The sequence below is a fragment of the Muscardinus avellanarius genome, assembly GCF_963383645.1.
Source record: "Muscardinus avellanarius genome assembly, chromosome: 9".
NCBI lineage: Eukaryota > Metazoa > Chordata > Mammalia > Rodentia > Gliridae > Muscardinus > Muscardinus avellanarius.
Window position 1 is genome coordinate 26722015 of NC_137795.1, and position 72089 is coordinate 26794103.

Here is a 72089-nt window from a genome sequence, read left to right on the forward strand (position 1 = left end):
CTACCATTAACTAGAAACTCTGTGTTTGAGTTTAGAAGGAAGAGAAGAAAGTAAGGGGGAGTGGACACTCAGCCCAAACTCCTGGAATCTGACCTCTATGCAGTGGGGTTCAACCTCACTGATCTTGTTTCTTCATCAAATATGGATTCATTTCGCCCGCCTACGTGTATAGCCTTTGAGATCATTCAATGGCTCACCCTCTGCCAAGCCTCATTACACAGTAGGGTCCTAATGTCACTTTCCATTTTTCTTCCTGTCATGGGGCTACCACCTTACTCTCCTGGCTCCTGGGTCCCTCTGGGGCCTCCGGAGCCTGGCCCAGGACGATCTCCGCGGGCATGGTCTGAGGCAAGGATTCAGTGTGCACAGGTGGCAGCTCCACCACTGAGATGGGTGAGCTGGTAAGATGCTCCTCGCCCCAAGGCCTCCAGATGGGAGCGGAGGGGCACAGGCCAGCAGGGCCTCCCAGGGCACCAACCCAGCCGGCATGGGAAGGCTCTGAGGGGCTCTTCCAAAGCCCGGGCTGCCTGTGGAGCCCAAGAATAAACATGCATAGACGCATCTCCTTATGATTTTGATGCACAATGTAATTTGGTTTTTTTGTTTGTTTTTTGCTGTTGTTGTTGTTGTTGTTGTTGTTGTTGTTGTTTTGGTGGTACTGGGGTTCCTGGAAGCCCTTCTACCTCCAGGCTACACTCCCAGACCTATTTTACATTTTTTATTTGGAAACGGTGTCTCTTAAACCAGGCGTGCTGGCTTCAAATCTGCGCAATCCTCCTGTCTCCAGCTCCCAAGCGCGGGGATTACAAGTGTGCGCCAACACGCCCGGCTCACAATGTAATTTGAAACCAGTGTAGAGCCGGGCTGGTGGCACACACTTGTAATCCCCGTGCTTGAGAGGCTGAGACAGGAGGATCGCGCAGGTTCAAAGCCAGCCACGTGTGCTGGCTTCAGAGACCCTGTTTCCAAATTTTAAAAAGTATAAGAACAGGTCTGGGAGTGTAGCCCGGATATAGAAGGGCTTCCAGGAACCCCAGTACCACCAAAAAAAAAAAAAAAAAACAGTGTAAAATCGTGGGACTGAAAGAAACAGACAAAAAGAATTACAGAGCATTTGTATTTTTTATACAGTGTTTGAAAATGCTAATTTTACAGCTAATATATGATCGTATGTCCAGATTAAAATATCACTTAAAAAATACACTGGCCTACAGTCCTTTCTAAGAAATTCTGAGAGCCACAAAGCCCTTAAAGCCTCATGAAAATAAACTCATAAGCATACAAAACCTGAACTAGACAAATGAGAGAAAAAGCTCTTTACATTTCTACCTAATGTATTTGTACAGATTTAACTACTAAAATATTAATGTGGTTGTTTTTAGAGAGTATTGCCCCAGACACTACTAAAGGTATATAATGCATGCTATGTCTTTTCCTAAAAGAAAAAAGAAAATCCAAATATTCTGAAATTAAAAGTATATCTGCAAAAGAACCTGTTTGGGGAGAAGAATGGAGCACATTATGATGGCCCTTGCTGACTATCAGCCACTCTGGGTTTTCTTTTTTTGTTCTTTTGTCTTGTTTTGGGTACTGGAGGTTGGGGATAGCCTACCTCCAAACTATACTCCCACCCCTTCTATTTTTATTTTGAAGCAGGGTCTCGCTAAGTTGCTGAAGCTTGCCTCGAGCTTCCTGTCTCGTTCTCCCGGGTACTGGGATTACAGGTGTGCACCATCACACTCAGTTCAAAAAACCGACTTTTGATTTCCTTTATTTATTTATTTTTTGGTCTTTCTAGTACCTTTTTCATTTATCTCCCACAATCTGTATTATCTCCTTCCTTTTGCTGACTTTGGTCCTAGTTTGTTCTTTTCCGAGTGAAATTAGTTTGTTTACTTGAGATCTTTCTTTTCGTTTCACATAGGTGTTTATCAGCCAATCATTATTATTAAGTGCCTAATATGTATTGTAGTGCTATACAAACATTATACATGATATAAAAATTAATAAATTGCCCTCAAGTAAATCTTTCTAAATGATTTATTACTTGGATTCGAAAGAAAAATGCTCTGGCATCTTTATGGAGTCTCAATTCTGAGGCAAGTAGATTTTGTTCTTGGCTGAAAATTCAAAACACTACGCTCTTGAGAAAGCCCTTGGGACTGCACAAATACGGGCTGTTCATGGTGTGGTTGCTCTTGATACGGCCCAAGGAGGCAGCTGCTATAGCCCTCCCCTCTGTACAGCTGTAGGTTCAGTCTCATCCACATCATGGTCGGCACATTGGGCCCACGCACTGTAAACAACATTCACGAGAAATCAATGAACTATTTATCAAAGACTTCTACTACTAAGCTGACCATAATGTTCTCATCAGCTGAGCATATGTTTTAGTCCATTTTGTGTGGCTGCAATAAAATAAGGATGTCATATAGTATAAAGAAAAGAGAGGTGGCGCACACTTGGAATCCCAGCATTTGGGAGGCTGAGACAGAAGGATCGGGCTCACAGGCAACCTCGGTTACTTAGTGAGGCCCTTTGCAACTCAGTGAGACCCTGTTTCAAGAAAATAAAGAATAAAAAATGGGCTGGGTGTGTCACTTGGAGGTAGAATGTCCCTGGGTTTCATCCTCAGTACCAGAAAAGAAAGAAAGATAGAAAGAAAGAAAGGGAGGGAGGGAGGAAGGAAGGAAGGAGAAGAGGTCTTGTGATTCTGGTGACTAGAAAATGCAAACAGCATCTGCTGCTTGTGAGGCCCTCTAGCTGTGTGACAACAGGGAGGGGAAAAGGGACAGATGCTTGTAGTAAGTGTCAGGCTCATGGGATGCCCTCCCTTTATAGCAACCCACTCTCATGAAAGCTAGTGCAGCCTGTGAGGATGAGTTTAATCCCTTCCAATCCTGGTCGCCTTCTACTAGGCTCCACGTGTAAACTCACTTTATAAGCCAGCATCACATGTGATCATAACAAAACCAGATAAGCGTACTGCTTGAAAGAAAACTATAGGCCAATATCTCTGATAAACATAGATGCAGAACTCTTCAGTAAAGTGAATTCAGCAGCACATCAGAGATATCATGTAGTGTGACCAGGAGGAATTTATGCCTAGAATATAAAGATCATTCAACATATGTAATCCAATAAATATAATGGACCACGTTAACAGAATAAAGGATAAAAATCATGTGATCATCTCGATTTACATGGGAACAGCAATTGACAAAATTCAACATTCATTCAGAATAACACCTCTCACCTACCTGAGCATATTAGCACATGCCTGTAACCGCAGTAGTTGGGAGGTTAAGAATGGAAGATCGTGGGTTTAAGGCCAGCCTCAGCAACTTCATGAGACCCTGTTTCTAAATAAAAAATAAAACGGGAATGGGGATGTAGTTCAGAGGTAGACTGTCCCTGAGTTCAATTCCCAATAACACTAATAATAATAATAATAATAGTAATATAAACTCTCACTAGATTAGGTATAAGGAATGTATTTCAACACAATAAAGGCCACATATGGTTAAGTCCACAGTTAACATCATAGTCAGTAGTGAAAAACTGAAACCTTTTCCTCTAAGATCAGAAACAAGATGGCACTCAGTCGTGCCACAACTATTCAGCATAGTATGAGAAGTCCTGGCCAGAGCAATTTGGCAAGAAAGATAAATAAGTAAATAGCATTCAAATTGGAAAGGAAGAGGCTAATTTGTCTATTTGTAGATACAATAATCTTATATAAAATAAAACCTAAGCTGGGCGTGGTGGCGCACGCTTGTAATTCCAGCATTTGGGAAGCTGAGACAGGAGGATCATGGTTTGAGGACAGCCTCAGCTACTCAGTGAGACTCTGTTTTAAAAAATAAAGATTAAAAAATGAAAAGGGCTTGGATATATTTCAGTGATGAAGTGCCCCTGGGTTTTATCCTTAGTACCAAAAACAGACAAGCAGACAGACACAAACCTGTTAGAACTAACAAAAAATTCAGTAAAGTTGTAAGACACAAATTAACAAATAAAGATCAGTTGTGTTTTTATACACTAATAACCAACTATTCAAAAAGAGACTAAAAGCCGGGCATGGTGGCTCACGCTTATAATCTCAGCATTCGGGAGGCTGAGACCAGAGGATCGCTGTTCACAGACAGCCTCAGCTACTTAGTGAGGCCCTCCACTACTCAGTGAGACCCTATTTCAAAAACAAAGAGACTAAAAAATAGGGCTGGGGGTAGCTGGGAGGTACAAAATGCCCCTGGGTTCCCACCCCAGTGCCGCAAAAAGAAAAGAAAAGAAAAGAAAAGAAAAGAAAAGAAAAGAAAAGAGAAATTAAGAAAATGACCTATTACAATAGTATTAGAAATAAATAGAAATAAATTTAATAAAGGAGATGAAATATCTGTATACTGTCTACTGATGAGAGAAATTGAGGGAGAAAATTTCTTATTGTTAAAATGTCCACACTAACAGGGCATGGTTGCACATGGCTGTAAAACCAGCATTTGGGAGGCTGAAATAGGAGGATCACAAGTTTGAGACCAGTCTCAGCAACATAGTGAGGCTCTCAGCAACTTAGTCAGACCCGTTTCAAATTTTAAAAATAAACTGGGGCTGAGGGGGGAGGATGTCTCTCAGAAGTAGAATGCCCCTGGTTTCAATCCCCAGTAACACAAAACAAAACAAAAAACAGACAAAAATTAAAACCTAAATGCTCTGAGTTCAAGTCCTAGTACTGCAAAACCACACAAAAAAATTCTAATGTAATTTTTATACAAAATATTATAAAATTCACACAGAACCACAAAGACCCCAAAGCCAAAGCAGTTTTGAGAAAGAAAAACAAAGCTGGAATTACCACATTCTTTTATTTCAAACTACATTAAAAAGCTACAGTCATTGAAAGAGTACAGTATCGGCATAAAAAAAAGACCGTGGGACAGAATGGAGTGTCGAAAAATAAACCCACATGCAAAAGGCAACCAGATACTTTACATGGGTGTGAAAAACACACAATGAAAACAGTCTCTTCAGTAATAGGAAAAGGAAAACTAAGTAACCACATGCAGAAAAATGAAATTAGACCCTTGTCTCTCACAGTATAGAAGTCAACAACTCAAAATGGATTAAAGACTTAAATGTAAGTAATACATGAAATCATAAAACTAACAGAAGAGAACATAGGGGAAAGTATTCTTGTCTAGGCAATGTGTGTGTGTGTGTGTGTGTGTGTGTGTGTGTGTGTGCACATGCACGCACATGCATGCTTACTCCACAGAACAAAGCACTAAAACATTATCAATGAGAATTGAATCATTGGGTACTTTAAAGTTCTTTCTACTTTTCTATGTTTTCCATATTTCTTGTTATATATGACTTTTAAAATTGAAAAAATAAACAAAATCATATATCATATACTTTAATATATTAATGTCTGTTCACTAAACTAGTGCTTGTTGGCTTAAACAATTTAAAAATGGCACTTTTAGAACATATGTTCCAAATTTGGCTTTTCAAGAACAAAGAACCTTTTACAGTATTTTAAGTAGTGGGGATGGAATCCAGGGGCATTCTACCTCTGAGTGACACCCCCAGCCCTGGTGTGTGTGTGGATGGGGGAGGTACTGGGGATGAACCCAGGGCCATTCTACTTCTGAGCCGCACCCCCAGCCCTATTTTTTATTCTTTATTTTAAACAGAGACTCGCTGAGTTGCAAAGGGCCTCACTAAGTAGCTGAGGCTGTCAGTGAGTCGCGATCCTCTTGTCTCAGCCTCCCAACTGCTGGGATTACCAGTGTGTGCCACCTTGCCTGGCATACAGTATTTTTAAGTATGATAGGAATTTGTAAATTATTAGAGTAGCAGAAACCTGTAATTAGAACCTAAAGAAAAGATAGCTTTCCAGGGGTTATCTGTGGTAGGAAAAAGAACCTAGACACTTCTCAGAAAAACAGGCCCTTGTCTGGACAGGAACCTCAAGGAATGGCAAGTGTTACCTCAGGAAGTCGTTGTCTGGGGTTCCTGAGGTAAAGACACACGCACAGCTCTGCAGTGTGTGCAGCTGGGAACTCTGTCCAAGTCGTACTGGAGCAGACACAAGGCCGCAGTGAGCGAGCGGAAAGCAGGAAGGGCTGCTCTCCAGCCCTGTGCGCCACCTTGGGGTTGGTTGTCATTTCCCCATGCAGACCAGGGTGCCCTCACCAAATACTGCACAGGACCACAGGGACCCCTTGTGGAGCTGGGAGAAGAGAAGTGCCTGCTAAAGGCACCTTTTGGGTGGGTCGGCCCTGCTGTGCCCGAGGGCTTCTCTACCCTCTTACTGAGAAATGAACCGCTTCTATAGAGGCACGCACAGCCCCAAACAGCAGCCTGGGACCCTCATAGAGCTTTAGGAAGACATCCCAAAGCACACAATCAGGAACAACCGCAGAAAGTAACAATGCCGGCTGCTATGAGACAGTTGATGAATGCAAAGGGAATATACAGCCCCGTGTGGTGGCACATGCCTGAAATCCCAGTGCTTGGGAGGCTGAGACAGGAGGATCACAGGTTGGAGAGCCGCCTCAGCAACCTAGTGGGGCCCGGTTTCAAAATTAAAAAATAAAATAAAGCTGGGGATGGTGCTAGGAGGTAGAATGCTCCTGGGTTCAATTCCCAGTACCACAATTATTTCCTGAATATTTAAACCACATGGCTAGTGGGGCGTGTTGGCGCACACTTGTAATCCCCACACTTGGGAGGCAGAGACAGGAGGCTCGCGCAGGTTCGAAGCCAGCCGCGTGCGCTGGCTTAGGAGACCCCGTTTCCGAATAAAAATGTAAAAATAGGTCTGGGAGTGTAGCCCGAAGGTAGAAGGGCTTCCAGGAACCCCAGTACCACCAAAAAAATAAAAAATAAATAAACCACATGGCTGATGGGTGAGCCATCCCACTCTGCCCGTCCTCCTGCCTTTTTGACTTTCCTTTTGTTTATTTATAGATTGCTTGAATAATCTCCATAGGAGGGGGTGTTTCTCTGATAGAATCAGCAAGGTCAGGAACAATCTTATACACACTGTAAGAGTATTGAGAGGGCCATCCCACTCCCCTTATAAAATTAAAATATTAGGATATAGAAGTAAGTTAAAGTGTCTGGAACTTGTTTGAAACTTGTTTTTCTGTTAAGAATGTTTCCAAAGTGTCTGGAACTTCTGTTCCCAAAGTGTCTGGAACTTGTCTGAAACCTGTTAAGAATGTTTCCAAAGTGCTATGAAGATGATTGGCTGCACTTGTTTACTTTGTAAACCTATTGGCTGTATCCCAGTGTGAACGCCCCTTCTGGGGCTATAAATGTAAGGTCTGTTTTGGGCTCGGGGTCGAGCTCCGACCACTTGCCTGCTGTCTAAGAGGCTGAGCATTAGCCCGGCCAGAAGGAAGCATTCCTCTGGTAGCTGCTGGACAATTCCTCTGAATGACACTTAGGCTTGTGAAGGAGACTTGACCCTGGCTTGCCAGTAAGAGCTGCAGCACAACAAACCCTGCTTGTGATTTACATCCTTGGTGTGTTCTTCGTTATTTGGGGAAGGGGCGACTCTCGGACCCTAACAACACTTAGTCACTTAGACAGAAAGACTGAACCGAAAAGAAAACACAGGCACATCCAAAAACAAGGAAGAAAAGAAAAAATAATTAAATGACCCATGTTTCAATGTATAACTCTTATGGATTTCTTTTCATGTATTGACAAAGAACTTTGGAATGTTAGCATCCTTTCTAAGTGAAGGATACTTAAGGATCACGCAAACATCCATTTACTAATATTACATAGTTTATGTAAAATTTATTGCTACTTTATGAGTGTACCACAATATTTGTAAACCCTTAGTGGTATAAAATTTTCAAGGCAAAAAAAAAAACCTAATAAAACATTTTTAAAAAAATGTGAGTCCAGTGGCTCTCAGGGTGATGGTGTTGTGTCCAGCCCAATGTCCCAGGAATAGAGAAAGAGAGCACCAACAGAACTTGGAAGATTAGTTTATTTAACCGTGGAATAAAACAGACTAGCCAGGCTAGGGACAACAGCCTAGCCAGGCTAACCTAGCAACACAGTCCGGCACTCAGTCCAGAACTATGACCCAGAGCTGAATTTACAAGGGGTTTTTAAAGGCAAAAGCCATGCATAGGTGGCTGAGGGTAGGGGAGGCCCACTGTTGTTGTCTGACAAGAGTGCAGCTTTGTCTGGAGGGGACTTGGTGTCCAGGATGTTGACTATAGAGTAAGCAGGATGTTGGTCTAGGCCTGCTACATTCACCATAGGGTAGGCAGGACGTTACTTCAACTCCCTGAAAAACTCTGGAAGAGCATTAAATAACTTTGGCTTGGCTCTTCTTTGGACCTTACAATAGTGGGGATTTATTTTTAGGAAAAAAATATTACTTTATTTTTATGCAGTTTCTGCCTTTAGTTCAGTACCAAATAATAGTCAATTCCTTCAAAGACTGTTCTGTTTACATACCATAAAAATATGCTCTAAGCCGGGCGTGGTGGCGCACGCTTGTAATCCCATATTCGGGAGACTGAGACCAGAGGAGCACGGTTCCAAACAGCCTCAGCTACTTAGTCAGGCCCTTCGCAACTTAGTGAGACCCTGTTTCGAAATAAAGAATAAAAAACAGGGAAGGGGTGTAGCTCGGAGGTCAAATGCCTCTGGGTTCCATCCCCAGACCCACAAAAAAAAAAAAAAAAAAAGCTTTAAAAACGATTTCTACAGAAAAATCTCAACATTTTTTTTCATATGAGAAAATTGCCCTGCAGTACCTAAGGAGAGAGTTTTGGAACTGACATGATTGGGAAGGCCTAACTTGGAATTGAACCCAGGGGTATTCTACCTCTGAGCTATACCACCAGGTCTGTTTATTTTATATTTATTTATTTATTTATTTATTTATTTATTTATTTATTTATTTATTAGTACTGGGAGTGGAACCCAGGGGCATTCTACCTCTGAGCTACACCCTCAGCTCTATTTTTTATTCTTTATTTGGAAACAGGGTCTCACTGAGTTGCAAAGGACCTCACTAAGTAGCTGAGGCTGTCCTCAAACTGCAATCCTCCTGTCTCAGCCTCCAAAATGCTGGGATTACAAGTGTGAGCCACCACACCCGGCTTTTTATTTTTTTTTATTTTGAAACAGGGTCTCACTAAGTTAGTAACTGTGTGTTGGCCTCAAAACTGCAATCCTCCTGTCTTAGCCTCCTAAGTGGATTACAGGCATGTACCACTGCATTCAACTTGGAAGTGATATGATTAATGCCCAGGATATTAGTATTTCAACTAGAGGGGGAAAAAACAAATTTCTAAGCAATATCAATATCATTTCCCCCTTATATAAAGAAAATGTACAACATATACTAAAAATACTTGGAAGAATATATAACCAAATGGTTGACAAGGAACAACTTTTGAGAATGAGACTAAGAGGAAGATTTATGATCCTATTTCATATATTCCCAAGAAGCTTTCATTTTTTAGCTTTTGAAATCAGAAAAAAAAGGATCAAGTTATTTGCTGGGCTATGACTCTGTGGTACCTATATTCTGATATTGAAAATAGGCTGAGTTTATAATCACATTTCAATACAGAAACTGGTAGATTCAGTTACCATGGATGCCAGGAAAGGCCCACCCTAGTTGCAGGTGCAGGTGAGGCTGGGTGAGGCTGGGATCCTCTACTCTGGCCTTGCCTTGCCCAAACCTCCACCTGCCAGGAAGACAGCAGTGGGGGTGGGGGAGTGGAGGAAGCTGAGCTACAGAAGGGACTTGTTAAAGAAGCTCAGCATCCTGGGAACCTTTGCAGACAACCCGACTTGCCTAAGAGAATCAGCCTCTGCTCCCCTCCCATGCCCTCGTCCCCCAGAAGGCCAGCTCCTGGAGATCAGCAGGAAGAGGAGGGAAGGCCCTTAGAGAAAAGGGTGGAATACAGGTAGTGAGAAAGGAGAAACTGTGGGAACAGCAGAAAAGAGGAGGGCATGGATGGGACTTGGGAAAAGAGAGAGAAGGAGAAGGAGGAGAAGAAGGGGGAGGAAAGGAACAAAATCAGGAAAGGTAGTGAGGAGATGTTCAAAATGTTGCCTGGGCTGATGAACTAAATGTTCCTAAGGTCCTCTCTCATGGTTTTCACCTGTTTGCCTGTGCCTTTTAGATGCAGCATGCCTTGTTCCTTTGGGCCACTGGGTTACAGGTGCTTCAGGATCTAACAAGGGGCCAGGAGGGGCTGCGGGCTCATCTGAGAGCTGGGATTGCAGGGGTGAACACAGTGTGCTGGGGAGGGTGGCTGAATTGTTGCAAATGGGAATCCTTAGAATCCCTGGGAAAGGCCAAGACCCTCAGGTGACATCAGGGACAGTGCTGAGGTGGGAGAAACCATCATGAACTGGATGTAGGCAGAAGGACTTAGGTTCAGAAAGAGGTGAGAACAGCCTGAGATATGTGGGAAGCCCTCTCGGGAGGTAAACCATAGCCTAATTCAGTTCTCGGAGATGGTCAGGCTCTATTAGCATTTCCCATTTGATTTTCTTCCTGCAGGATTTTCTTTAAGGTTGAAACTTTGTCCCACTGTTACATATTTTCCTTTGGACCAATGTATTCTAAAAATCAAGTAGGAAGAATATTATATGTTCCCTCGGTTTGATATGCATTGTACAAACTAAAAAGGAACACAGAAAAGAATGCCCGAAGCATTTTCTTTTCAAACAAAATTAAATTTACTTTCTGGTCCCAACTCACAAACATTCACTTTTCTTTTCTTTTATAGACTAATATCACAGACATCTTCAATACAAGCAATGGCAACAGGGCTAGAGTCTTACAGATGGTGGTATTAATAATGGAGCAAACTAGAGCCGATGACAAAGACATCAAATCTGAAAATGACAGAGAGAATATAAATATTGTGAGATGGCTCCTCCTCCCTCTAAATTCTGCCTTCTTGCCAAATATTTCCATTTCCCCCTCATCATTCATGGTAAAATATGGAAAAGATTCGGGAATCACAGTCAAAATGCTCTGCTGGTGACACTGTATGATTCACGTTTTTGTCATACATGTCTTCAAATAATAAATGGGTGGATACTAAATTTAGAGAACATTTAATGGGACCTTATTTTACTTATATACAAAATTGATCCAAAAAAGGATTTTAAGATGGCAAATAAGGACAGAAAGAAACAGGATAAATGATGGCAAGAACTTTAACTAGAAAAAGAACTGGAAGTTGATTTTTAAGAATAAACACCTGCCAGGCACCATATTGCATGCCTGCAATCCCAATACTTAGGAGGCTGAGACAGGAGGATCACAGGTTTGAGGCCAGCCTCAACAACTTAGTGAGACCTCGTTTCAAAAAAATAAAAAGGGCCGGAGGTGTAGCTCAGAGGTAGAATGCCCCTGGGTTCGATCACCAGTATCTCACACAAAGGGAAGGAGGAAAGGGAGGGAAGGAGACACCATGTGGTCCCCATGCTTCCTCTGGATGAGGTTCCTATTCATGGGCCAGAAGAAATCATGTCACATTTATCACCACTGGCTGTCTCTAAGGTTCATATGTCGTTGAGAGCGACAGTATATGTACTGATGAGCAGTCTTGAATCCGGGGGTAAAGATTTATTTTCACATCTAAACAGTCCTTGAATTATTTATCATCCACACTGAAACTTCCCACATATAATCTCCAGCCCATAAAAGTCCCATCTTTCCTCCACTCTGTACTTCCTCCCCCTCTTCCCAATACAGATACAAGAAAGGTACCCCAGATCAAACACACGTCATGGAAGCTAAAAGCCTTCATTACAAACTGCGAGGACCCCTGCTCTGGAAGGTGTTGGGTGCTAAAGGGCCATCCTAAAGCCTCACAAGGTTCTCTACTTGCTACATCTGAATTATTGCCAGAATTATCACCAGGAGTTAGGGAAAAGGAGTAAGTGTTTAAAAGAAAAAATACAAAAGGCGGGTGAGGTGGCGCACGCTTGCAATCCCAGCATTCGGGAGGCTGAAACAGGAGGATCACGGTTCATGGCCAGCCTCAGCTATTTAGTGAGGCCCTTTACAACTCAGTGAGACCCTGTTTCAAAATAACGAATAAAAAATAAGGCTAGGCATGTAGATTGGAGGTAGAATGCCCCTGGGTTCCATCCCCAGTAACACACACACACACACACACACACACACACACACACACACACAAAATAATACAAGAAAGAATAGAATTCGCAAATTAAAGTAGTTGAGATACAAAATTGTAGTGGATCAAGGGAGAAGTGAGTGTATGCACATCTATGTGCAAGTGTGTGTGACATGTACCATACAACATAAAATAAACACACAAGCCATTCCAAAAACAGTTACCATGAACACTGAAATTGAAAAAGGCTGGCAGTGTAGCTCAATGCTAGAATGTTTCTGGGTTCAACCTCTAGTATCACAGATTGGATAGACGATGATAGATTTTTTTAATGTTTTTTACTTTAAAATGTTTATTCTTTAAAAACTCACTTGCTTTTTATACAGCTATAGAAGGTTCTTCATGTTTCTTTGGCAATGGAATTTTACAACTATAAAAAAGTTATCTTTTCCTAAGAAACAGTACTTACTATGTGTACATAGTTGACTGACAAAATTCTCTACCATCCAGCACCCTGATTAATTAAAGAAATAAGCTATCTCAAATTATAGGATTTCCAGAAAGAAAAAAAGAGAAATACACACACACACACACACACACTTCTTTTTTTTTTTTTTTTTCTTTTTGGTGGTACTGGGGTGGAACCCAGAGGCTTTCTACCTCCAGGCTATACTCCCAGACCTATTTTTTATACTTTATTTGGAAACAGGGTCTCACTAAGTTGCTGAGAGCCTCGCTAAGTAGCTGAGGCTGGCTTCGAACCTGCGCGATCCTCCTGTCTCAGCCTCCCACGCGCTGCCCGGCTGCTTCTTCATTCTTTACAAAGACCATGAACAGCTAGAAATTTACCTATTTTCAAAGACTGGTTTGTCAACTATGCAGCAACTTTGTTGTCTTTCCTATATCCCAAATCTAAAAACTCCCCTGCCCCCACGGCCTCCTCTGAATCCTCTGAATCCACCACAAAATCCTCAGTAGTGGTAAAGGCATCATCTCCACCACCGCCACGCCCTCTGTCACCACGGAAACCAAGACCTCCTCTGCTTCGGTACCCTCCATGGCCACAGTTTGGGCGAAGTGAGATTCCAAATATCTAAGCGTTTAATCTTCTTTCTTCAGCCCAGGTTGGCCTCTGTTCCCTATTATCATCACAAGAAATATGATCAAAGGATTTCATCTTGTCATAATAGCATTTAGGTCCGAGTGGATCTTCCTCATCAGCATTTCCTTCACTGTTTTGGGTATGAACTCCTGAGTCTCCCTTATCTTCACCATTTACAGGCTTTTCTGGTTTCTCAAGTTTATCTTCTTTTAAGTTTATTATGAAACTCTGTCAATCTCCTTCTTGTTAAATTGTGCATTGCACTTCCAAAGTCAAAGTCTTTCTCAAATTCCATAGGACCATCTCGTCAAATCTTCCCCTGCCACCTGCGCTCTCTCCTTGGAGCAGAAGAAGCACATGGAACTACTTGTCTCTTGCTATCATTTCTGAGTTGCTCATTATCTGGTCTTGGAACTTTGTGTACTTCAGCTCGCTTGAGCTTTTGATCCTCTATTGCTTTGGGGCTGGTAGATGACAAAGGCCTGATTGACAGAGCGCTCCTTCTCTCAGCAGGTGCTGGAGGTGGTAAGTGGGCCGAGGCAGTCTGTACTGATTGTTCCATGGCTGGACTTTTTCTCAAAGATCTAACTGAGGGTTTGAAGGACCCTGAGATAACCGTGTTTTTATAGATCTTGTATCCTGTGTAAAGGCAGAACCAACTGCACAATTTGGGATAAAGAGATACTGTTTGATGTTTCTGTTCCAAAGGATGTCAAGGAGCTTCCAGCAACAACAACAGCACCAAACTGCTGCCCAAATAATGAACTTGGACTGAACTGAGTGTTATGTTCGCGTCTTGCCAAAAGGCCCATCAGCACCCAGGACTGGAATGAAGCAGTAGAAGAGCCTAGGGAAGACTGAATAGCTGGGTCCTGAGGCAAAGAACATTGTGGTTTTGGTGGCTCACAGACAGTGAGGTCATCATTGCCATGGATTATAATGTACTCATCTCGAGGTGGTACTAGACAATCTGTTGGTCTGTCTTCTGTACCAAAGGTTTGAACTTTGGCGAGGTCGACGGTGGAGTTCTCATGTCAGTGGTGTAGAGGATGCCCTCACAGTGTCTCTGCCTTGGAGGTGAGGCTGATCTTGCTGCTGACGTAGGGGATGGCCGGGCTCCTGGCGCTGCTGCGGCTCCTCAGGGCTGCTTGCAGAGACCAGGCTGCTGAGAAGGTGTCCAAGGCCACAAAGGAAGGAACCGGAGGCTCAAGCAGTCAAAGAAGCTCCGGCTGAAATTGAACAGTACCACCTGCAAAGGGAGAAAGGGTTCGAGGCCAAGTGTTAGGGTCCGAGAGTCGCCCCTTCCCCAAATAACGAAGAACACACCAAGGATGTAAATCACAAGCAGGGTTTGTTGTGCTGCAGCTCTTACTGGCAAGCCAGGGTCAAGTCTCCTTCACAAGCCGAACTGTCATTCAGAGGAATTGTCCAGCAGCTACCAGAGGAATGCTTCCTTCTGGCCAGGCTAATGCTCAGCCTCTTAGACAGCAGGCAAGTGGTCGGAGCTCGACCCCGAGCCCAAAACAGACCTTACATTTATAGCCCCAGAAGGGGCGTTCACACTGGGATACAGCCAATAGGTTTACAAAGTAAACAAGTGCAGCCAATCATCTTCATAGCACTTTGGAAACATTCTTAACAGGTTTCAAACAAGTTCCAGACACTTTAGAAACAGAAGTTCCAGACACTTTGGAAACATTCTTAACAGAAAAAAAAAAAAGTTTCAAACAAGTTCCAGACACTTTAACTTACTTCTATATCCTAATATTGTAATTTTATAAGGGGAGTGGGCTCGCCCTCTCAATACACAAGGAAGCTGTGCCCCTGGGGTCCCAAGGCAGTTGCAGATCTGAAGTGGAGGAGGAGACCCAGGAGAAGATGGCCACCCCCCAGACCCTCTTCCGGCAGAGCAGGGATGAAGTCTTGGATAACCTCTTAGCCTCTGTCTGCGACATCTGGCCAGAAATCCAGAAAATGACCTCATAAATGGATAGAAGAAAGCACACTTGTTCCGTGGGCAGGCGCATCCTCAATTAATATGAAGCTTTAGTATTTAGCTTGAGGTCTGTTCTCATGAAAAGGATTAAGTTATTTCTGTGCGTTCTATCATAGGTTCCTTCACTTTTTGGAGAATAGCAAATCTAGCTTCTTTTTCATACTTAGTCTCTTTCTTTTTTATTTTTGCGGTATTGAGGATGGAACCCAAGGGCATCGTACCTCAGTACTACACACCCAGCCCTATTTTTTAGTCTTTTTTTCCCCTTCAAAACAGAATCTCACTGAGTTGTGAAGGGCCTCGCTAAGTAGCTGAGGCTGTCCACAAACCGTGATCCTCCCGACTGCTGGGATTATAAGCTTGTGCCAGCAAGCCAAGCTGACTCAGTCCTTATCCAGGGCTTTCATCCTTTTACCTCCTCTTTCTTAGGAATTTAACTGAGTATACGTTGGTTGTTTTCCTGTGCCTTTTAGCTCAAGCTACATATGTGTCAGTGTTGACTTTTCTTTCTTGGATTTAGTAGGAAAAAACATCATTCTTTAAAGAAAGAAAGGGGTTAAGTAATTTTTTTCCTTTATACTTTCTTGAAGGTCAGGGGCTTTATCTATGAAAAAGTAGTAAATAGCTCTGCATAACTTGTACCAAGCAGCAGCCAGCCTTAAAGGAGTCTACTCTGGCTGGGAATTAGAACAGTGAATACTAACAGACTTGTTTGGGCTGCTGTTAGTTTATCCTAATCAAAAATGCTAGATGATAGGACTCAAGAACTTGTTACATATTGTTATTTGGTGTACTTACAACCATTTAAAAGTAAAAGCTTTGCCATGTATTTTCCCCACTCTGGTTCATCCTTTATGATAATAAAAAGTACACTTTGAAAAAATAAAATGATTAAGAAACATTTACACATCTCTCTTTGGGAAAAAGAAAATAAAAACTAGAAGTAAAGCCAGGCATGGTGGTAGGTGCCTGTAATCCCAGTACTCAGGAGGCTGGGACAGGAGGATCACAGATTCAAGCACATCCTCAACAAGTATTAAGACTTTCGCCAACCTAATGAGACTCTGTTTCAAAATAAAACAAACAAAAATAAACAAACTTGGGAGGCTGAAAAAGGAGGACTTTAAGTTCGAGAACAGCCTTAGCTACTTAGTGAGGCCCTCCACAACTTAGTGGAGTCCTGTTTCAGAAATAAAAAAAAAAGAGTGAAAATAACAATAGGCAATTGTCTTAGTTTGTTCAAGCCACTATAGCGAAATAACTTAAACTGAGTAGCTGACGCCTAGACACAACAGAAATTTATTGTCACAGTTCTGAGCCTGTGAAGTCCAAGATCAAAGTGCCAGCACATTCATTTTCTGGTGTGGGCATCCATCCTGCTTCACGGATCCACCTCCTTACTGTGTCCTCACACAACAGAAGAGGATAATAACTGTCTCCTTCTTTTCCCCTGGAGTTTCTTTTTTATAAAGTATATTTTAATTACACAGAAAAAAAGTGTTTAATTGTGACATATTCATACGCGTGAGCATTACACCTTGGTCCTATCCATTTCCTCCCTTCCCTCCCGTGGCCTCCCCTCCCCCGCCCCTGCTCCTTCCTTCACCTTCTGCAATAGTCTCTTTGCTATTTTTATGTGGGCACAAATTCTACTCATGAGGTACACCCCCTTTAGGGAGAGCAATCTGCTTTATTTGGTCTATCCTTTCAAATGTTAATATTGCCAGACATACCCAGAAATAACTATCTAGATGCCCAATCATGTGAACGCATAAAAGTAATCATCACAGATGGAAATATAGAAAATTTCAACATATATCTCTGTATATGTATCTAAATTGCATACAGGACATTTAACACATCCTAGGCTCATAAACAAGTCTCAATAAATTTAAAAATGATTTAGAAGATACATCATATTTTCTTTCATCATACAGAAGTAAATGAGTACTCAGTAACAAAAAATAAATAGAAAAGCAACATGTTTTATATTATCTATGAGTTAAAGAAGAAATCCCAATGAAAATCACAAAATAATTTGAGGTGAAAAATGAAGAAAACGCAATAAGCCAAACTTGTGAGATGCACCAGAGGGTTTTGAAGACTATCAATAGCTTTAAATATGTATGGAAGAAAAGAAAAAGACCACGGATCCTCCAAATCAAGGAACTAGAAAAAGAACAGCAAATTGAACCTAAAGATAAAAGAAGAAAAAATAATATAGTAGAAATGAATGAAATATAATAAAGTCAAAGCTACTTCTTAGGAAAAAAGTAAAAAATTTAGTAAATCCCTATCTGGACTGGTAGGGGAATTGGGAAAGGAAGAAGAAAAAAATTATCTGTATAAGGCATAAAAAAGGAGAAATTACACAGAGCTCAGAGGTATTTAAATGATAATAAAATAACACTGTGAAAAATGTCATGACTGTAAATTTTTAAATGTTTGTGTCAAAAAAAGATTACATGGAGCCGTGCATGGTGGCACACACTTGTCATCCCAGCATTTGGGAGGCTAAGATAGGAGGATCTGGGTTCACAGACACCCTCAGCTACGTAGCAAGACCCTTTGCAACGCAGTGAGACCCTGTTTCAAAATAAAGAATAAAAAATTGGACTGGGGTGTAGCTCGAAAGTAGAATGTTCCTGGCTTCCATCCCCAGTACAGAAAGAAAGGAAAGGAAAGGAAGAAAGAAAGAAAGAAAGAAAGAAAGAAAGAAAGAAAGAGGAAGGAAGGAAGGAAGGAAGGAAGGAAGGAAGGAAGGAAGGAAGGAAGGAAGGAATAGATAAAGAAAGGAAGAGAGAACGGGCAAGCCAGGAAAGTGGCGCACATCTCTAATTCCAGTACTTAGGAAGTCGAAGACAGGAAGTTCACAGGTTCAGGACTGGCCTCAGCAATTTAGTGAGACTCTCAGCAACTTAGTAAGACTGTTTTAAAACAAACAAACAAACAAAAAGACTGGGGGTGTAGTTTGGAGGTAGAATGCCCCTGAGCTCAATCCTGAAATGCAAGAGAGAAAAAGAAAGGAAGGGAGGGGGAGAAAGAGAAAAGATCAAACTGGGGACATAGCTCAGTGGCAGTACTGAGTACTGCAATCAATCAACCAATCAATTAATAAGTATATGAAAGGAAAGCTGCTGATGGGTGCGGAAAAGGTGGGAAAATGGACCTTTCTCAGAGGAGGAAGCTGAGCCTTGGAGAGGTTCAGATACTTGCTCTAGGCCCCACAGCCGCTAAGGTAGGGCTATAAAACCTGTACATTTTCTGTGAGGTAAAATTGCTTCCTGGAACCTTCTCAACCTAGCAACATGGCAGTTTATAAAACCCCAAGGATCAAGCTGACACTCTTACCGAGGACTACTGCAGCTGTCTCCTAACCCTGGTCACTGCCTCCAGTTTCTCCTCCCTCCAGAGCATCCTCCACATTGCCTACTGAGTCTGCTTCCTAAAAGAGCAACCTTAAGATTCTCCGCTGTGCCAAAAGGCCTCTGCTGACTGTCAGCAGGAGAAAGCCCCAACTTCGGGTACAGATAAGTCCTTTCCAGTCTGGCCTTGACTCTTCTTCCAACATCCTCTCCCATCTTTCACTCCAGCCACACAAATGTATTGTAACAAAAATAAATAGATAAGTAAAATAAAAAGTCAAAATAGTAAACTCTAAAACTGAGTGAAACAAGTAAACATAAGTACATATGAAATTAGTCACAGTCTCACCTCCCTCACACAAAAGAAACCAAAACCTATTGATATGACTTTAAAGCAGTGCTTGAACCATATATCATTATTTATTTATGTATTTAGCAACACTGGTAATTGAACACAGTTGTGCTCTACCACTGAGCTAAGTATCCAGCCCCCACCTTTTTTTTTTTTACAGGTCTGGGGATGGAACCCAGAGGCATTTGACCTCCAAGCTGCACCCCCTGCCCAATTTTTTATTCTTTATTTTGAAACAGGGTCTCACTGAGTTGCAGAGGGCCTCACTAAGTAGCCGAGGTTGTCCGCGAACCGCAATTCTCCTGACTCAGCCTCCCAAATTCTGGGATTACAAGTGTGAGCCACCACACCTGGCTCGTATCCAACCTTTTTTATTTTTATTTTTAGACCAGGTCTTGTTAAATTGCCCAAGCTGGCCTTTAGTTTGTGATCCTCCTGCCTCAGCCTCCCAAGTAGCTAGGATTACAGGTGTGTAATACCATGCCTGACTTAATTATATATTCTTGATGGGCTATAAGGACAAAAAGAACTAAATAGAAATATCCACATTAATTTTGTCACCTTATTGTAAGCCATAATAATCATATTTTGAAACTTTTCACATATACCATAGTGGAAAGCAAGTAATTATAAAAAAAATTGTAGTGCAAGAAACAGTTTAAATTTAATGTTAGATAAAAATCGATTTTATCATATATATATATATATATATATATATATTCATTACAGAATGGAAACCAAAATTCCAGTTCATCAAGGAAAGCTCTTCCTTATGGAAGAGTGACAACTACTAAGTGTAAAGGAAATGATAGATAATTTTGTCATTTGTGTGGAATAATTGATTGGGGTTATAAGCACTAATGGAAGCTGAAATTATTAGGTAAAAGAATCATGTACCTAATGATTCACATTGGTGCCAAGGTATTTTTTCATAGCAATCTTGGTAGACACAGTGGGAAAACATAAACTTTATAATGGAGAGCTCTGGCTATTACCACCTTAGTTAACAGTTGTTAACCATACTCACAGTGGAGAAAGCAGAGGTTATGAGTCCCCTGGTGTAATGAGAATGAGGAACACAGCATCATCTTTTAAGTATTCTTACCCTCAAACTGGAATTCAATCCAGTCTTTAAATGTCATTTTCTGCTTGTAGGGAATGCCATTGATTACACAAAACCAGACGAATCAAGAATATTGAACATCTTATAATACAACTGTTCTGATGTTTTCAAGAAGCCATGAAGAAAAGGTTGGGTAATGATTAAGACTTAAGTAGAATTAAGGGATATGAAACTGAGCTGCAATGCCTGGTGCTTGATTGCTCCCTGGTTAGGCAGATCCCTTGTTAAAGGGTGATCTCTCCTAGAAGAGATCCCTCATCTTCCATCCTTGCTTACCAAGTGACAGATTTCAAATGGAAAGGCATGAATTGGAGAATATAAGAGGTTCATTTAGAAAAGTAGGGGTAGTTTAAGGAAGGAATTAGATAAAATGGTAAATTCCAAGAAAGGATCCGGAGAGATCCGTTTCCGGAAGTGGAAAACTTATATTATTATAATTATTGTTATTATTATTACTATTATTTGGTACTTGAAGTTGAACTCAGGAATTCTACCTCTGAGCTACACCCCCAGGTCTTCCTTTTTATTTTTTATTTTTTTAATATCCATTTGGGGGTTGGAAATGTTCTCTTCAGGCGCCACAGTTTAGTGCGCCCGCCCACCCTGTTTCTGCTTTGTTGGAAACTCCCCCAGGCACCTAAGTGACACCCTGGACTGGACGGGCGAGTTAAAAAGCCAGCAATGGTGGCTGGCCAGTGAATCTCATCTCTTCTCCTGAGGACCGGCCGGATCCTCTGTCCCATTCCTTCCCCTGCACTGCTGTTCTCTAATCTACCTAACACCCTGACATCTGAATATAGACTGACCTCAGAGCACATACAGATTTATGGCTAATTTTGTTAGACATGCTCATGGAATCATAATTGTATACAAAAATTTTTTTGTTTTTGTTTTTGAGTGTCTGGGAATGGTACTCAGGGGCATTTGACCTCCGAACTACACCTCCTGCCCTATTTTTTAATTCTTTATTTTGAAAGTGTCTCACTAAGTTGCTTAGGGACTCACTAAGTAGCTGAGGCTGTATACAAACCGGGATCCTGTGGTCTCAGCCTCCCAAATGCTGGGATTACAAGCGGCACGCCACCATGCCCGGCTTCAAAAATGTTCTCTTTAAAGCCAGGCTGGTGCCAGGCGTGGTGGCGTACGCCTGTAATCTCCGCGCTTGGGAGGCAGAGACAGGAGGATTGCGTAGGTTTGAAGCCAGCCATGCTGGCTTAAGAGACCCTGTTTCCAAGTCTGGGAGTGTAGCCTGCAGGTAGAAGGGTTTCCAGGAACCCCAGTACCACAATAAATAAATACATAAATACATAAATAATTTTTTAAAAAGCCAGGCTGGCGGCATGGTGGTGCACACTTGTAATCCCAGTACTTGGGAAGCTGAGACAGGAGGATAGCAGGTTCACAGCCAGCCTCAGCTATTTAGGCCCTCCACAACTTAGTGAGAACCTGTTTCAAAATAAAAAATAAAGTAACAGGGCCGGGGGTGTAGCCCCTGGGTTCCATCCCCAGTACTGAAAAAAAAAAAAAAAGTCTTTATAGTTGAGTACTAGGGATGTATGTTTCAAAGGACATGATGTCGGTGGCCTATTTTGAAATAATTTCAGCAAGACACCAACATACAGTAATTTAGCAAGATCCTATTTCAAAATAAAAAATAAAAAGGAAGACCTGGGGGTGTAGCTCAGAGGTAGAATTCCTGAGTTCAACTTCAAGTACCAAATAATAGTAATAATAATAACAATAATTATAATAACAATGACAATTTTAGCAAAAGAAAACAACAACAACAACAACAACAACAATAATAATAATAATAATAATAATAATAATAATAATTTTAGCAAAAGAAAAGCCTAGATAAACCAAATTAGACCAAAAAAGTTTTTAACCTAGGTGATGGGTACATCGTGTTCATATTCTGTCCTCATTATTTTCTGTATATTTGAAAACATTTATTGTCTCTTCCCTTCTGCTTAGTCTTTGATTTTGGAAGAAATACACCTGGATATTTGTTAGAAATGTTTTCAACTACATGCAACCAAGAAAAAAATAAGGCAAGCACAGTTTAAATATATAAGGGTTTGGTTTTGTTTTTCACTAGGCAAGCAGTGTTGAGGGAGTTTTGTGTCCGGTGGCAAAGATGTGCTTGGCCTTGCTTTGGTCACTGCCGCCCTAATGCACACAGCCGCTGGCCACAGTCAGATCAGGCCTGCGATGGACAGAGGCTGCAACACCAATGGCCAGCCTTCCTCTTGTGTCTGTGGCAGGGAGTCTGGCCACCCCTGGCATCGTGCGGGACTGGGGAAGCAAAGCTGTCGGGGTTGTCTCCAGGTTCTGTGGTACCCGCAGGCAGAGCAAGGAGCACTGTGAATAGAAGCTTGGGCTGTCAGTGTTCACTGTGTGCTAGAAATTTGGTAGGGCCTTCTCATTTTAACTCCATCTGTCCGTCTACCTTTCTCTTATATTTTTCATCATTTTACTTACTTACTTACTGGATTCTAGGAAATTTACTGAGATCTGTATTTCATGTCAAATTTTCCTTTAGTTTCAACTAATTTACTTTTTGAATTTTTATTTCTTTCATTTGAGCTAGCATTTTTCTGTTTCCAGAACACCTATTTGCTGGGGTTTTGTTTGTTTGTTTGTTTGTTTGTTTTTGGGGTTTTTTTTTTTTGTGCTACTGGGGTTCTTGGAAACCCTACACTCCCAGACCTATTTTTATATTTTCATTTGGACACAGGGTCTCTTAAGCCAGCAAGACTGGCTTCGAACCTGCGCAATATCCTGTCTCCGCCTCCCAAGCGTGGGAATTACAAGTGTGTGCCACCACGCCCGGCTTGATGGTGTTTTTTCTCCTTCTTGTTTCTATGCATTTATCACTTTGAATCATTTTTTGTGCAAAGGAAAACTCCTTTTTTCCATTCTGATTTCCATGAAGGTAGGAGGATGGGGAATTCTTTCCCCAATACACTCCAGGCCCTTCTCTCCTTCCAGAATACAGGAGAAATTTATTTGATTGCAAATTTGAAAGAAATGCCCACCAGGAATTTTTTTTTTGGGGGGGTGGTAATAGAGATAGAACCCAGGGGCATTCTACCTCCCAGCTACACCCCCAGACCCATTTTTTTAATTCTTTTTTTTTTTTTTTTTTTTTTTTGAAACTGGGTCTCACTGAGTTGCAGAGGGCCTCACTAAGTAACTGAAGCTGCCCCGGAACTGATCCTCCAGTCTCAGCCTCCCGAATGCTGGGATTACAAGTGTGCACCATACGCTCGGCTCCTGCTCAGGATGTTTGGCTCATCCCTGCCCTCTTCCCTTTTGGAGCAAGCTGTCCACAAAATAAGGCATTCTCTGCAGCTCTTTTGGGACAAACTCTCTCCATCACCTGCCCCAGTACTCTCTGCACCTGAGTAACATCTGCCTAATTCTGGAGTTTGGTGTTAGGAAATACACTAGCTACAGATATTAACCACATCCTTCAACTGCATGCAATTCCTTGTGGCAAGTGGTATTTTAGCCCCCATCTACCACTTTGAATACTTCTTGTTTTCCAGAATGTATATGGGGAATCCTTCAAAGACTCTAACTTCACTTTATATTTTGCTATTTTACATAGTTATATAGTCTATAATGTTATATATTCTCTATAATTGCTATTATCTTTCTGAAGAAATAATCCTTTTTTTCTTCTAAGAATGGAATCCAGGAGCATTTCACCTCTGAGGAACACCCCCAGCCCTTTTGATCCTGAAACAGTGTCTCACTAAATTGCTGAGGCTAGCCTCGAACCTGCAATCCTACTGTCTCAGCCTGCCAAGGCTGGGATTACAGGTGTGCACCACCACCCAGCTAATGCTTCTCTTTCTACATTTCTGACTCAGGCTTCCTCCTATGTTTCTGTCATTTCTCACTCTAAAGCTCATCCAATCAAAGCTTACTTTTTCTACCAGAATCTGTGAGGTTTGGAAAACTGGTGTCTCCAGGTACAAAATAATGCTGTGTCTGTTTCTGTCTGGCATCTGAGAGATAGTATTTGCCTGGGGCCAATCTTTGTGCAAATTTTATCTCTGTAGATCTCCTCCATGATGCTATTAATAGATTAGGACTCTGTGCATAGTACAGGGAGGATTTGACTTCCTCTTAGACTTTTAACTCTGAATCACCAGAGTCAAGCTTCCTTGCTGTCACTGGGTAGTTTACAAGATCCTCTGTCATGGAGCTGCTACCTTTCCAAGGTTCTGGCTTCCTGTGGGCTCTGGGGGTTACCACCCTACCTCAAGCAGGCCTTATGCCTGATTCTAGCCCACCACGAAGGCTAGCCCCTAACCAGTAGGGTTGGCCTATTGTTAAGATTGGGGACTCATCTCTACCTTTTTCCTTCTGGGAACAAGACCCCCGCAGGGCAAGGTGTTCTCTGCCTTAAATTAATTTGATCTGCAATACCACTACCTAGGATGTTGGTGTATATATATTCATACACTGACATTTTATCTGTCAATTTTGATATGAGAATTTTGTTTATATTCTGTAAACTAAGTTTGAAAACATTCCTGATTCAGTGATGCCCCTGAGATAACCAGCCAGATGTTCACTGGAGTTAAAGGACATCCCGCAGACTCCAGTCCTCACAAGCAGGCCAAAGCCCTGATCCTGGAGTAAGGGAGGCAGAGTAAACCTACACAGACCATCACACCTTAGCATGCTTAATGTTCCAGCTCCACTGATGGTGCTGTATAATGTTCTGAATTACACTTTAGAGCATTGGGGTTACTTGATATTTAAAAGTAAGAAAAAATTATCTAACAAAGCTAGCTAGACCAAGACATATTTTGGAAGAAAATGAGTACTTAAACATTTTTAAATTATTACTTATTAGGTTTTCCAGTTCTAATTTCTCTATACTCTCCAAATGTGTTCTGTTGTTGTTGTTGCTGTTTTGTAATGGGGATTGTATCTCCAACCTATACCCACAGTCTTTTAATTTTGTTTTGAAAAAGGGTGCTGAGGCTGGTCTTGGACCTGTGATTCTCCTGTCTCAGCCTCCCACGTACAAGAATTACAACTGTGTGCCACCTCACCCAATCCCAACTCTGTTTGATCTTTCTGAATTTTGTTTCCTTGAAAATTCTTGTGCGCATGTGTGGCACTGGAGATTAAACACAAGAGCATTCTACCTCTGAGCTACACTCTCAGCCCTTTTAAAACTTAGAAACAGAGTCTTGCTAAGTTATTGCATACTGGCCTTAAACCTGAAATCCTCCCGTCTCAGCTTCCCAAGTACTGAGATTACTGGCAGTGTCACTGCATCTTTCTGAGAATTTTTGACTTATCTTGTCCTATATGGACTGCATTTATTTTCCGTCCCTAACCCTTCATTTGGAATTTACTCAACTTAGTTTAATTTATATTATCTATTATATTTTAATATCCAAAATTAGATTGCTCTATTTTTTCAAGGACAATATTTTTAAAAATTACTGTTGACTCTCTTCTGTGGTATCTCTGACATGTTTTTTTTACTTTTCCCTGTCACTTCCAACTCCCAGTATTAGTATTTTTAATTTATCTTCCCTCTTCACAATATTTTTGGACATTTTTCTTTGTAATGACTCTCTAAAGCCAAATACTTTCAAGAACTTCGACTAATTTTCCAGCTTCTTCTCTTAAGAGTTTTATATAAACTGCAGTAAAGTCTGACACCCTGAACAGGCCCTCACATTCACTTTCATATTTTTCCACTTTTGCTCCGTGTACTTCTGAGCACCCTTTCTTGCTAATATGCCTTGTAAAATCTCACACCTGAAACCCTCAAATATCATTTCCTCTTTCACTTCCTGATCCCACAGCAAGCATTACTCCCTTACTTCATATTTATAGTATTTGAAGCATAATTTATATAATCTAGTATATTAATCACACTTCAATTGTTTCCTTCCATTCAAAGAATTCCTTACAGGAGAGCAGTATTCATCTTTTCATACCCAACTATCATGATGCTTGGTACTTAATTGCACCACGTACTTTAGGAATGGTGCTCATAGTGCCTAAATTCAATTTTTAACACAAACATACCTCTCTACATCAAATTAAAAGCCCAGTTTGTCTTTCCCCTAGAAGTATTGACTTAGAAAGAATCTCTCCCCAGTGAACCACCCCATACACCTAATTTTACATTTAGATCAGTGTTCCTGGACCTCATAACCAAATCCCAACGCCTCCACACATTTGCTGGAAATTGAGTTTCTCTTCTAGCAAAGAAAACTTAAGAGCAGTAGAGATCAGTCTGTGGCTACACAAAACCATGTTCTTCCAATACTTGCATTTAGTGCAAGTTAATACTTCAAGTATCATATTCCCAATTTTTAAAATTTCTAAATACGTATCTACTTTGCTGGTTTGTTTTCCTTTATTGCAAAATGAATCAGAGTACAAAATGATGAATCACTGAGTACAATGTGGCCATATAATTTTAAATTACAACTTGTGTTGTAAAACTAGCATGGACTCTTCTGTCACTATTTTGTGAGTTAATGCAGATGTCACTTACCATAGGAAAAGTAGTATTCATAATCTGAGTACTCACAATATGGGACTGTGTTAAGTCTCAATTTTAAAAATTACTTTTTGTAATTTTTTCAATTTATTCAAACTAATACTTTAAGTGTTCTAGATTTAGTTTGGTCATAGTAAGACTGTTGGCTTTCTCCTCACAAAGGTTTATCAATAAATCCATGGCACTTGCATGATCAGAATTCACTTTATTTTTCACTGTATTCTGGACTCTTTGTAAACATACTCCCAGACTGTGCCTGAAATATAACAATCAAGTTTCTTTAACTTTAGAATCTAAAATGACAAATTACCTCCCAGCCTCAATCTACATCATCATTTACATCAATACAATGAAAACCAGGTTTCTGAGTTTTCTGTACATATTTAATGAATGCAAGACGCAGTGTAGCCATATTTCCATGAAATGTGATCACAAGTAGGGAGGCTGCAACCCTACTAAATAAAACCAAAGTATTACAAGACAGCTAAAAGCCCTACACAGGTGTATTTCTGTTCTTAATTGCTCTAGACAGTTTGATAAATAAGATCTCTTGTGCTTTTTCTACTTTAGATTATATACTTTGAATATAGATGAAACACAAAAAAATTCTACTGGCTTAAGAGTTCTACTTTTACTATATACCTTCTCTCCTCCCAATTTAGATGGGAGGACCCAGCCTTTGGTATAAATAACTTATTTCCATGACAATATTTAAAGGACAGCACTAGTGTTCACTGTCATTTGTAAAGTCTTTTGGTAAGGGGGTAGCTACAGCCTCTTTACTCTCAGTAAGTGCTCTGGGTTGATGGATAAACACACTAAATTTAACACCCTGGTTGTTTGCAGCTCGGACGAAACCACTATTGGCAGTCATCGTGATGGCTTTTAGGGTGTCTCCTGTTCCAAAAATTGTTAGCGAACGGCTATTAATTTTTGAACTGGCCACTAGCTTCAAGGCACGCTCAGAAGGCTGGTCTGGCACTACAGTAATTCGCTTAATCAGCACAGTGGCCCGCTCTCTCTCCCCCGGTCCTCCTAAGGTGTCTAGAATAGACTGAAAATCCTTCACAGCAGATTCACAAGCAAACAACTCCTTGTCCTTCATAAAGGCCTCAAGCTGAGGTAGAACCTGCTCTTTTCTTTCTTGCTCTGCTTGTTCTGTGAGCACTTTTTCTTTGAAGATAAAGTGGCAGCCTCCATAGCTAAGAGCAGACACATATGTGATTAAAGTAGTAATGTCCAGATTTACTCTTTTACACACATCGACCTTAATCTCTGTTGGAAATGCAACACTTGCCAGTATATTTTCTCTGTCTACCCTGGTCACTTGCAAAAGTTCTGGGTCCTCATCATCCGACTCACTCTCGCTGAGCTGGAGCTCTTCTGGGTGATCTAACAGAGAATTGACTGCCACTATGTCTCCTCGCACAGATATGCCCATTTCTTTCAGCTTCTCTGCCATGGGGCTTGAGACACTGTTGTAAAATGCAAAGATGATATGAGGGTTGCTGTACTGCACTGGCTGCTGGTGACTGGCTTGTAGAAAGTCTTCAGCCTGCTCAATGATGCTTTTGTCCCCATACTGGCCCCTGCCCAGCCAGATGTTATGCAGTGCTTCAGCCTTTCGGCCAATGGCTTTCACCCAAGTATGACCACCATTTGCAACTACATCCACCACAAGGGTCTGCTTTTCTCCCAAGGTATCTGTGTAACCAAAGACATGGAGAACACTAACAACTTCTTCTAGGTTTTCTGCTGATTCCACGATGGCTCTCAGATGTGTTAGATTTGTGCTTTGCAAGTGGGATTCTTTAATCGCTACTTTTCCAGCTTCTACTTTCTGTAAGAATTTCAATTCTGCCTTCAGTTTGCTGCACAGCTTTGCACCACCTTCTATGCCACCTTTTCTTGACCTAGAAAGTGATTCTGCTCTCTTGATCAGTTCCTTGGCTATGGTGATTCGTTCACAGAGCATGGAGTGTGCAGACATGCTGACAGCATTATTCCTTTCCTATGAAGAGACAACAAGGTAAATTTGAACAGTCCTCCAACACTCAGGATTAAAAGCTTCAATAGAGCAAGAAAGCTTAAGGAGGCTGAGTTTCTGAACCTGGGCTTCCGTATGCCAGATTTGGGAGTGAGTCCCTCCTTTGAGCTAAGGAAAGCTATATTTTAAAACGATACCTTAGGTATGTTGGGTTCTGATACACTTTAGACTTTCATTTCTTCAGAAGGCCTCAGACTCCACAGCATGCCCTACGGCAGGATTAAATTAAAGAGTTGGGCAACCTGCTTTGCAAGGAATTCCCCTTTCTCTTATCAGCAGACTTATGTTTGGTTGTAGAAAAATTCTAATAAAAGATTAAGAACGTCAAGATAAAATGCTCGAAATAAAAATGTGCTCGATGGCTAGATGATTAACAAATTGTCCAAACCAAGTGTCCCTCTTCTAATTGGCCGCTTGGCCTCCCTCGCCTTTTCCTCCTTCAGGAACTGGTCTGGCTTCCCGGCGGACATAGGTACTTACGTCAAGGTATAAAGACTGCCTCACGTCTATATTTGACGTCAATCCAGAATATTTAAAGACCGAGGGCCGCTAACTCGCCTCCCGCCGCTCCCCTCTGGGCAGGGGGCGCCGACGAAGCCGCACACTCGGCGGCCGGCCGGCAGGTCCTCCCGGCCTCGCGGCGCCGGCGCGGCCCGCCCCCGGCCCGGCCTCGGCCGCCCGCCCCGCGCCCTCCGCTCCTCACCGCGGCGCCGGGACCGCGACGCGAGCGGCGGGGCGCGCCGGCCCCGCAGCAGAGCTCACCGGCGGCCGCCACCTCGCGAGCGCCGAGGCCGCTCCGCCGCGCCAGCCCGCCGCCTCGGGCGCCTCCCGCGTCACGTGGTTCCGGGCCGGGTGACGCCGAAGCCGCGATTCCCAGGCGGCAGCGCGGCCTCCGGAGCGGGGCTGACGCCGGCGCGGCCGCCATGTTTGTTGAGGGCACCCCCCGCCGCGGCCAGGGGTTTGGGAAGCGGAGTCCCCCGGGATGCGCGCGGCTAGGCCAAGAAAGCCGCCGGGCGAGCTCCAGGGGCTGGGATCTCTTTCCCTTTGGGTGCGTTCTCGCTGGAGTCCCAGGTGTTTTTGTTTTGTAGCTCATTTGAACAGAAGGAATACACTGGACAAGCGTATTAAAGGTCGCAATAGCTCAGCAGTAAACTTTTTTTTTTTTTTGCTGGGGATAGAACCCGTGACCTTTGTAGTGTGCTAGGCAAGCTCTAAACCACTGAGCTACATCCAGTCCCAGTGCACTCTCCTGGGCTCTCCGCAGAAATGCTATTATGGATGCATTGGAGGGCAAATGACTGGGTGCTTCTGAGGGCTCGGAATACTTAGCCACGCAATGTCCAAAGCCTCCCCCAAAAGAATTGATAAGACTAATGTGAAATATTGAAGACAATCCACTAAAACGAATCCCTTATACCCTGCTCTTTTTCCAAGCCCTACTTACATAATACAGGAAATGAAGGGAATAAATGCAGAGAGAAAAAGAACAAGAGGGAATGACTGCAGACAGGACACACCACCAACACATTTCTAGACGACAGGAGCAACAACTTAATTCGTTTACCGTATGGCAGTTTTCTAAACAAGTTTTATACATTAAGTTCTCTTAAAACTAAAAGGTTAAAGGATTTTAGATAATTGAGCCACAGAGAGGTTACTCCAAAATGTGGAGATAATTTATTTCTAACCCAGGCAGCCTCTCTGCAGTTAGAAGTCAGCAAAGCCAATAAAATGGTAACTGACTCAGAGGGCTTTGGAACTTCAGGTGTCAAGGAGGGAGGCAGGGCTGCAAAAGGAGAGTGCTCAAGTCTGTATAGAGAGTCCTCTCTTCCTGTGCCACTGGGCCACTTCTCTTCCTTCCCCAGGCACAAGACTGGAATATATGATGCTAAAGACAGGGATCAGGGGTTCTAGGCTCAACCAAAGACAGGAAGAGGTGCCATTATGAACAAAGACAGGTTTCTCACTGCATGGTGCCACTGACTTTTTCCCTTAGGAATGATGGCACCCTCTCCTACTGCCCTCTCCACCTTTTACTCAAAACCCGGCTTCTCTGGAGAAATTAAGCCAATGAAAGACCCTGGGGAAATCTGACATTCAGCATGTGTGGGCCTCTCAAAACATTTTGTTTGGAATTTGAAGGAAAGAGAAAGCCTAACAAAATAGAGTGTAAAAAAGTATTTCAATACCTATACCTGGAAGGCTGAGACAAGAGGATTGCAGGTTCTCAGCTGGCCTCAGCAACTTAGACCCTGTTCAAAGTAAAAAATAATATAGGACTGGGATATAGGTTGGAGGTAGAGTGCCTGTGTGTGTGTCTCTCTCTCTCTCACACACACACACACACACACACACACACACACACACACACACACACACACACCCACCACACGTATTATATAACAAACTCTTTCAAATAATATTTTGGCCATGAAGTGAGGACTGGGATATGTATCAGAGGTAGAGTGTTCCTGGGCTCAACACACACACACACACACACACACACACACACACACACACACACACACACACCAGTTTCCATAACTAACACTCTCAACAGATATTTTGGCTCTGAAGTAAGGATATCATTTTTAAGGAAATATTGAAAAGCACAGAAAATATGAAAATGGTAATTTCTTTTGCTTTTAAAGTAAAAATGAAGCTAGTCACGGTGATGCATGCCTAAAATCCCAGTGATTGGGGAGGCTAAGGTTGGAGGATTGCAAGTTCAAGGCCAGCCTCAGAAATTTAGTGAGAACCTGTTTCAAAATAAAAATTTTAAAAAGCTGGGGGTAGGGGTGCTCAGTGGTAAGGCACCACTGAGTTCAATGCCCAGTAACATACACACATAAAGTAAAACTAATGTCCTAAATGTTTAAATCATCAATAGAATTGGAAAAATCTACTAGACAGTACAAAAAGAGAAGTAAAAGTAAAGCAAAAATAATTCCAGTATCCAATTAAGTTTTAGAAAAAAAGTTTTTAAGGTTTTTAATGGTGTTACCTCTCATTGTGGGAGGATGTCAATTTTTACATTGAAAGGGTCTACTGAGAGCCCAGCACAAGGTTAAGAAACTCACAAAAAGGCGAATCATTGTGAAATTCTGGAACACTGCAGATAAAAGAAAAGAGCTGCAGAGAGATAAAGTCACAAACAAAGCACTTGGCATCACACACACAAGAGCATTTGGCTTCCATCAGCAACACTGGAATTTAGAAGGGAGTAACGCTTCAAAATGTGGAGAAGATTTACTTCTAACCTAGAATTTTTTAACCTAGCCAAGTGAGAGAAGAATAAAGAGAATTCAAACAAGCAACTCGCTTGCCTTGGTATGGAAGACAAATGTTTCCAAGAAAGGAGCTGTTGTGAAGTGTGAGGGAGACATACATAACAGATTATCTGACCTCTTCCAGGAAGAAACTGTATGCAGTGTTTTTAGTCCTGTTGGGAAAATCTGTCAAGAATTAGACGCCTACACGGAATCAAGGTGAACAGAGAAGTGATGCAGTATCACCTCCAGTAAGTAATTTAAGAAGAAACAATCAGTTAACTCACAGTCATAAGAAAAACATCTTTTAAATTAAAGTGAGGCAGGGAGAGGGGAATGAGGGTGACACAAGAGCTCTGCATTCTCATCTGTGGTTGAGGCAGTGGCCAACTTCAGAAATCCAGAAAGGGATAAATCGTCCTACTGTTTTAAAATATGGAGGCAAGTGCCTACTAAAAAGGTTGGCAGTGGTGTCTTTCAGGAAATAGAACTTAGGTTTATGGCCTTTGACAAAGTGCCAGGTATCTAACTTTTTAACAAGTAAACTGAGGCTCTGAAGTTATCACCTTACTCACCAGCCAGGTATTGTTTGTTCCATAGGCAAGAGAGATGAAAGGAGGAGCTCCAAGTTGAAAGAACCCTGCGGGGGTATGACATCAATACAGGACCACTGGACTGGTTTTCAGGAAATTAGGATAACGATCCAAAGGAGCTACCAACTCTTCCATGTTAGTGGGCAATTCACCGAACACCAGCTTGCTCCTCCTACGGTGCTGGGCTCAGAGCCCTTGCCCACGGCAAGCAGACAGCTGACACAGAGGTGAGGTTAATGGACCAAGAGAGTGGCTCGGTGCAGAGCGCTGGCTTAGCATGCATGAAACCCTGTCTGATCCTTAGCACAATAATAATAAAGAAGAAAAGCATGTGGGTTCTTTAGCTAATGTTTCCTTCCTTTATTCTGCAGCAAGAATTGTTAGCACACAGTAAGAACCCACATGCTTTTGTCTTAAATTTATACATCTTCACTCTTTCTTTTGTATTGGTTTTGGTATTCCTCCTGTTTTTAGTACTGGATATTAGAGGGTTCTTTAGCAAGTTCAAGAGCAGCTAACATGTAGTACTTTACCATTAACCATGCCAGGTCTGTCTCATGCATTATCAAATTTAGTCCTTTAAGACCTCTAACATAATCACCCTGCAGTCACTCAGCCAGTACATGGGAAAGTTGAGACCTGACTTCAAAGACCATTTCTTTTTACCATATGCTCATTTTCTAGTGTGCTGGAGTCACAACAAAGAGCCCCTAAGAGATCATCAGATGAGGCCTAAAACTGGAGACCATAGTACTATCTCCTAAAGCGTTCCTAATATCCACAGCAAGAGCTGGGCGTTACAGTGATGGTAGGCAGAACTGTACATCCTGTCAAAAATGCTCTAAGATAAGGCTCTTTTCCCTTAAAACTAGCTAATTTTTTTATTTTTTATTTTTTTTGATGGGGTAGTGGAGAATGAACCCAGAGGCATTCTACCTCTGAGCTATATCCTTAGCCCTTATTTTTATTTTGAAACACAATCTCCACTAAATTACTGAGGCTGGCCTTGAACCTGCAGTCCTCCTGTCTCAGCCTCTCTAGTGCTAGGATTACAGGAGTACAGCACAATGGCTGGCTTTCCCTAAACTTAATCAAATCTTTTGTACTACAATTACATCTTGGAAATGACTACTACTCTTCTTCATGCTGGTATGAATATGAGACTCAAACTCTCTGTACTGTGAACCACACAAATGACATAATTTCTTTATCCTAAGACTAAAAACAAACCAAAGAACCCAAACTAAGCACTATACTTTCATATAAGAACCTTACTTACAGTGAAGGTTCTGATTACAGTGAGATCACATTAATAAGGCAGAGCTTTAAACCAGTTTTGATACTTAGTATTTTATTTCCAGCACTCATACTCATCCTTGAATTAAAAAGGCCTAGCACAAACTAGGGGTTCCTTTTAAATGTTTACCTACTTGTGATGGAGCAGCCAGCAGGGAATCAACAAACTATGGTTTATTTATGTAATATGGCTCCAAAAGGGGACCTATCATGGCTCCAATATTCAAAGCACTCTAGGATCTGACTCACACCAAATGGTTCCTAATACCTTATGCTTCTTATCTTGCCTCATGAACCCATGAAAGTTTGTTTTCCCAGCTTTAAAAGCAGTGTTCACCAAAATCAGCATTTTACTTTATGGCAACATAAGCAATATCTAGTAGTATAGGGAGCAACAAAAACTGACTTAACCAAAAGTGCATCAAAACTAGAGTGAGTTCATTATTCTGCTTTGCAATGTAGTTTCTTTAAGTCAACTGTGATAAGAAAAAAAAAAAAAAACAGGAATAACTATGTTAAAATTTTACTAACACCTAAAAACCTAGAAGTTGGATTTAACAGTTTATTATGATTTATAAGTGTTATTTTAAAAACATCAGTCCATTAAACCATGTAGAAATAAGTATGCAAAAAGTCTGCAAAACAAAACATACTTTAAACATGTTTAAGTAGATAAATTATCTGAAACTCCAGACTGTTTCATCATTTCATTATTATGCTATGGCAGCCAAGTAATCCTTCACTTCAGTTGGCGTAAGCCTCCTAAACCCAGCTTCATTGCAGATCCCAACTTCTATGTTATCTTCTGTCATTTGCCCTTCAAAGCTTTCCTATTGAGACAGGAAAAAAAGGTTGATTTTTCTGAGCAGTTAATTACAAAACCATCATAAACCCACTTGGCAGATACTGGACTAACCTTTAGTGTTAAGATGGCTGTATGAATGGCATCTTCAAGTTCCAAATCTTCATTATATCTAAAGAAATTTTTAAAATAACAATGACTTTATGGCACTGTATACATTCTTTATACTTATTTAAATATAATAGCAGCATATTTTTTAAAAATTGAACTCTTAAAAATACAAAATTATACATTAATTCTTGTAGTTACCTCAATGAGAACCTATCACCAACTAAGATATTGACAATTATTTGATATTCAATTCCCAACATCACAAGAGTATAACCTCAAAATGAGTGTACTTCACAAAACCTAGGTATAAATATTTTAATTAGGATATCATAGCAATATTAAAAACATAGGGGATAAAAATCAGACCTTTGCCAAAATTTTGTAAAATGTCTGGAAGACTAATAAGTAAAAGTTAAGGGAAACTGCTTTATGATCCCAAGATTAAATTTACATTTAATAAAGTATCTAAGAGTAGTCTGAACATGAATATCATATGAGAAATATACTGATAGAGGTCTTCTGTTAAAGCTGATTACAAAATTTTTCTGTTCAAACAGCTGAATATTTTAGATGATTATAATAATGCTGAGTCTGGAGTACACCTAGGAGTAAGAATGAGCCGTTGTGCTCTACAATGACAGCAGACCTTTACACAGGTATTTGATTTCACAATTTCTTGGTTTCATAATTATTATACTAACTATCATTAAATCATTTAAACATTTTCCTCCTCTACACACAATTTTTTTAAATGGTTGGAAAAATTAAGTAAAAAACATTGTCATTTAGGAAATAACCAAGAAGAATGTAGAAAGAAATGCTCTTAACAAATAATATTACCACTTAATATTCCAAAGGCTCGAAGCCAAGACATTGAGAAGTTTTATTTTTGTTCCTTTAGATTCAAATACAGAGTATAGAAGAAATTTGTTTAGATCCATGAAATTAATCATTTAAAGAGTGCTAAAAACCATAAGGTCAGCTTGCTGATGAATGCAGTCACAGTGTGCCTACCTTTTCTCAAGGAAGGTTTTCCCATTTACATAGTTCTTTCCCATGGCTGTGGCCTTCCAAGCAAAGTATGCTCCCTAATCATGAAGGGAAAAGAGCTGCATTTTAAAACATTAATACAATTATTCTGCTATTTGCTTAACTCTATAATTGGTCTAATTTCTAAGGTAATAGAAATTTTACTGAATTGGAATGGAAATGCCACAGGAAAGGTTATTTTTTAAAAAAATTAAAGGGATGGATGATAGAAAGGCATGAAGAAACTTGGACTTTTTTTTTTTTTTTTTTGCGGGCCTGGGAATGGATCTCAGGGGCATTGGAACTCCGAGCTACAGTCCCTGCCCTATTTTTTATTCCTTATTTTGAAACTGAGTCTCACTGAGTTGCAGAGGGCCTCATTAAGTAGCTGAGGCTGTCCGCAAACCACGATCCTCCGGTCTCAGCCTCCTGAATGCTGGGATTACAAGCGTGCACCACCATGCCTGGCGTAAAAACTTGGATATTAAAGAGGAATTTGGTATCTTGATTGTGGTGATAGTTTTCTTCAATATTTCCATATACTAAAATTCATCAAACTGACAAGTTGTTCATGATACAATTTATTGTACATTTTGCAAAAAAGCTAATTAAAGGAAACCAATGTTAATGTAAAGTGAATAATCAATAGAATCAATAGTTCAGCTTAAATGGATTGAAGAGACTTAAAAACCTGTTCTATATATCTAAAAATTGGTAATTAAGTCATTTTAATTAGTAAATACATTAAAAAGAGACAACTGGGTGCAGTGGTGCACACCTACACTCTCAGCAACTTAGGAGGCTGAGGCAGGAAGGTTACAAGTTCAAAGCCAGAGTAGAAACTTAGCAAGACCCTGTCTCAATACAGAAAATGAGTAGTACAGTGCTTGCCTAGCATGGGCAAAGCCCTTGGTTCAATCCCTAGCAACACACACACACACACACACACACACACACACACACACACACACACACTCTATAATCTGAGGAAAAATGAAAGCAGTAGCAATGTATCACTTGTTGAAAAACATATATATATATACACACACATTGAAAAAAATGCCAAAAGACATATCAAATGAAGCAATTCCCTTTATTTTTACAGTACTGAAAATTAAACCCAGAGACATTCTACCTCCAAGATACAATCCCTATCCCTAATTTTTATTCTTTATTTTGAAATAGAGTCTCACTAAGTTGTAGAGGGCCTAAGTGTATGAGGCTGGCTGTGAGCCTGCAATCCTCCTTCCAATCAGCCTCCCAAGTACTGGGATCACAAGTGAGTGCAACTATACCTGGCTAACAATTGCCTTTTAGATAAAATAATGAAAAATAGGGTAAAAGGTGAAAACAGATTATTCCAGAGAGGATGGCTGCTACTACTCACTGGAAAGAAAAGTAAAAGGACTTGTCATTTAGCTTCAGAAGTTCTGAGATGATAAAAAACACTGTCAAAGTTCCCAAATACTCACCTTTCTGATGTGTGTGTGTGTGTGTGTGTGTGTGTGTGTTACCAGAGATGAAACCCAGGGACATTCTACCTCCAAACTATATTCCTAGCCCTAGTTTTTATTCTTTATTTTGAAACAAAGTCTCACTAAGTTGCAGAGGGCCTAAGTAGCTGAGGCTGGCTGCAAACCTGCAATACTCCTGTCTCAGTTTCCCAAATATCAGGATTACAAGTGTTGCACCACCATGCCTGGCCTACTTTTCGAATTTAAATAACCAATCACCAGCTGGGCATGGTGGCACACGCTTGTAATCCCTGCACTTGGGAGGCGGAGACAGGAGGATCGTGCAGGTTCGAAGCCAGCCGCGCTGGCTTAAAAGACCCTGTTTCCAAATAAAAAATATATAAAATAGGTCTGGGAGTGTGTCCCAGAGAAGGGTTCCATCTCCAGTACCACCACAAAAAAATAAATAAAATAATCAATCACCAAAATGTTTTTCTTTTGCCTTTTAAGTCTGTAAAGGTTATTAAGGCATAAGGTCTGTACTGAGTGAACTTGAAATTATCTAATAATCCATAAACAAAGATCAGTTCCTTATCTTGAATAATTTCTTAAGGCTCTCAAAGCAAATGGAATGACATGGAGTGGAGTTCTAAAAACATCTTCTAACTTAGACACCAATCTTCTCTTTCAAAGCAGACGACTCACCCAGGACATTCATTACACATTCATTTTGCAAAACTCTGAAGTCAATATAGCTAAAGCAATGTTTTTGCTGGAACAGTCAGACTCTAGTCAGTTCCCAGTTTAAACTAGTGGGAAAGATTAAAACAGTGTTCACCAGATTCACATCTTTAATTACAGCATTTCCCACAGTCACAGACTTCTGCAGATCGAAGACATGTTAACTATTTCAACAACTCATTCAGTATGTGATGTTAAGGAACACAAGAAGGCAAAACTAATGTAGCTTATAGCTTCCTTAGGCTTCCTTAGAAGACTGAATTACCAAAAATGTGAAGGTATACATAAATGTACACTACTTTATATTTTCTAAAGCCCAAATAAAAAGAAAAAATACTGATAAATTTTAAAATCTTTATGGCTTCTACTTTTATTAGACACTTAATAAGCAACCTTAACAAATCCCTCAAATATATTTAAAGGTACTTACAGATGGATCTGACTGAAATAAATATGGTCGTCCTTCATTCCAACCACAAATGAGTAAAGAAACTCCAAATGGGCGAACGCCACTGCAGAAAAGAAAATGAAAATTACATGATATATTCATGGTATTAAAATCACTCTCAAGAATTTATCAGTAGGTATCTCAAGTAAATTACCAAATAAACTAAATTAAAACTTTAAAGTTCTCTATTTAACTTCTTTCAAAATGAATCAATTCAAAATAAGTTCTCTTTCTGCTAATGAGAAAAAATAGTTAAATATTTTTTAATTAAATGGAGTGACAGCTATGGTTTGCTCCCCAAGGTTCATGTATGGAAGTTCGATCCCAATGTAATAAGATTGAGAGGTAGTAGACCTTTAAGAGGTGGGACCTAGTGGGAGGAGACTAGGTCATGGGGCCATCCTCAGAAAAGATAAATGCTGGTTTCTCAGAGTGGACTACATCTTGTAGATTAGTTCTCACAACAACAGATTATTACAAAGAAGCAAGCTTGGCCCCTTCCCACTCTCTTGCCTCTTCTCTCACTATATGACCGCTCTGGCAAGGGGCCCAACCACACAATGCCATGTGCCAGAAGGCCCTCATCAGAAGCTATGCTAGCATCATACTCTTGGACCTCCAGAACTGTGAACTAAACAAACCTGTTTTCCTTATAAGGTGTTCCTCCTCAGCTATTTTGTTAAGAGTGACAAAGTGGATTATGACAAACCTAAAGACAATGGGGGGTACTACTTAAGTGTGAAGTAACATATGGTATCCCAACCATGACGACTCACAGCTTGTCCACTGAGTTTATATAAAACTACCTTTATATTATCTCATATACACCCAAACCTAAGAATATTTGTCATTTTTCCTCCATTTTTATGCAAAAATAGCAATAGTAAGTCTCCTATATCTACTCTTTTGAAATGATTTTTTTTCCTCTTCTAATTCATGACACATTTCAAGTAATAAAAGCAACTTACCCTGACTGGGTATATTCTTGCATCACAGAAGCTACTCTCTGCACAAGCTGAGCTGTGGGAATGGGCTCTTGGTAAACAAGATAATATTGCTGAGCAAGTTTTCGAGCTCGGTGTACAAGCACTCTAACAAACAAGGAAGAAACAAGATTTAATTAAATTAAAATGCTCTACTACTTAAAAAGACTCATTCTCCTTCTACAGCACAAGTTGAACATGTATTTTTTTTAGTAACAACTATTGGCTCAGAGCCAGTCTTACTATTGCATCTGACTCCAGCAAACTTAAAAGAAGAAAATATCAGATCGTTGCAGGGAAACCAAACAATAGGAGATACACAAGAAGGCAAAAAGGAAGTAGGGACCAGAGTCCCAGTCAGCTTAAAAGCAACAGGTTGGATGCACAAATGAGAAGTTTAGCTTCCTCTGTGGCTTCCTGGCCACTGTCCCACTTATTTTAAAGTAGCCACCCTTTTAGAGTTCACCCCAACCAACACACACACATATGCACACAAATACACATACACCATTGTGGGCATCTTTTTCTAACCGTGCCTTAACCTTTTCCGCAGACTGCCTAAACCTCTCTACCTATACTTTAGATTACCCTTAAGAGATTAAGAAACAAGAAACTACTTTTAACTTAAAACCTATCAACTGTCAATGTACTATGCATCAAATAAAAATTTTAGCAAGAGAGATAGCACTTATCTTTATCTGCTCATATACTACTGATCTGAAATATACATACTATCCCCCTATAGGATACTCATGTTTAGTCACTAAGTTTATTTATCAGTAGTGGCATACTGCGGTCTCCCAGTGGCAACAAAGTTCTGCTGTAGTGAAGGCTGATCACATTTTAGTAAACTTGCTGGTTTTTCTGTTTCATTAAAATAAAATTTTGGTTCTGTTTTGCTTCACAAAAATCATGAGTAATAAAGTATTATCTCTTTCCTTGTTTGTTCAATGATAAACATAGAGAGGTGTTGCTCTCTTCTACTTGCTGGCTCCCTAATATAATGGGACTATCATCTCTTTTCCTGTGAAAGAATCTATGTGCTTCTGGATCCTGGATGGCTGCCATAATAACCAACTTTCAGTGGCCTTACAGAATTTTGTCTCTCTAACAATAAAAATAAAGATAATGAAATTAACTCTGGATGCTTATGCTTTCTTTTGTTGCCTCTTACTATAAAAAATAGTTTACAGTAGCATATATTGCTTCAGTAATTTTAAAAGTGCATTAGGGAAAGGGCTTGAGGTATAACTCAATGGTAGAATCTAGGTAGAGCTGAGAAAACAAAATCAGCTACAAAGTAGCGTATTGCCTTTCCCATGAAAGTGCTTGAAAGGTAGCTTCTGTCTGCTTTATGACTAAAAATAAGCGAACTAAAAAGTGCCTTAGGGAACACTGAAGCCCTTTACTCCCATTCCTTGGATAATCAGAGAGGGATAGTGATCAGAAAGAAAAGTCCATTATACAGAGATAAAAGTAGTGAGTACTAAATCTATCTGCTCTTGACAACTGATTGACACTGAATTAAACCTCCTTATAGTAACCTGTACAGGCAAAATAACCCTGGCATGGGTGAGGCTGCTGTTGTTAAAAAAAAAAGATTAAAGGAACATCACTTGACTTTTCTCCTCAAAAAGATAGATTATGAATCAATTCATGAGATGGCACAAAGAAAAACTGTCAAAAGCAAGATGTACCTGTAATCTGGACCCATGCCACTGTACACCAAACCTATATGTTTGGTAATTGGTTCCACTTTGTGTACACTTCGCTCATCATACAGAATGGATTTCTGTTTCTTCTCAGTTGCTAATACCACACCATTTGCAGCTTTTAAAAAAAGAACATAAATATTTATCAAATAAAGATTCTGTTTCAATAGCTTTCTAATTATATACATATTAAAACCCAACTCCGTTGTTATTTTCTAATTTATTAAACCTTTTCTTTTGGATTCTTGTATTAAAATTACCTAAGAAACAGTAAGTCTACTGTTCCTTCACTGATCACTTAGTGCACTTAAAAAATCCCTACATCTAACAGTATTATAAGATCTCTCTTAAAAGTACTCTAGGATACCAAAGAGTTTACATGTCTTAAAATAATTAGATTTCTAGCCGGGTGTGGTGGCACACACTTGTAACCCCAGTGCTTGGGAGGCTGAGACAGGAGGATCACACAGGTTTGAAGCCAGCCTCAGCTACTTAGTGAGACCCTGTTTCCAAAAAAAATCTAAAATACGCCTGGGAATATAGCTTAGAGGTAGAAAAGCCCCTGGGTTCCACCCCCAGTACCACCAAAAATAAAAAATAAAGAATAAAAAATAGGGCCAGGGCATAGCTCAAAGGTAGAATGTCCCTGGGTTCCAACCCCAATACAACCAAAAAAAAAAAAAAAAATTTTACAAGTAACTATTAACAAGCATGTGAACTGAACAAAGCATTTAATTACCTTTAATTCCCACTGAAGGGGCTCCTCCAGCTACAGCAGCCAAAGCATATTCAATCTGGACGAGTTTACCAGATGGGCTTAAAAAGAAACAGTATGTTCAAATATTTTAAAATATTTATTGCAGTAACATTTCTGAGAAAGAGCATTTATATACATCAAATCCCATTAATCAGACCCTAAGCAACAGGCAGCCTTTGAAATCCATCATAAACTTGGTATAAGATGAACACACTCATAGTGACACACAAATTCTTTCCCTTCGTTTTTTTCATTTGTCTGCCAGTTAGAGCATTATTAATTATCACTACCTCTTTTTACTGTTACCCCCTTATGACTTTAGGTGAGTTACATAAGCTTTCTGAGTTTTTTTCCCCTCATCTGTAAGATGGAGACAATAGTACCAGTTATCTGAAGAGCTGCTACAATGATTAAAAGAAATGCTGCCTATAAAAATTTCTGGCATAATACTGAATAGTAACATTATCAAGATAATGTATGTGTCTAAGAACTGAACAACATATATTTCATGTGGGTGCTTTTAATAACAGGGACTGACATGTTAGACCTAGACATCATTCACAAAAAGCTATTTCCCATACAATATAAAAATAATTCTAAGAACCACTAAATGGGTATACATAGCAGATCCAGCTCTTTAAGTTTGATTGCCAAATGCTAGTCCCAAACCGGCCTTTTTAGGTCACACTATTTTGAACTAGTTGTTGAATTAGAATCACTGTCACAAACCAACCTTCTTATTGATAGAGGGGGAAAAAAAAATCTCTAAAGGAAAGTAATCCATTCAAAGTTATACAGTTAAGTCAAATCTCCTATATTCTCTTGAAAAGGCAATCTTAAGTTCCAGGGGGGGCATCTGCTTAACTTCATCTAGTTACAGATATTTCATTTGTCATTCAAGTCTCACCTAGTACCACCCCACCTTGCTCAAGATATATAGTACTTTTAAATTTCAAAAGCCCCAAGAAGTTAATTCTGTCCAAAACGCATTTCCCTACTGACTGGTGAGCACCTTCCTGGCTGTCCTGCAGTCCTCAGTAGATATGCCATGTCCCCAGGGATGCCACCTACTTTTAGATTCCATTGAATTCCTACTCTATACTTCCTTTTTGCCTAAAATTCAAAATGTGTGAATTATTTTTATAATGTTTCTTCCTCAACAAAGTGTAAGTTCTGGGTATGTTTCAGACTCAACAAATTAGTTGACTTAAAAGAAAAACAACAATAAGCATTTAGAGTAAATAAAATTGCTGAACTTTATTTCCTTCAGTATTTTTCTTTTTTGGTACTAGGGATTAAACCCAGGGACATTCATTCTCTGAGCTACACTTCTAGCCCTATTTTAGTTTTTATTTTGAAACAGGGTCTAGCTAAATTGCTAAGAGTCTTGCTAAGTTGCTGAAGCTGGCCTTGAATATACCTGTCATAGGCTCCCAAGTACTGGGATTACAAGTATACACCACCACTCCTGCCCCCCCCCCTTTAATTGTCATTATTTCAATAATCATGGGCTTTAGGATCCATCTAGCTTTCAGGTATTGCTCAATACCTAGTTCACACCTCAAGGGAACATTTAAAGACTTGTGAAAACTTCATTACTTCTTCTCTGTTCCCAGGACCATCTGTACATACCCTGTCATGGCATCTTTCTATGATTGCTCATTAACCCGTAAGCTTGCTGAACAGTCTTGTTAGTCTGTAATGCCACTACCTCAGTCTAAAGCACCATCATCTTTACTTAGCAAACTGAAATAACCTTCTAACTAGTTTCTCTCTCACTTTGCTTCCACATTTCACTCACAATTAAACCCTGTAATAACTGTTTGGTTCACTTAAAACAAAAACTACTACTCTGGACTGAGCCTGGTCTACAAGCCCTGCATGAGTGGCCCTTACTTCATCTCCATTAACTCTCTGCTCACTACACTCACTCTCTTTATTCTTAAGTTTCCAAAGAGCTGGTTCCTTTTCATCTTCCACTATCAAAATCACACTGAAGCATGGCCCTTTTCTGATTATCCAATCCAAAGTCATGTTCATTCTTCCACCCTTAAAAGTAAAATTCCTGGGTAACAGAAAAACATTTTTTAGAATTCATTAGTAGGTGTAAGTTTGCTCACGTGTTATCAATATCTTCAGCCAAATACAAGTCATAAAATACCTTCTTCAACCTATAAACTCTAGTCATTTTCATATAAACAGTTTAATTTTGACTACACCAGTATAAAATAACATTTCTTTCTGGCTAAAACTATTAATTGTATCAGTTAAAAAAAACAAGTTTGTTTTAGTAAAGAAGTTAGTCATAAAAAGATTCAGTCCCTGATGATGTATGACTGTTTTATGTTTCAGCTCCACTAGAATTACACTTTCTTAGAGATAAAGGACAACATTTTCTGTGTTCACAAAGACTACCTCACACACTTTCTTTCAATACATATAATGGAACCTTTTAGTACAGAATTAAATGAATTTCACTCAAAGGTTATCAATAAACTATTGCATACCCTCACTTATTAAAAGCTACCAAGAGATAGGCATGGTTGCACACTCTTGTAATCCCAGTACTTGGGAGGCTGAGACAGGAGGATGGAAAGTTTTTGGCTAGCCTCACCTACTTAGGCCCTCAACTTGGTGAGACCCGGTTTCAAAATAAAAATTTAAAAATTGGGCTGGGGTTGAAGCTCAGAGGAAGAATGCACCTGGGTTCAATGCCCAGTACTGGGTGGGTAGGGGGGGACCTACCAAGAGAATGACAACAAAATGTAATAAAGAGTGTATTAATTTTTGTCACCAGAAATAATTTAGTTTGAATGTCTATTCAAGGATGAACTTAGGTTAATTTGTCCAAGCTGTGATTAGCTCATTAGTAAAATGTCCAGATAACATTCTTCCTGAATGGCAGTGGAAAGTGATAGAGTAACGTCAGTGACACCTACACACAAAGTATTCAACAAGTTAGAACCTGCCTGACCTTAGTGTCAGATAGGACAACTAAATGAAGCATTATTGATCCATAAGAAAACTGTCAAACAAGAATTCTTGCCTGGTCGATTTTTAAAATTCTCCCGTGATGGTTTTCTTACACTGGACATTGGATAAGATGGTTCACCTCAACTGTATTTTGGGAAATATACTTACTATTTAACTACCAATTCTGTATTAGAAAAATCTAGCCGGGCGTGGTGGGGCACGCTTCTAATCTCAGCATTTGGGAGGCTGAGACAAGAGGATTGCAGGTTTGTGACCAGCCTCAAACTACTTAGTGAGGCCCTTTGCAACTCAGTGAGACCCTGTCTCAAAAATAAGGAATAAAAAATAGGGCTAGGGGGGTTATCTCGGAGGTAGAGTGCCCCTGGGTTTTATTCCCAGTACCGCAAAAAAAGAAAAATCTAACATCTATTTAAAATCGGGAAGTAGGAAAGAGAAGGAGAAAGACATGAAGAGAAGGGAAGGAGAAAAGGCAGGCCAAAACATAGCCTAACTACTTTGGGGCGCACTGAAACCTAAGCTAAAAAAAAAAAAAAAAGTCAGCGTTTTTATTTTTTCGGTCCATAGGCTTCTAACAGGGGCAAGAAAGAAACCGAAAGCACTCAGTGTCAAGACACTACAATTAAACGGAGAACAAGCCTACGACCTAACTGTAAACTTTAGGTTTCCCTTCTTGCCCCTCAAAAAGCGACCCCACATAATTTGATCGATTTCGAGCTTTAAAGCTCCTGCATCTGGCCTACGTGGGTCAGAATGAAACCCCGAGTTCTAAAACGAGCCACCTGGAGATAACGCCTCATTTTCTAACAAAAGTTAGTTTCCGACCGGGGGCCTCCGGGGGCCGCTGCCCACGCCCGTCCCGGGTCCGCCAGGCCCGCACTGCCCCAGGCCCCCAACGCCGCCGCCCCGGCCTCTGGCCCGGCCAATGACTTTGCAAGCTGCATTCCCAACTCCATTCCCTACTGGACCTTCCGGAAATACTAAACTACAGGCCAGGACAACCAAAACGGGGTTGAAAAGTCCTGCAACCGTCACTCCGCGGTGGCCCTCGGGGGTCCCTTTCTTACCTGAATGTAGTCAACGAAAAGCTATACCCGCGTTCCGCCATCTTTACCCGGAGAGCCAAAGCACGCCAGCACACATGCGCACAGCTGCCGACGTCTCATTTCCCCGCCCCCTCCTTCCCTCTCACTCTCTGATTGGGCTAGAGGCAGAGCCGACCCATAGGCATGCTGGAAGTTGTAGTTCTGGAAACCGGATTTGCTTGACGCTGGGGCTGAGCGCATGCTCGCTGTAGGCCCGGGACCTTAGCTCAGTGGGTTCTGTCTTCCGGCGAGGAAGATGGCGCCGGCCGTGTGGTTGCTGGTTCTTCCTCGGTGTCCCGGAGCACGGGGACTGCTCCGAAACTGTTGGGAGGCATTGCAGCGGAAACTTCAGCAGAGCTGGTCAGACCTTCCAAGTCCTCCATGGGGTAGGTAAAGAAAGGCTCCGTGGAGACTGGATGAGGCCACCGGTGCTGCCCGTAGACACTGCCCATGCCTTTGGACCTCGGCGGATCTTGTCATCCGCGTCTGCGCGTAAAGGAACAGAGTTGGGGACTTTCCGCTTAGCCGCCGCACACGGCAACTTTTGCGCCCACGACCAAAACAAAACAGTGCTGTGTTTACACATCCTTGCACAGAGTGTTACCAAGCTCATGACCTTGTGTCAAAGATAAGCACTGCCAGGCTTTAGTTAAAAAGCAGAAAATAGATCCTATTCAGTAACTACCGATCGAGGACAGCCGAGCTCCATTCCATTCTGATTTGTGCAGAGGTGATTTAGACCTCTTAGGGGGTTACGGGGAGTGTAGGGCCCCTCGGAGTCAGAGAAGTGAAAAGCAGAAAAGGGTTGGTCAGTGTAAAGGTGATTAGTCCAGATGTGTCTTCTGGCGCGCAGTTATCGAAGTTAGAATTCTATTCACCCGCAGGAGCTGGGAGAGAGGTCCTGTTCTTTCTGATGAATGGCTGTGTAAAACTGGCTCCGGGTCCCGTGAGAGAGACGTTTTTTATTTGAAAGTGATGTCTTTACAGTTTTAAGCTCATTGTAGAAAATGCTGTAAGAAAGGGAGTTCAGGTGCCTATCATCAGGTATGTGTTGACTGAACAAAAAGTATTTTCTGGCAGCATGGAGCTCTGTTAGGCTTAATCTCTAAGGGGAGCTGAAATCATCCTGGGGACGTGTTGGAGTTGATCAAGTTTGCTAGTGCAGAAGTGTAGACAGTTGTCATGTTTGTACAGTTCTGCTACTCTGGGTCCCTGTCCTCTTTCCTTTTTAGTCTTCCTCTCCGATGCATGCGGAGTGCAGTTTGTTAACATGAACTCTATGCAGATGAACTCTTATACACTTGTCTCCTTCAGGATATGTGTGTGTGTGTGTGTGTGTGTGTGTGTGTGTGTGTGTGTGTTACTGGGGTTAGAACCCAGGGGCTTTTTCTACTCCCAGACCTATTCCATACTTTACTTGGAATTGGTCTCACTAAGTTGCTAAGAGCCTCACTGAGTAGCAGAGGGTGGCTTCAAAACTGTAGGATCCTCCTGTCTCAGCTTCCCAAGCGCTGGGATTACAGTGCACCATGCTTATATCCAGCAGGATATAATTTTAATTACAAGTATTTTGGACATTAAAGCTTCCATTGCTTTAACATTTACAAAGTATCCCAGAAGTGACAGTAGCTAAGGCAGTCTGAACATAAAATATGTACAGATATATAACAAACACTGATGTAAGTTTTCTCCATATTCTTCTTTGGATAATATTAACAACAATCCCACTAGGTATCTCTACTTTTCAACTGAAGTAGACTTAGAAAGTCTCCAGGTTATATATACAGTCCAGAGATTGTGTTATTAACCACTGGGCTGTGCTTAGCAAAGAAAGAGTGGAGAGTAAAGCAATCTCTATGACTTTATAAGCAATTGAGTAAACCAAAAATGAGGCAGTGATAGTCACATAAATAATAATATCCAAAGAAATGGTGAGCTAGCTCTTTTTCTTAGAGAAAAAAAAAACAAAGATTAAGGAGGAACTTAGTGACTTAAGGAACCTACTAGGTTATATGATAAAGGAGCTAACTAGATTGAATATAATTTTTAATATTACTTAGTTATCCCAGTGCAGGTCAGAAGTGCACAGTTAAGGAATCTTAATCTTAAAGTTACATATACATTAATAAGGTCCTGTTCTCCACCAAATAGAATATGGACGATTGAATGATTTTTTTTTCCCCCCCTGTACTGGGGATTGAACCCTGGGCATTCTACCTCCTAGCTATACCACCAGCCCTATATTTTTATTCCTTATTTTGAAACAGGGTCTCACTGAGTTGCAAAGGACCTCACTAAGTAGCTGAGGCTGTCCTGGAACCTCCATCCTCTTGTCTCAGCCTCCCAAATGCTGTGTTTACAAGCATGTGCCACCATGCCTGACTTATTTGGTTTTTTAAGTTAATCCCCTGTCATTCTTTTACTTATCATTTCTACTAAACCCTTCACTCCTGTATTGCATGAAGTAAGAAGCTCTTGATAAAATTCCACTGATCTCACTTCAGGTTCCATTAAAAATATATTTTGTTATATGATAATTCCTTTTGTATTAGCTTTGATACTGTATATTTTAATAGGTAAGATTTACTGTCCAGTATCTATTAAATTTAATGTTCTAAACTATTGGGTGTTTGTGTATATGTATATTTTTTGACCTATCATAGTTGATTATAAGGAGAATGATATCTGAATGGTCATTTAGGAGCTAGCAATCAAAGTTGTACCTCCATGTCTGTATTTTATAGGACCAGCATTAGCAGTCCAAGGTCCAGCCATATTTCCAGAGCCAGCAAATGATATCAGTGGAAGTAAGGAGAATTCCAGCCTTTTGGATAGTATCTTTTGGATGGCAGCTCCCAAAAACAGACGCACCATTGAAGTTAACCGATGCAGGAGAAGAGACCCACGGAAACTTATTAAAGTTAAGGTAATGTCTTAATTATTGTGGCTGTGCTTTTCTTAGTCTTCCATTGAATAGTCTCATGATATTTTTGTGTAGCTTTTGGATAAATTATACTCAGATCTTCTATGCCTACCCTCTGGCCTGAGTAAAATAAAACAACCTCATTGTGTATCTAGTGTCCTCTAGCCGGCATATTAAAAATAGAAGAAAAATGTTTGAGGATTGGTTAGAGGGCTAGAGCCCACATGACTTTGACTTAAGCTGCATAAATCTTAAGCTAGGTGAACTACTATTAATATATTAATAGCTAAGCTATTTGAACTAAAAATGAGTAAACATATTAAATATGAGCAGACCTAAAGTGATCAGTCAGAAGTAGGCAGAGCTGGGCATGATGACATATACCTGTAATCCCAGTACTTGGGAGGCTGAGACAGGAGGATCATAGGTTTGAGGACAGCCTCAGCAAGTAGTGAGGCTACTGTTTCCAACCTAGCAAGACCCTGTTTCCAAATAAATAAAATTGGGCTGGGGATATAGCTTGAAGTTAGAATACCTCTGGGTTTAATCCCTAGTACAAGAAAAAAAAGGAAAAAAAAAGGAGTAGACATATTTGGTGTTGGGTTTTACTATTTACATATTTAACTCTTTACCATGTTCAATAAAATACTGTGAAAGAAAATCTTGAGATAAGTAAATGCTAACATCTATTAAGGACGTATGATATACCTCTGTGTTTCATGTATATTATTCCAGTACATTCTTACAATAATCCTCTAAAGCAAATAATCATTTTCTTCATTTTTAGGATAAAGAAACAAAAAGAATTTTCTGTGGTTTGCGCAGCTGTTAGTGATAGGCCAGGATTTGAGCTCAGGCAGTCTGATTTTTGAGCCCACGTTCTTTTCAGACCGCTCCTTCTATACTGTGTGTGTGTGTGTGTGTGTGTGTGTGTGTGTGTGGTCCTGGGGGTGGAACCCAGAGGCTTCCTACCTCCGGGGTACACTCCCAGACCTATTTTATATTTTATTTGGAAACAAGGTCTCACTAAGTTGCTGAGAGCCTCACTGAGTAGCTGAGGCTGGCTTCGAACCTGTGCGATCCTTCAACCTCAGCCTCCCAAGCACGGGGATTACAAGCGTGCGCCATCACGCCCAGCTCCTTCTGTACTCTTACCTCAAACAGTTTCAGATTTTCCTGCTCCACAATATGGACTAATTCTCTTCATTGATCTAGTTTTTTAAAAAAAGTATATATATCATGCTTATTAACAATTATTTTAATCACTGTTTACTTTGTAGCATGCACAGTAGCAGCATTGTATAGATAAGACTCAAGAACCGAGTCTACATTTAAAATTATGCCCATAGAACGTAAGCCAAAAAGTATTACTGAGAAATAGTTGGGGCTGAACTTTATCTGGAACTTAGAAAACACTGATTTAAGACTTCTTAGAATTTGCTTTTGAGGGATTTAAAATTTTAGGAATGAGGTCTTCTTTTACATAATTTCCTGGACTATTAGTCTGTGCATTTATTTTCTCTGAATTATTTCCTGCTACATACAGTATATTGTTTGGATATTTTGATGACAAAAAGAAGACTGATTGTCTGGTTATCTTTTTGTATCTCCTTTAGACATACAATTCAATTTTTAGGATAGAGTAAAATAAGAACATGGAAAAGTCAGGAATTTCAAGGTTCTTTGTTCCTTTCACGAGAGATTATTTTGCTATCTCCCTCACGGATGTTATTAATCTTAGAAAGTATTTAAAGCTTCTTTAATGCTCCTATTTTTTTTTTCTTTTTCAAGTCCCAGAATATGTTGAGAAGTATTTTAGAAGTTATATTTTATAGTAACCTCAGTATTTGTAAGGCTGAGACAGGAGGGTCGCAGGTTTGAAGACAGTCTCAGCAAGTAGTGAGACTCATCAACCTAGGGAGACCCTGTTTCAAAAGGAAAATAGGGCTGGGGTGAGTCTTGGAGGTAGAATGTCCCTGGGTTCAGTCTCCATTAACACATACACAACACACGTGCCTTCAAATTGTAACATGAGTTTTATATGAAGGAATTATCAGTGCTCACATATAAAGAAAAATGGTACTATCTACCAAAATTATGGATTCTGTACAAGAGTTTGAATCATGTAGTAATTAAGCAGAGGAAGCTAGCTTGTTATGTTATTTTGTTTGCCACAGGTAGATTGAAAGTGAATTTACATTGTGTTGATGGAGTTCTCATTAGAGATTTAGTATTTGAACTGCAGTAATAGAGTACCTATTTACATAAAGATGATTGTTGTGGTTAATTAAAAATGTACTGGATATTCAGTTGGTAAACCGGAGTTCTCGTCCCAAATTTTCTACTGACTCAAACTCAGAGTTGCTTGTTTTCAGTTTCCCTATTGAAGATTGAACTAGATGCTATGACTTTATGTAGCACAAACATTTTAAAAAAGCTAAAATGGCTGTTGGTGATTATTTGTACTTTATATTGCCTCTTGTTAATGTATGTTTTTTGTTTGTTGTTTTAAAGAACAACATAGTAACTTGCCCTGAATGCGGTCACCTGAAGCAGAAACACGTCCTATGTGGCTACTGCTATGAGAAAGTACGGAAGGAGACTGCAGAAATCAGACGGCAGATGTGGAAACAAGAAGGTGGTCCTTTTAAGGCCCCCACAGTGGAGACCACAGTGCTGTATACAGGAGAGACGCCATCTGAACAGGATCAGGGAAAGAGGATTATTGAACGAGACAGGAAGCGGCCATCCTGGTTTACCCAGAATTGACTCCAAACATATTAAAGATAATTTCACAGTAAAACATTTCTCTTTGGAGGAAGAGTTGGTTTTTATGTTGTCCTTCTTTTTAAAATCATTGGTATAGTTTAAAATGTACTTTATAAGAAGTTGGCTGTATAAGAGAGAATTTAAAAATATATCATGTGCAAACTGAAAATATTTATGCAATGGCTGAATGGATTAATAATGCCTGTTTCTATTACCCTATTGGGTTTTAAGTAAGCATAAACTTTCCAGAATGAAAATCATGTTTGCTAGTGTTTTTTCTTAGACAAGAAAACACAAATACATTCATTTAAGTAACCCGAACAAATAAGTTATCACTTGAATTCTCATATTATTTTTAAGATATAGTTGTGTCAGTAAGAGACGGGTTTTTTTTTTTTTTTTTTGGTTTACTTTATCAAATTAAAATTGCCTTTGGACAAATTCACTTGGTATGGAACATTGGAACTTAAGTGGTAGAAATAATTACTTATATTTTACATTAAGTAAACAATCTCATTCAAAATTTGTAGATGGCTTGAGAGATTTATATTCTATAGTTTTGGGAGAGAGATTCTTCAAGAGATTATGATCCAGATGCACAGAAAGTATGGAAAAGGTGTTGACTCTGCATTTTAGTGGTACTAAGAATTGAACCCAGGGGTGTTTTGCCTCTGAGGTGCAGTCCTGCCTCAGCCTCCCAAGCCTGGTATTACAAGTGTGAGTCACCATGCCTGGCATCTGGGTTTTACTTCTAATTTATTTAGCATTTTATTATTTCTGTCTGTTTATACCAATAGCTTCTCTATCTTCCTGAAAAAAAATTTTATTTTTCTACTGGGGATTGAACACAGGGACATTCTTCCTGAGTTACAACCCAACCATCTAATTTTGAAACAGGATCTCACTAAATTATTAAGGCAAGCCACAAACCTGTGATCCTTTTGTCTCAGCTTCCCAAGTACTGGTATTATAAGTGTTCACTGTACCCAGCCTGAAATTTATTTTTTTGTTTTCTTCCCAGTTTGTGTCCACCTTGTGCCCAAGATTTGCTATTTTGGACCCTGCTTCTTTCAAAATAAAAGCAAGACAGCTCTTTGAAACACATAAGGGAATTAAAAGGAAAAAAATCAGCAAACAAAGCTCAGGAGTGTATTTAAAACAAAATGCATGCCACAATAACTTGAACGCTTGCTGAAATTAGGTAGTAAGTTCGACTCTGAATTTATTTTCTTTGGAAAGAAGGAGCATTCACTTACATAGATCAGTCTAGAATGTGCATCCCTGTCTTGGTGCAAGGACCACTTGGCCTGAGGAACACTTGAGCTTCAAAATGAAGATTATGTAATAGTGTGATTCATGTTGACATTTCTACAGGTAGACTGGTCAGTTTCATGGGACACTAGATTTAAGTGCAATTCAGTAAAAGGAAATCTTAAAATTTTTTCCAAGGCGTTGGAATCCCATTAAAGTTTGCTTTGTGTGTGTGTGTGTGTGGTTTTTTTTTTTTTTTTTTTTTTTTTTTTTGGTAGTACTGGGGATGGACCCCTTCTACCTCTGGGCTACACTCCCAGACCTAGACCTATTTTATATTTTTATTTGGAAAAACAGGATCTCTTAAAGCCAGTGAGGCTGGCTTCGAACCTGCGTGATCCTCCTGTCTCCGCCTCCCAAGCACAGGGATTACAAGCGTGGGCCACCATAGCTGGCCACATTAAAGTTTTCTGAACAGGCATGGCTCAATCCAAGGATGGAGAAAAGTGTAGGGAAATTGGTTTTTTGCATATTATTAATGCAATCTTCTGTAGGTATTTCTTTGACATATACATAAGGTAGATATAGTTCAGATAGAATCATTGGTTCATGATGACCTAAAAATGCTCCCCTGCTTAATCAGTGTTGCCAGTTGATTACAAAATATGCCTTTAGGTCCTTTGATGTGGACCAAATACACTACAATGCCACAGTTAATACCCAATGTGATGGTATCAGGAAATGGGACCTTTGGAAGGTAATAAGGGTGGAGCCCTCACAAATGGGATTGTTAGAAGACACAAGAGCTTTCCTCTGCTTTCTACCACATAAGGATATAAGGAGACCCATCTGTAACCTAAGAAGCCAGTCCTCATCAGAACTAAATTTATTGGTACATTGTTCTTGGGAGAGAGGGTACATTCTACACTCAAACCATAGCACCATACCCCTGACCCCTAAAAGTTCATGCCCATCTCACAATGCAAAATGCATTCAGCTTATCTCAAAGAGACCTCTAAATAGTTCCTTATTTGCTCAAAAGTCCAAAGTTTTCTCTGAGACCAAAGCAAATTTTTAGCTGTTAGCCCCCATAAAAATAAAGAAGCAAGTTGCTTTCAGTATACAATGATAAGTATTCCCATTTCGAAATGGAGGAATAGGGCATAGAAAGATGGGACCAAAGCAAGATTGAAACCGCCAGGGAAGACATGAAATCCTGTGGGTGCACATCTGACATCCAGAGCAGTGGTGGGGCGTGATCTCCAAAGGGCCAGCAGCCTTGTCCCTCTGTCCTTGCTAGTGGCAGCCCACAGGGCTGCTCTCTTGGGTTGACGTGTCTGCTTGTTGCCTGTAGCTTTTCTTGACAGATGTTCCACATGCCTGGCATCTCTTAATTCCCGGCATCCCCAGTGGCCTCACTCTGCTTCACAAATTGCTTCCTCAGGGTCTGCCTGCAGGGATGCCAATCGAGATACAAACAAGAAGACACACAAGAGCTTTCCCTCTCTGCTTTCTACCACATGAGGATATAAGGAGATAGCTAAAAGAAACCAGACCTCATCAGAACTAAATTTACTGGTACCTTGTTCTTGGACTTCCCAGCCAGTTTCTTGTTTAAGCCACTTAAGCTAGCTATGACAGACGACTCTATACACAGGTGGGCCTAATAAAAGCATAGGGCAGGGTCATATGCCAGGCCTTCCTTTGAAATCCCAGTGGAAGCCCTACAACCCTTTAACTTCAACATTGTGCATTCCCACAAAACCAGCATCACGTGGAGGATGCCAAGGTCTGCCTCCAGCTCAAGCAAGAGCCAGGCCCCCTTAGATCATGGCTGCAAGCTGAGTAATCTGAGTGTCTGGGAGGCTGAGCATGGTAAAATGAATCCCGGAGAAATGACTTCCTAGCACCCCAGCACAAGCAGAACACCAAAATGCCTCTTCTCAAAGTCACACCTTTTACACAAATTTCTAGGGTTACATCTTTGAGCCTATGATGGATGGGGTCTTGTGAATCCCTGGGATCCCCTCAAGGCATCTTGTTCATTGAATTTTATGTAAACACACTCTTTGAGGCTAAAGTAAATTTGACTTGTTTTTAATGTGAAAGGGAAGTATAAAAACTATTCTTCAGGTTATTTCTAAACAACCTGTCATTAGTCTTAATGGAACATAAATGTATATGATTATAAGTATGTAGTGATTTTGTGTGTGTGTGTGTGTGTGTGTGTGTGTGTGTGTGGTATTGGGGATGGAACCCAGCAGCTTTCTACCTCTGGGCTATATTCCCAGACCTATTTTATATTTTATATTTTATTTGGAACCAGGGTCTCACTAAGTTTCTTTTAAAAAAAATTTTTTATTGGTGCACTGTATTCATATATCATAATGGGATAAAAAAATCTTTTGTAGACATACATACACACATTGCTCAGTTAGCCCCTACCCAATCCCCACCCCATTCCCTCCCCATCCCTCCTTCCCATGCTTGGCTTAGTGGTTGACATCTAGTATTATAGCAATTTATCCAAAATTAACAATGATAATCTCACATAACAGTTTCATTTGTCTGATACCAAGCTTTTGATGACTTAAAGATAACATTTCAATATTTCTTTTTACTTTCTTTCTTACCAGAGAATATTTTTTTCTTTTTTTTAGGTGAAACTATCATACATTTATTTATTTTTCAGAAAAAAAATCTATCCTAATATAGAATATGGACTCTAGATACCCAAAACGATCTCAAAAAAGAACAAAGCTAGAAGATGTATATTTTCTGATTTCAAACCTTATAAAGCTACAATAATTGAAACTGTTATAAAGCTACAATAATTGTACTGTTATAAAGGCAGATATATAAACCATTGGAGTTAAATAAAAGCCTAGAGATAAATTCTTTCATATATTGTCAGTTTGTTTTTTACAAGGTTTCCACGAATATTTGGTGGAGGAAATACTAATCTTTTAACTAAATATTGTTGAAAAATAATAATTACATGAAAAAGAATAAAATTGGACCCTTACCTAACACCATATACAAATATTAACTCAAAATAGATAAAAGACCTAAATATAAATCTTAATACTATAAACTTTTAGAAGAAAAACTGGGTCATAAAACCTCACAACATTGAAGTTGGCAGTGATTTCTTGGATATGATTTCAATGGCACAGGCAACAAAAGGGTAAACAAACTCTAAAAAATAAAAAAATATTGTATATCCAAAGACAATGTAAACAGAGTTAAAAGTTACTGATAGAATGGGATAAAATATTTCCAAATGCTATATCTGAAGGTATATTAATATTCCAAACAGAAATCCTAAAAATTAGCAACAATAAAAGCAAACAATACAATTTAGAAATAGGTAAAAGACTACCATAAATAATGAATCTCCAAAGATAATCAATCTTAGTTGTCTGTTGGATGGAAAAATCTCATTTCTCTGGTTCTGGTGTGTGTTACCTATTTCTTCTTTGTAGTTAATCTTTTTGAGTATTTTCTCTAGCGCTGGTTTTGAAGACATAAATTCCTTCAGTTTCTGTTTGTCATGGAAGCTTCTTATTTCTCCATCTAATTTGATAGAAAGTTTTGCTGGGTAGGAAATTTTTGGCTGGAAGTTGTTTTCTTTCAGAGTTTGGAATATGTTACTCCAAGCCCTTCTGGCTCTCATGACTTGGTTTGGGAAGTCTGCAGTGATTCTAATTGGTTTGCCTCTGAATGTCACTTGGCCCTTTGTTTTTGTTGCCTTTAAGATTCTCTGCTTGGCTTCCACATTGGTCATTTTGACAATTATGTGGTGTGGGGATCCTCTTCTCCGATCCTGTCTAAAGGGAGTTCTATAAGTTTCCTGGATCTGTGTATCAACCTCTTGCTCTATATTTGGAAAATTTTCTGCTATTACTTCCTTGAAGAGATTGTTGATCCCTTTTGTTTCACCTTCTATTCCCTCCTCTATTCCAATTATTCTTAGGTTAGCTCTCTTAAAATGGTCCCATATTTCTTCAATGTCAGATTTCTGCTGTCGGATTTTTTTTTTTTCTAAATTAGAAGCTATGCGTTCATTTTTGGAGTGATCATCTTCTAGGAGTGAGATTCTATTCTCCATGTGGTCTAATCGGTTGTTTGTACTTTGAATTGAGGCCTTTACTTCATTAATTGCATCCTTCATCTCTTTTTGGCTCTATCTGAATTCTTTTCGAAACACCTCTATTATTTCTACAGTTATTTTCCTGATTTGATCTTCTAGAAATCTCTGAATTTCTGTTTTATCAGGTTCTGATGTTGTGGGTTTGTGGGCATTTATTGCTCCATTGTTATTCCTTTTTCCCATGATTTCGGAAGTTTGTGCCTTCTCTGGGTTCTTCCCTGGGTCACTACGACTTCACTTAAGGTGCTCTGGATCTCGAGTCTGTGGTATCTCAGTCACCACTTCTCCTTTACTGGGTTGTATCACAAAGTCTCAGATCCAGGGAGTCAATCGAGGCTACTTTAGACCATGGGGGGTGCCAGGTTGGGCGTTCTCCTGCTGGGAGTTGTGACTATGGTGTGATATCTCTGCCACCGCCAGTCCCCCACTGGGTCAAGTCCCTGGGAGTGCAGTACTGGGATTTCTCCTCTAGGGGAGGCAATTTGACTCACTGTTGTTGAGTGCGCTGATGGAACTGTGGTGGACTCGGTGAATTTGTTGCTGCTGCCGCCAGTGGCAATATGACACCACTGCCATACCCTCACCCGTGAGGCTGGCATATTTCTTCTCTGTTTTTGAGCTCCACTCTGAGTCCCTGCAGGGTGTGCTGAGCCCGGCCCCCCTGGGAGCTTTAGACGCTCCTGCACCGAAAAATCTGCCAAATGCCCCCCAGCTGATCCACAGCTGCTCACCTTGGCTTGCTGTCCACCACTCCTCTCTGGAGCCTGGTGGACTGTTGAGTGCGTTGGTCTGGTGCCGTCCAGTGAGCTCGCTGTTGCTGCCCACAGTATGGCGCTGCTGCCGCCCTCCTCGGGCCTGGTGCTGCAAGGGAAGATGGCGTCCGCACCACTCCGCGCCGTGGCTCCGGCCACAGCACTGCGGTCTGGTTTCTTTCTGGTGTCTCGTTTTTCCAGCCCTCTTTTTCTCTGTCCATTGTATTTACATTTTTTGTTTCTCTGCTGATGGTGTTTTCTGGCTATGAAAGGTGCTGATTTTGTGGTAATAGAGATTGGTTGTTAGCGGGGCTCGTAAGCCCAGCTTTTCTCTGTCGCCATCTTCCCGGAAGTCCCTCACTAAGTTTCTGAGAGCCTCACTAAGTAGCTGATGCTGGCTTTGAACCTGCATGATCCTCCTGTCTCAGCCTCCCAAGTATTGGAATTACAAGCATGTACCACCATGCCCAGCAGGATATTTTTTAATGTGTTAAATTGTAAAGCACTAAACAACACAGTAGATTGTCATGTTCTGTGCAAAACTACTGTTTCTACTTGGTTTTTTTATTTGTTGTTTGTTTTGTTTTGTGGTGCTGGGGATTGAACTTGGGGAAATTCTTTTTTTTTTTAAAGATCTTATGAGGTTGCTGAGAATTTGGGTAAGTTTCTGAGGCTGGCCTCAAAACTTTGATTCTCCTATCTCAGCCTCCTAAGGGCTGGGATTACAGGCATATGCCACCATGCCCAGCTTCTCCTTGGATATTGTTGCCATCCTGGTCCTTGTGTGAACAACAAACTTTGCATTGACCAGTTGGCTTCTGTGTCTCTGATGCTGGTGGCATGCTCTTGGGAAAACACCCTGACCCGTGAAGAGGTGATATCCTTCAGGAGGTTGCTGACCTGGCTTGTGATGTTTTCCCAGAATCCTTCAGTCAGCATCAGTTTGAACTTTATGTAGCTGATCCTGTGCTCAGGACTGTCCTTCTTGAATAAGATATAGGCATTCAGAACTGAAATATTTAGAAGGTGGCAAAACAATTTCTCATACCAGGTTTTGTGGCTTTTTGCTAATAAGTGAGTATCTGGTCTGCCCCACCCTCTGTTCCCACATCCTTATTATAATTCACAATGACACAGGGCTTCTTAGTTTTCTTCCCATTTCTGTCATCCTTGTCAATCACAGTGCCATTGTGGAATACATACAACAACGACATCTTCTTCTTGTCACACCATTTCAGTGCCAAAATTTCACTACAGAATCTAGCTAAGGTTGTCCCCTTTGCAATCCTTTATCAGATTATTTGGCATCTGCTTTCTGTTAAAATGAGCTGTCCCAACTGCATCAATCCTGTTTTGATGTAATTCTCTGAAAGTCATGGGAGATGTTTAAGTAATTGAGGAAGTCACAGTATCTCTGGCCAAGAAGGCCATTGATGAAGGTAAGAATAATGAGCAATGATTTCACACCATCAGCTGAATCTTTCAAATTCCTCCTGGGCCCCTTATGAACAAGCATACTCCGCATATGACCAGCTTGACTTTCAGAAAGCACAGATAGCTTGATCCCAAGTTGTGTTCATTACATAAAGTGTACTGCTTCACAGCTAACTGCCTCTGAAAAGCATCAGTGATTCCTCGACTGCAGTGTTTTCTGTTTGGGACGTATACAGTTAATAAACTTATTAAGACAGTCGAGCATGGGTTTGATCTTCTGCAATGAATTCTGAGCCTTGGTTGACCAGCAGATACAGAAGACCAAATGCAGGCACTAGGGCAAAAGTAGAGCTCTTTCACCAGTCACAATTTGCCTGAGATAAGGTGTATTCAAAAAGACTAGTTGACCAAAACACCTCTGCCTCAGGTGTCTTCACAACTCTTCCCAGTAACATTATTACAGTTCATCCATCACTGTCAGTTTCTTTCTATTCATCCATGGTCAGAAATCCTTTAAGACCAGATGGCTTTGTAGCTGACAAGGCAGCTTGGGCATTCATTTTGATAGTAATTTTTGAAACCAATTCTCAGTCAAGAACAGTTGGAAACGATGCAGTGGGTCAGTGATGTCGCTGACATCAACTTTCCCATTAAGTCTGTCAGGACTGTCATGTCTTTGGCATGGAGTCGTAGCGCGAGTTGAGCATTTCAGAGCATCACCCAAGTCAGCTGATGCAGGGCTACTTTCATCAGTCGATGGCCTGCCTGTATTGTCTTCCAAAGCACTATCTGAAAAATCATTAGAATAGCCTATTTTTGAAAAATCAGGCTCATTAAATGAATCTTTAATGTTCAAAAATGTTAACATCACACATTAGGAATGCTATGTTTTCTAAGATTTGACATCTTCAGCAATTATGAATTCCTATATTTTATAAACAGAAATATTACTAAATACAAAATGTAATAAGCAATGATCTTATTTATTTCTAAGACTATTGATATACTGAAGAATGTGACAATAATAATAAAAGCAAGATATTTTATGGCAAACTTTGAGGGTAAGGTTAGGACTGTAATTGACTAGTTATCTCAGGTTAAACTCTGCAGAATCAAGCGGTTTGAGGAAGTACAAAGAGTAGGGGCCATTAAGATGTGGAGAGTATGGAATTGCTTTCCCCTTCTCCTAAGAGAACTATTTTCTATCCTTGCCCCACCTTTCCATATACAACTGTTATGTTTCAGGAGCAGAATTTGCCCTTCATTATTTAAATCAACGCCAAGGAACTCCTGTTTATGATTAGCATTTTTGGCATATACACAAAAATAGATGCTCTGTCTTCAACTGCAGTTCTTAAGAATCAGTGCCACTCCAGGGTCTGTGTTGGTGAATAACATTATCATGTGTGCCTCTGTGATAATGATGTCTCTTCCAACTGCTGTCCTTCACTGTCTGTTTTTTAAAGGGCATCAAGGTCTGCATCACTTAAGGCCAATGGAAGGCATGCTCCCTGGTACTCCATGGGTACCCTGACTCACTTCCTGCAGGCTACTTTGTTCCTTACTGAGAATACTCTTTGCAATCTCATGCCTTCATGTCACCTGCCCATGTTCCTCTGCTGGCCCATCAACTTGTACATCCTCCTTCCCCACATTTGTGAAGCTGCTAGTGAGGACTGGGATGCAATTTAGAGCAAGGTCAGTGGGTAAGTTAGAGGGCCAATATGACCAGGTCTCCCGGGTATTAAAGCTCAGAGTAAGCCTGACAATTTGAGCTTTGAGACCAACCAACATCAGGAACTGCCACATTCATCCAAGCATCTCTGCAAAACCTCACTAGGGGGCAGCAGATGAATTTCACTGAGAGTCTTCTCAAATGAAATCATAAACTTGGGTCTAACAACACAGGCGACATTATCAGCTTCTACCAAAGCCATCAGCTTGTGGGTGGCAGATAGGAGTACAACAGGGGAGAGAAAAGTCTGTATGTAATACCGTATGAAGGCCACTGGCTGTGGACAAATTGAGCCTCGACCAACACCATGCTTGGGGGGGCGCATATGTGTGTGTGCATGCATGCGTGTGTGTGTGTGTGTGTGTGTGTGTGTGTGTACGAGTGTTGGAAGGGGAGTCAGTGTTTCTTCCTTCAGGGTGCTCTCCATGATCCTCTCTTTTCCTACCTTACACTCTTACACTCTTGGGTAAATAGAGCCAACTAAATTATAAAATCCTTCCTAAGAGCACCCCCCAGCCCCACAGCTTAGAATACTACAGGTATGTAGCTGTTTCTCCATTATTCCCTAATGTTAACATTTCAGTGGCTTAAAAAAATGCTGATTTTTTTTCCTGGACATTATTGTAATCCAGTTATTTTAAACCAGAGATGATTCCCACTCGGAGCAGACAGATGCAGAAACGTCTACAGACATTTTTGGTTGTTGTAACTTGAGGAGAGGTCAAATGGTGCTAGATTCCAGTAGGAAGCTATGGGTGATATTCAACATTTTCCCATATCAGACACAACAGAACAAGTTCTTTTTAAAATAAAAAATGTGAAATGAAATTATTTTAATTTTATGAAAGTATCACAGTGCCATCTTGTCTGGTGTATTAAACTGTCAGTGATAACTCTCATGTCTATGCCTCCAGGTCTAATTTCCTATGGATCTCCAGACCCATATATCCAAGTAATACAAGATTTCCATTAGAATATCACATAAATCTTTAACACATTATAGCCTTAATAACTTCCAAACCTTTTACCATAAATTTGCTTTGCAGGTAGCCCAGCTTGGTTCACTTATTTATTAGACAGGTATCTCTAATATTTTGATTCAACTATAGCACACCACTTAACACACAGCTTAACTAACTAGCACTTAAGAGTTAACACATCAAAAAAATAACTGTTGATCATCCTTTATCCCTTTCTTTACCCCCAACAGCGAAAAGATTACTTGACATAAACTTTCCCACCTCCTACCTTGATGGAAAGTTGCTCCAGCAAAACCCTAGTCATTCTTGATTTCTTCTTTTCCTTCTCATGCCACATGTAATTCATGAGCAACTCATTTTTACTATCCCATAACATACCCTGAATCCCAAAAAACTTTAATTTGAAGTGATAAAAAGGGGTGCTGCAGGGAGAATGTACTGGGGAGAGGCAAAAATGGATCTAGGGAGAAAGAATCAGTTGTCTGCCAGTTTTCTAGGCCAGAGATGATGTAGCACAGAACAAGGATACAAATAGAACTAGAGGAAATTGAGGTATTTCAGAAGTAAAGCAGGTAAGGAAGTAGTGATTACTTGGTTGTGTTGATGCAAAGGGCAAAAGCATGGATAGTTCTCAGTTTTTGTTTTTGTTTTGTTTTGTTTATTTGTTTGTTGGTGGTGGTACTGAGGATGAGACCCTTTCTACCTCTGGGCTATGCTCCCAGACCTATTTTATGTTTTTTATTTGGAAACAGGGTCTCTTAAGCCAGCGCCGCTGGCTTTGAACCTGCGCGATCCTCCTGTCTCCGCCTCCCAAGCGCGGTGATTACAAGCCTGCACCACCACGCCCGGCAGTGGATAGTTCCCAGTTTTGAGCTTGAGCAATAAAGTAGATGTGATTAAAAAACCAGTGTGAACGCCGGGCGTGGTGGCGCACGCTTGTAATCCCCGCGCTTGGGAGGCAGAGACAGGAGGATCACACAGGTTCGAAGCCAGCCCCTGTTTCCAAATTAAAAAAATATAAAATAGGTCTGGGAGTGTAGCCCAGAGGAAGAAGGGTTTCCAGGAACCCCAGTACCACCAAAACCAAACAAACAAAAAAAAAAAAAAAAAAAAAAAAACTAGTATGAGAGGAGGGAGGGCAGGTTATTGGGGAAAAAACAAGATTCATTTTCATTTTCAACAAGATGTGTTTGAAATTCTTATTGGCTATCCAAACGGAAATGGTAAGGAGGCTAATGGATAGATGAGTGTGTGAATTTGGAACCAGTCAGCAGATGGAGTGTATTTAAAGCCATAGATATGAGTGAGAGATTATCCAGGGCAAGTACTCAAGAGAGAGATAAGAACACTGTGTGGATCCCTGAAGAGGGAGAGCCGGTGGCAGAGGACATCAGACGGTGCCACAGACTTTGGGAGGAGCGCGCTTTAGGAGGGAATCACCCATCCCGTCAAATGCTTCTGGAAGTGAAGTAACATGAGGAGAGAAAAGTGCCTGATGATTGTGGCAAATGGAATTCATTTGTGACATGACAAACGCAATTCCATTTCAGCATTGGTGGCAGAAGCCAGATTGGAGTGGGCTGCAAAATAGATGTGTTTTTTTTTTTCTTCTTTGAGTTGGTGGAGGCACATTCCTAGAAAAAATTTTTTTCCCAGAAGGTTTCCTCTGCCAGGGATAGAGAAATGAGGCAAAAGATAGAGGCCAACAGGAGAGTAAGGTGTGTGTGTGTGTGTGTGTGTGTGTGTGTGTGTGTGTGTGTGTGTGAAGACCACTGATACAGTGATACAGAGAAAGTGAGAAAGAGGCAGAGACAGCCCTCTTTAATGCAGTGAGAGGAGGGGCCCAACGCTTGCTTTTAGGGCAACGGATCCTCTATAGTAACATCTGAAGGTTAATCCACCAGGAAGGCCTGGGACAATACATTAGAAGCCAGAAGAAATCTGAGAAGCTTGATTCATTTCATCCTTTCCTGGAACATGCCTAGAAACCTGAGTCTCTGAGTCTGCTCTCACCACAGCCCCACCTATAATTTTGCTTTTCCTTCTTCCTGACATTAGATTTGGATGAAGTAAGTAATTCCATTCAGTCCAATATAGTGATGACTTAATGGCCAGTGTCATACGTTGTTCCAAAGGCTTAATGGCTATTTTTGCTGATACTATCTTTCAGAATATGAAGGCTAGGAACATCAAAATGTATACTGAGTTAGCATAGGATGTGTTTTATAGACACTAAAATTTAGCAGTGGATAATATAATGTGCAAAGCAGTGTGTGTGTGTGTGTGTGTGTGTGTGTGTTGCATGTGTGTATTTGTGTGTGGTTCTAGGGGTTGAACCCAAGGGCATTCTACCTCTAAGCTACACCCCAGCCCTTTTTACTTTTTATTTTGAAACAGAGTCTTGCTAAGTTTGAGGCACACTGGCCTTAAACCTGTGAACCTTCTGTCTCAGTCTCCCATGAACCTTCTGTCTCAGTCTCCCATGTCCTGGAATTAATGATGTATGCCATCACATCTGGCTTCCCAAAGCATTTTTTAATTTTTTAAAAACTTTTTAGCCGGGCGTGGTGGCACACGCTTGTAATCCCCGCGCTTGGGAGGCGGAGACAGGAGGATCGCGCAGGTTGGGAGCCAGCCGCGTGCGCTGGCTTAGGAGACCCTGTTTCCAAAATGAAAATGTAAAAATAGGTCTGGGAGTGTAGCCCGGAGGTAGAAGGGCTTCCAGGAACCCCAGTACCACCAAAAAAATAATAATAATAATAATTTTTTTTGCAGTACTGGGGATGGAACTAAAGGGCATTCTACCTCCGAGCTTCACCCCTAGCCCTATTTTTTTAGTCTTTTTATTTTTGAAACAGGGTCTCACTGAGTTGTGAAGGGCCTCGCTAAGTAGCTGAGGCTGTCTGTGAACCGTGATCCTCCGGTCTCAGCCTCCTGAATGTTGGGATTATAAGCATGTGCCACCACGCCCAGCTCTCAAAATATTAAAAATAAATTAGTAATTCCAGCATTTGGGAGGCTGAGACCGGAGGATTATGGTTCACGAACAGCCTTAGATACTTAGTAAGGTCCTTTGCAGCTCAGTGAGACCCTATTTCAAAATAAAGAATAAAAAATAGGGCTAGGGGTATAGCTCAGAGGTAGAATTCCCCTGGGTTCCATCCCCAGTACAAAAAAAAAAAAATAGTATTCCCAGTGAACACCCTTATTCTAAAACTAAGATATTTACCAATACTTTTTACATGGGGCTCAAAATAATACTTTTATCAATGGGATGAGTGACATTTCTCAAATACCTCTTTTATGTCAGGCATTTTACATATGTAAATACATAAGTAATATAACACTGTAGGGCAGAAAGTAATAATTATGGCCACTGTTTACAACACACTAGGTATGCTGCTAAGAGTATTAGATAGATTACTGATTACATTTTAGTATGACTAGTATTGTTATAATATTTTACCTGGTATTATTTTTTCCTGTAGTGTTCCTTGTATATTTTGGCCTTTGTCTGATTTAGAGAGTCTAAGCATTTTATTCATTTTCTCAAAGAAGAAAAAGCAGAAAGAGAGGAAATTGATGGGGAGGATAAACACTTAAAAATCCTAGCCTTCAGGGGAGAAAACAAAGAACTAAAATTTTGAAAACTGCTTGGCATAAACACAGGTTTAGTTAAGTAGCTAGGCTTCCTTGTATGAGGATTAAATAGGTAAAAATGTCCTGGGCCAGAGGAGAGGAGAGTGAATGGTATGAGAGAAGGTATTTGTTCCAGTTAGTTTTTTGTACTGGTGACCAAAATACTTGGTAAGCACAACTCAGAGGGAAATATTTATTGGCTAAACTGTTATTGTTGTGGTTTTTCTTATTTGTTTGGTTTTTTAGAATATCCAGGAGTGTTCTATATCTGACATATACCCCCAAATGTTTTTTATTTTTATTCTAAAATAATGTCTTGCTCAGTTTCTGAAGGCCTCATTTAGCTCATGGTTTTTGAGGTTTTAAGGGTTTTAGTCCATGGTCTGATGGCTCCAAAGATGAAACTGTTCTATGGCAGAGCTCTGGGGCATGGTGGAGGAGGAAAAACTATTCTTATCTTATGGAGGCCAGGAAGAAAAGAGAGGAGAGAGAGAGAGAGAGAGAGAGAGAGAGAGAGAGAGAGAGAGAGAGAGAGAAAGAAGAAGAAGAAGAAGAAGAAGAAGAAGAAGGAGGAGGAGGAGGAGGAGGAGGAGGAGGAGGAGGAGGAGGAGGAGGGAGAGAAGGAAAGGGAAGGGAAGAGAAGGGCTGGGGGTGATACAGTCCCCAGAGCCACACCCCCAGTGACCCATGTCCTCCAGCCATTCTCCATTTCTGAACCTGGCTGCAGTAACTTTGTTAGAGGATGAGAGCATCTGAGGAAGCTTCCTGCCCTGCCCACTTCACCAGTTCCCAGCCACACTCAGCCTCTGGAGAAGGAGAGTGTCAAGCTTTTCCAGTGGAGGCCCTATGAGTGAGAAAGATTCCTAGAAAGAAGTGCTGGTGTGGTCTTTCAAGGCAAGAGGGCCCTTTTGCAGTACCTCAGAGAGGAAGACCAACAGACTACTGAGCTCTGACAGGGTCATGCAGACAGGAGCAAAGGCTGACCCCTCCAGGTTGTTGTACAAAAGTTCAAGGGCCAGAGAGTCCAGACCAAGGACTTCATGAAATAAAAAGGAATGGACTACTTCCAAATTTATTTCTCTAAAGTTAGCATCACTTTGATACCCAAACCAAATAAAAATCTCTCAAAGAAAAAAATTACAGACTAATTCATGATGATCACAGATACAAAAATTCTTAATAAAATACTAGCAATTTATATTCAAAACACATCAAGAAGATTGTCCACTCTGACCAAGTAGGTTTAATTACAGGGATGTAATTTGGTTCAACATATGCAAGTCAATAAGTGTAATTCACCACATAACCAAATCAATTATAAAAGTCACATGATACTCTCAAGAGACACAGAAAGAGCATTTGACAAAATTCAACACCCATTGTACTAAAAACACTGAAGAAATTAGAAATACAATGATGAACCCAAAGCTAGCATCATACTAAAAAGAGAAAAACTGAAAGAATTTCTTTTAAATTCAGCAATAAGACAAAAATACCTACTATTACCACTCCTATTCAGTATAGTACTCAAAGTTCTAACTAGAGGAATAAGGCAAGAAAAGAAAATTAAAAGGATATGAGTAGGGAAAGAAAAAATGAGATTATCTCTATTTGCTAATGATGTGATTCTATACTTAAAGGACACAATAAAGTCAACTAGATGTCTTTTAGAGCTGATAAACAAATTCAGCAAAGCAGCTAGATACATAAACAACTTACACAAAACAATTTTCTTTGGTATATACCAATTATCAATCCATGAAAAAGGAAATATGGGGAATAAAATTCCATTCACAATATTTTCAAAAAGAATAAAATACATAGGTATAAATCTAGCCAAAAAAGCAAAAGATCTTTAAAATAAAAACTACAGAACACTGAAGAAAGAAATTAAAGAAGACCCTAGAAGATGGAAAGACCTTGCATGTTCTTGGAGAGGTGGAATAAATATTATAAAAATGACCATCTTACCAAAAGTGATATACATATCCAGTGCAATCCCTATTAAAACACCAATTTCATTATTCATAGAGTTAGAAAAAAGAAGTCCTAAAATTTATTTAGAAGAACAAAAGGCCCAGAATATCCAAAGCAATTCTTAACCATAAGAATCATGCTGGAGGAATCACAATTCCCGACTTCAAATTATGGTATAGAGCTATAATAATAAAAAAAAAACAGCATGATATTAGCACAAAAAGAATACATAGATAAATGGAATGCAAGATTTAAAAACAATTTTCACATGTATACCTCGTTGATCTTTGACAAATATGTCCCAAACAACAAATGATGCTGGGGAAACTGGTTATCCATTTGTAGAAGAATGGAAATAGACCCTAACATTTCCCCCTGCACAAGAGTCAACTCAAGATGGATGAAAGACCTGGAAATTGGACAAAGATTTTGAAATCACTAGAAGAGAGCATAGAAATGTCTAAAATAGGCACTGGCAGAAACTTCTTCAGTAAGACCCTAAAGCTCAGGAAACAAACAAAAATCAATAATTGGGAGGGCAAAAATCAAAAAGCTTCTATGCAGCAAAGGAAACCATCAAGAGTCTAAAGGGAAAGCTTAAATAATAGGAGAAAATCTTTACAGCTACTCATCTGATAAGAATTAGTATCTAGAATATACAAAGAATTTTAAGAACTCAACACACACATGCACACACACACACATAAAATAAAAAAATGGGCAATGAATCTGAATTGATACTTCTCAAAAAAAGAAATACAAATGGCCAGTAAATATATAAAAAAAATCTTCAACATCATTAGCAGTCAGGGAAATGAAAATAAAAACAACACTGAGGTTCCAGTTAGAATGGCAATCACAAAAAATAAAATAAATTCTGGCAAGGATATGTGAACACAGGCACCCTTTTACATTGTTGATGGGATCAGTGTGGAGGTTCCTTAAAAGACAAGCAATGGAAACAATACAATCCAGATATACTATTCTTAAGATTTTCCCAAAGGAATTGAAATCAGAATATTATAGGGATACATGTTCTTCCATGTTTGTAGCAAATCAATTAACAGTAGCCAAACTATATAACTAGGCTAGGTATCCATCAACAGATGAATGGATTATAAAATTAAGGTATATACAACATAATGGAAATTTAATCAGCTATAAAACAGAATTATGTTGTTTGCAGAAAAATAGATGGAACTAGAAAATACTATGCTGAATAAGATTAGTCAGTCTCAGAAAGTGAAGGTCCATATATTTTCAGTCATATGAGGATGCTAGAGAGAATTTGGAAGACAAAAAGGACTTCAAATATATAAGGGGAGAGACTAGAAGAATACTGGAAGAAGATTTGGGAAAAAAGAAGTGGGAAGTGAAAGGGGAGATATGATGAAGTGAACAGTGTAAATAATCCTATGTTTATATAAGAAGTTATTAACACTAATTTTGATGTTGTGTATGTGGAGAGGAGGAGAAAGTGAAATGGGACCTGAAGGGAAAGACACAACAAATGCTGTGTGCATATATGTTCAATCACATTGAGTCCCATTATAGTGTATGATTATAATGTATCCCCCCAAATGAAATGTTTGGAGATACAGGATCAAATGAAAGAAAGAAAGAAAGAAAGAAAGAAAGAAAGAAAGAAAGAAAGAAAGAAAGAAAGAAAGAAAGAAAGAAGAAAGAAAGAAAGAAGAAAGATCTAATGTCCTATCTCAGGGTATTCACTGTGTTCAAGCCATCATTGTCTCCAAGCCTTTTTAGTGGGTACAACTAAGAAATGAGCAGATTTTTTCAATAAAGATAATAATGTGTTCGTGCTGTTATTTTCACTTTAAATGCAATGTTACAAGGTGTTTACTTCTCTGATTCTGTACTTGTGGTTTTGTTATATGCTGAAAATCTCAATATTAACATAATTACTTATTTATTTGATCTTACCATTTAGAAAAATGTATTTAAAAAGAATACTGATTTGCTGGGCATGGTGGTACATGCTTGTAATCTCTACACTTGGGAGGCAGAGACAGGAGGATCATGCAGGTTCAAAGCCAGCCTCTGCTGGCTTAAGAGACCGTTTCCAAATAAAAAATATAAAATAGGTCTGGGAGTGTAGCCCAGAGGTAGAAGGCCCCTGGGCTCCATAAAGAATGCTAATTTTACTAATGACAGTAAGATTACTGAATAAAGTTCGGATTCCTTCACAGCTCTGTTTTCCTTTATATTTCAGTAGTGATGTTCCATCAGAATACTGGGTTTCAGAGTAACTTGAAATAATTGTGTTCTTCATATGATTACATCACTAACTTAAAATACAGTTTTATCATTTGGTTTCATTTGTTTTCAATCTATAGAGAATGTCTTTTCATTCTTCTTGATTTACTTTGATATAATTGAAATTTGAGTGAAAAATTATAGATTTGCATCCAGTTATAAAAAAGAGAGTACAGGAAATGCTCTATACACCTACTCAGTTACACCAATGCAGTGCTTGTAAAACTATACTATAATATCCTAACCATAATATCAACACCTCACAATCCACAGATCTTATTCAGATTCCTCATTTTACTTGTACTCGTGTGTGTGTGTTTAGCTCTAAACAATCTTATAATGTGTGCCACTAACACATCAAGATACTAAACAGTCCCACCACAAGGACCTTCCTCTTGATTTGCTTTTATTTTTGAATATAAAAAATAATTGCATGTTTGAAATGTCAGAACTCCATATTAAGATATAGTCAGAATAGTCTGGTTTCCATCAGTGTCCCTTTAACTCAATTTCTTCCATTTCTTTACTGATAATCTTTTAAAATTTGTTTTTTGCTTTAATCTCCCACTGTTTCTTTTCGAAAACACAAACAAGTAGATATCTATTTATATTACTCTCCTTTCACATAAAGAAGCACAAGTTTTCCTACTGCTTGCCTTTTTTTTAATGAACAATGGTTTCTTTCAGGACAGGAAAGAGTCTGCCTATATTAGGGACTTCCAGGAAGATGGTGACTGAAAGAAGCAGCACAACTCAGCCCTGCTGAGACTTGATCTCTATTGCCATGAAATCGGCATCTTTTCAAGAGATTTAAAAAAAAAAAACAGCATAAAACTGAAAAGAGCATCAAGACTTGAAAGGTGGTAGAAACAAAGCTAGAAGGCAGAACAGAGGGCAGAAAAGTGCCTTGCCCAGGGAACCAAGGCAGTGCCATCTTACCTCAACACACCAGGACTGCCAGAGACCCCTCAGCAACAAAGCCAGCACCTTGAAGCAAAATAAGTGGCTGCAGATCAACGAAATTTTAAGTGGTCAGTTCCTTGCCTCATGCTCTATAGAGACACTACTGCCTGCATCCCAGCTAGACCTGTGGCAGTGGCAGCTGAACTCAGCATGTCCTCTGGAGATCTAGAGTGGTGTTCAACAACACCATAAGTAAACCATCTGACCTCAACTGGAGATCACCTGGTATGGCTTCAAGGACTTGCAGAGAAAGTGACAGACTCGATAGACTCACAGGGTCTGAGACTTTGTGGTTTGTGCTGCTGAAGGTGGGGGTAGAGTCTGCTGTCAGACACAGCAGAGGCATAGATTAGCAGACAGCCCCAAGTCCAATCGAGCAAAGAGGCCCACAGTCCACAGGGTACAGTGCCCTAGTAGGGCCTCTGGAGATTGCCACAGACCACCTAATTACAGTGTCTGGGGAGATGTTAAACCAACCCAGCCCTAGACGTGGAAAACACAGACTCCTACATATACACTGGGCCTGGTCCCAGCAGCATCCACCACGGGTGTAGGCAGGAAGAGATGAAGGCTCGGGGTTTGTGGAAAGCATGGAAACCCACCATTACAATGGATCTGGCCCCAGTGACACCAGCTGCCTGTGTAGATTAAGACAGGCCATTTTTTTTTTTTTTGGTGGTGGTACTGGGGTTCCTGGAAGCCCTTCTACCTCCGGGCTACACTCCCAGACCTATTTTTACATTTTTATTTGGAAAAGATCTCCTAAGCCAGCGCGCACTGCTGGCTTTGAACCTGCGCAATCCTCCTGTCTCTTTCTCCCAAGCACTGGGATTACAAGCGTGCGCCACCACACCCAGCAAGACAGGCCCTTTTTGAAGAGATATGGGTCCATCTTAAAAGAGCTAACTTAATAATAATAATAGGCATAGAAAAGAAAATAGAAGGTGAAACTAAAAAGATTGACAATCTTTTTAAAGAAGTAATATCAGAAAATTTTCCAAACATAGAACAAGAGGTCAATACATGGAAACAGAAAACTTATAGAATCCACTTTAGATAAGATCATAGAAAACATTCGCCACACTACATTAATATTCAAACTGACTAACATAGATACCAAGGAGAGGCAAAAAAGCAAAAGTCAAAGTGACATTTAGAGGCAAACCAATTCAAATGACTCCAGACTTCCCAAACCAAGTTATGAAAGACAGGAGGGCCTGGAGCAACATATTCCAAACTCTTAACGAAAACAACTTGCAGCCCCAAGTTTTCTACCTACCA

At 40.2% G+C, this 72089-nt stretch overlaps 3 protein-coding genes and 1 pseudogene across 4 annotated transcripts; 1 reads left to right on the plus strand and 3 right to left on the minus strand.

Moving 5' to 3' along the window:
- Positions 1-13048: 13048 nt before the first annotated feature.
- LOC308266756 (protein LSM14 homolog A-like) lies at positions 13049-18828 on the minus strand (annotated as a pseudogene). The gene is made up of 2 exons: positions 18681-18828; positions 13049-14416 (listed from the first exon to the last, which is right to left on the minus strand). The product of its transcript is annotated as a protein LSM14 homolog A-like (transcript).
- Positions 18829-27364: 8536 nt separating this feature from the next.
- LOC308266577 (UPF0415 protein C7orf25) lies at positions 27365-28630 on the minus strand (the record flags this gene model as incomplete). The annotated part of the gene is made up of 1 exon (XM_080700857.1): positions 27365-28630. The coding sequence occupies one exon, from the start codon at positions 28628-28630 to the stop codon at positions 27365-27367; it is 1266 nt and encodes a 421-aa protein (XP_080556983.1).
- A 5928-nt stretch (positions 28631-34558) lies between these two features.
- On the minus strand, positions 34559-45996 carry PSMA2 (proteasome 20S subunit alpha 2; the record flags this gene model as incomplete). Its single annotated transcript, XM_080701048.1, has 8 exons — positions 45941-45996; positions 41865-41941; positions 41111-41243; positions 39399-39521; positions 38413-38494; positions 35773-35846; positions 34762-34819; positions 34559-34675 (listed from the first exon to the last, which is right to left on the minus strand). Exons 1-8 carry the CDS (start codon positions 45979-45981, stop codon positions 34559-34561), a joined length of 705 nt encoding a protein of 234 aa, XP_080557174.1. The 5' UTR covers positions 45982-45996.
- A 215-nt stretch (positions 45997-46211) lies between these two features.
- Positions 46212-51650, plus strand: MRPL32 (mitochondrial ribosomal protein L32; the record flags this gene model as incomplete). The annotated part of the gene is made up of 3 exons (XM_080701097.1): positions 46212-46344; positions 48703-48884; positions 51396-51650. The coding sequence occupies exons 1-3, from the start codon at positions 46215-46217 to the stop codon at positions 51648-51650; spliced, it is 567 nt and encodes a 188-aa protein (XP_080557223.1). The 5' UTR covers positions 46212-46214.
- Between the last annotated feature and the right edge of the window lie 20439 nt (positions 51651-72089).